Consider the following 72,089-nt stretch of genomic DNA (forward strand, 5'->3'; position numbering starts at 1 on the left):
ACCCTAAAGTCTCCACCCAAAACTGTAAGAACTAATCAATGAATTCAGCAAAGTTGCAGGATACAAGATTAATATACAGAAATCTGTTGCTTTTCTATACACTAAAAGTGAACTCTCAGAAAGAGAAAACAAGAAAATAATTCTGTTAGAAATTGTATCAATAGAATAAAATATATAGGAATAAACTTAACCAAGGAGGTGAAAGGCTTCTACTCTGAAAACTATAAGACACTGATGAAGGAAGTTGAAGATGACACAAATAAATGGAAAGGTATCCCATGTTTATGGATTAGAAGAATTAATATTGTTAAACTGTCATTACTACCCAAAGCAATCAACAGATTTAATGCAATCCCTATCAGAATACCCATGATATTTTCACAGACTAGAACAATAATCCTAAAATTTACAGGGAACCACAAAAGACTCCAAATAGCCAAAGCAATCTTAAGAAAGAAAAACTGAGCTGGAGGTATCATGCTCCCTGACTTTTTACTATACTACAAAGTTTTCAAAACGGTATGGTACTGACATAAAAACAGATACATAGATGAATGGAACAGTAGAGAGTGCCCAGAAATAAACCCACACACCTATTGTCAATTGATCTATGACAAAAGAGACAAGAATATACAATGGAGAAAAGACAGTCTCTTCAATAAGTGGTGCTGGGAAAATTGGACAGCTACAATAAAAGAATGAAATTAGAACGTTTTCTCATAACATATACAAAAAAACCCCTCACAAAACCAAAAACCTCAAAGTGGATTAAAGACCTAAATGGAGGACCAGAAACTACAAAACTCCTAGAAGAAAACATAGGTAGAACACTCTTTGACAAAAATTGTAGCAATATTTTTGGCTCTATCTCCTAAGGCAATGAAAACAAAAAGCAAAAATAAGCAAATGGGAACCTCATCAAACTTGAAACCTTTGCAACAAAGGAAACTTCAACAAAACAAAAAGACAACCTACTGAATGGGAGAAAATACTTGCAAATGATATGTCCAATAAAGGGTTAATATCCAAAATATATGAACAGCTCATACAACTCAATATCAAAAAACCAAACAACCTGATTAAAAAATGGGCAGAAGAACTGAATTTTTCCAAAGAAGATATATAGATGGGCAGCAGGCACACAAAAATGTGCTCAGCATTACTAATCATCAGAGAAATGGAAATCAAAATCATAAGAAGATATCACTTCACTCCTGTCAGAATGGCTAGCATCGAAAAGTACAAATAACAAATGTTGGCAAGGGTATGGAGAAGAGCGAACCCAAGTACACTGCTGGTGGGAATGTAAACTGGTGCAGCCACTGTGGGAAACAGTATGGAATTTCCTCAAAAAACTAAAAATAGAACTACCATATGATCCAGCAATTCTGCTCCTGGGTATATATAAGAGGAAAATTAAAACATTACTTTGAAAAGATGCATGCAACCCAATATTCATAGCAGCATTACTTCTAATAGCCAAGATATGAAAGCAACCTAAGTGTCCATCAACAGATGAATGGATAAAGAAGATGTGTCTCTCTCTCTCTCTCTCACACACACACACACACAATGGAATGCTGCTCAGCCATAATAAAGAATGAAATTCTGCCATTTGCAACAACATGGTTGGACCTGAAGGGTATTATGCTTAGTAAAATAAATCAGAAAAGACAAACACTGTGTGTTATCACTTATATGTGAACTCTAAAAAATAAAAGAAACGAATGAATTTACAAAACAGAAACAGATTCACAGATATAGAGATCAAACTAGTGCTTACCATTGAGGAAAAGGAATGGGTGAGAAGCAAGACAGGGATAGGGCATTAAGAGGTATAAACTACTATGTCTAAAATAAATAAGCTACAAGGATATATTGTACAACAGAGGGAATATAGCTGATACTTTATAATGATTTTAAATGGAGTATAATCTATAAAAATATTATACACCTGAAAATATTGAGTTGTACACCTGAAATTAATATAATATTGTAAATCAACTGTATTTCAATTTTAAAAAAGAATTAGAAATATAAGGATGTACACATGAAACTTACATAATGTTATAAACCAATGTTACCTCAATAAAAAATAAATTAAAAAAGAGATAAACTGAAGGCCAAAAATTATTTTTTTTGATTTTTTATTGCCATATTTACATTTGTATCCTAGAATTTGTTCTCTGAAAATAAAAATGTGGTAGAAAATACATATCCCTATAACATATAAGATATTTAAGCACAATTATGTAATTACTTCAAATCCTAATTTATGCTTTGATCTCAAAGGTGAATAAATAGGCAATTTCTCACTTCTTTTGTCTGTTTCTGATGCACTCGAAACACAAAATGTATCAACTTGCAGAAGATTTGACTTGGTTATATTACCTAGCATCTTGCAAAATAAAATGCCAAATCGAGAGTAAAAATATGTTTAAATTTTATCAACTTAGATCTTTCGAGTTTATAATTTTAACATAGCACCTGAAACTTCTACATTCAGACACTCCCTCCTCCCAATAGTTTTATTTATCCAAATTATCTTCCTTGATTACTCTGTTTTCTCTCTCTGTCTCTCTCTCTCTCTGTCTCTCTCTCTTCCTTTCTCTGTATGAACACACTCATTTTGGGGGATAAATCTTACAAATTGCCCAATACATCAACTTTCCAATAATAGTACTAAGAGAAATACTATGTACATGCTAAGGGATAATTTATAGCTCTTTTTCTGGCATTATTTTTCTCAGTGTATACCTAACAGTTTTCATTTTTAAGTCAACTCCAGAAATCTCAGTGTCTTGGACACAATTTAGATTTTTCTCTTTGCTCTGCTGACAGGGAATTTTGAAATTTATAGACAAACATGCTGGAGTAAATCAATTAAGATGCAGATGATTAATTTGGGGTTTCTGAAAAATATATTATGGTCTAAAATGACATGATATAAACTGTCTTGAAATTCCAATTTTGATTAACTCTCACAAGAAAGTACAATGAATAAACCAACATTAGTTTTCAAGACCACAAGCCCAAACCTATTAAACATTTCACTTTGCAAATTCTAACTAGTGTTTATGTGAAATTATGTGCTATTGTGCAAGTGTTTAATTTATTATTTTGCAGTCTTTTTAAAATTTTAATTAATGACAAACCATTTTAAAACTCTATGCATAAATAGTAACAATATGATGAATTCCTGGATTGTTGGCCTTGCTTGGTATAGAGACTTTATTAAAAAGTTTTATCTGTATCATTACTGTATCAAATAGCATGAAATTTAGTTACCAATCTTCTAAACACATATAGCAGAAAAAGAGAGATGGAAACAATTTCGTGAATTGGCACAGGATCGTAATTTACTAATGCAAATAATTATGCAGAATATAACCTCTACTAACCACAAACTACAGCAGCACACTATCACAGTGAAGCAGAAAAATGGCCCAAATATGCCAACTCAGTAGCCTTTCTAATCCAACACTGACATATTTGAGCTCAGAGTCTAAGGGTATTTGCATTGCTGTTTGCTTGGATTTTCCAAACCATCTCAGTTCTTGATTCCACATCGCTATTGTGTGGATCAAATAATCCCTGGTCACAAAAATACGCTGGGGAGTGACTCCCCTGGCGTCCAGGTTATGAGTGTGGTTAGTCATTCCACATGCCTTGGGGATGAGCTATCTTTACCATGATGAGAGATTTCCTTTTCAAGTTTTGTAATCCCCAAATACAAAAGCCTAACATCAATAAAAGTCAAAGTAATTAAGAAAATGTATATTACAACCTTGTTCAAGACAACACTGGAATTAGTCTTATCTCTTCTTGCTGTCTTTTTTAGAAATAAAATTAATACTGACCTGGAACAAAGAAAAAATTTTATATACTCTTAAAACTGTAAATATCTACTACACTGGTTCTTCAGTGTGAACTACAACCAGACATTTAAAAATATATCTTCGACATGTGCACACTGGATATTCCAGTTCTATTCTCCTTTTGTGTGGGTTATCATACTATAAAACAACTTGGGAGGGGGAGAAAAAAATACAAAGCAATTCTGGAAAACTTTTCCTCTCTCTTTTCTTCCAGTCTTCCATTATGTCTTGGAAAATGAGGTCATACGTTTTACACAACATGGCTCACTTTATGTTCGTGGCCTTCCAACACCCCAGAAGGTTCTCGACTTTTCGTGAGCAGACTTACAGCTCACGCTGTCGGTAAATCAGGCTCCTGCTCTGCGGTAACCTGCATCCAGATCTCTCCCCGATTCCCGAGACCCAGTCTTCGGAGTCCTGGGGACCAAAGGGACCCACGAGGTTAAGAAATGCTGTCTGGTGTGGTTCCAGGGATGTGGCATCGTCAATCTCTCAAGAATAACAGAGTTAGAGAACCTGCCCTCCGGCCTCTTTCTTCCCATCCTTTGCTGCTAGGATTTTACAAGTTGCCTGCAAGGGAGTCAGACGTGGGTCAGGCAAACAAACGTGTTCTTTCCAGCCACCGAAACCGGATCGCTGGAGCGAAATAAACCCGCAGAAGCATCTGGAGACCGCAGCCAGACCGGCAGCCTGCGCTAAAAGCAACTTCTAAGAGAGGCTGCAAGTGCCGGCGGGGTGCAGATTTTAGTTGGAGGCTAAGCACAACTACCACGCCCCATCCCCCCTTACCAAAAAAAAAAAAAAAAAAAAAAGCTTGGAGGAGGGAGGGAGGGAGGAGCGGAGGAGGCAAAAGTCGCCGGCACTTCTGCACATCTGCGCGCGGGGTTAGAGAGCCGTGCAGCTTTAGGAGCCGGGAGGGAGGAATAGAAGGGCCAGAAGAAGCGCTTCCAGGGAGAGGGGAGGGGAGGGGAGGGGGAGGGGGAGGGGAGGGAGGGGAAGGATGCCCTCCGCCCATCTCCCCCCACCCCGACAGCTGTCCAGCTCTTGGAATTCATTGGCTTCCCCACTCCGCCTCCCAAATACCACCCCAATCCTGTTTAGCCCCCCACCCCACCGTCGCTGACCTAATAAGGCCATGCAAGTGTGGAGGGACCTATATAAAAGGTGAGGGCTCGCGGGGACTGTGCGCGGCGGAGGAGAGAAGGCAGCAGCCGTCCAGCGCCCAAGAAAACGACCATGGCCAAGGAGTGGGGCTACGCCGACCACAACGGTGAGTGGGGGCAGCGGCTCCCGGTCAGTCCGGGATGGTGCTGCTCAGAAAGTGCGCGACTCCAGCAAGTGCGGTGGAGTCGATGGAAACTAACATTTACCGGGCACTTCCCGAGTGCCAAACACGGCTGACCCTTTTACTTTATATCTGATTTAGTTCTCCGTGGTGTGGAGCTGTTAGTACACCCATCGGAGGAAACTCAAGCGCAGAGAGGTTTGGTAACTAGCCCAGATCACAGTGCCTCTGACGGAGAAGTCAGACCACCGAGGGCCAGTTCTCACTGTCCCCTTCTCCATGATACTGGGCAAGCACTTAACCTCTCTGAGCCTGGTATTGGTCTAAGCTGCTCTGCCTGCAGCTGTTGCCTACCCATGGGAAAAGGAATATGGATATGCTCTGAAATCTACTTAAGGTCAGTGTTATTTTATTCCAGCTCTATGACAGAAGATGGCATTGGTAAAACATGTGATGAAGTCCACTTCAAAAATAAGGCTTTGAGGCTATACTTGAGCAAATACATGGAAAATTTGAGGAAATACATGGAGTTAAATACAGTCTCCAGGTACACTATTAACAAAACTATGAACAGGTCTTAAACACTAAGCCTTGTATTGCCCAATCTGATATTCAAGACCTTTTCATAATCACTGGCTAGCCTCTGTGTATTTTGCTGGTTTAGTCACTTAGAAAGAGGGCTTGGATTGTGCCACCAAATAAATAAATCCCCTCAATTTGATTTCCCAGGTCCTGACCACTGGCATGAACTTTACCCGATTGCCAAGGGAGACAACCAGTCGCCCATTGAATTGCACACTAAAGACATCAAGCACGACCCTTCCCTGAAGCCATGGTCAGCAACTTATGACCCCGGCTCTGCCAAGACCATCCTGAACAATGGGAAGACCTGCAGGGTTGTGTTTGATGATTCTTATGACAGGTCAAGTAAGTATCACACTTAGGTAGAGGCACGTGACTATTTTCAATGTCCATATTGACAAAATGTGATTTATGGCACAGCAACAGAATTGGTGGGAAGCGGGGGGCACTTCTCTGAAAAAGGAGATGACATTTGACTTTGCTCTAGTCTTGAAGAATTATATTTATACATAGAAGAGGAATGTCTCACTCTCTAATCCTGGTCACCCAGCCTGCTACAAAATGGCCTCATGCCCAAGCTAAAAGTTGGCAATGCATTCCTGAAATGAAGCTTGATAGGGAGGTGATGGTAATGAGTCCAAATGAGTGTTCTTCAGGCTCTGATGGTCTACACCTGGGGGGTTTTCTACTTCCTAACCAAGGCCTGGAGAGCAAGGCTCCCAGTCCCAAAAGTGGCACAGATTCCATTCTACAGAGCAAGGAACATAGCAAAGAAACCAAGTAGGTACTCTCTTCCTCTGCTGTATGGGTAGGGGCCAATCCAGGGGACAGAGTAGACCCACTGTATGAATCAAGAAGACTTGCCTTCAGTGCTTCAGTGGGGTTCATCTGACTAATCATTTTGGTGAGTGTTTTTGAAGAATCTGACAATTTCTCCTTGAGTTGTGATTTGTATTTGTGTGAAAATGAAAAATCTCATGTTTAAAGAAATCTCTTTATTTCACCTACACTATTAAGCAAATCAATGACATAAAAGACAGCTAATTAGAAATGCTTTATTTCACTGTGAATGAAGTAAGAATCTACCTTTAGCATTTTGGTGCTTGATATACAGTAATACATTTTCCTATAACCACATTTTTAAAAAAATTTAAAATTATCCTTACTGATGTATAGGAATGATATTCTCAATGATGTTGTAATTAAAGAGTAATAGTTATAATTTCTACCTACTAGCAGTTTCCAGGTAAGAAATATCATAAAAATATATTTTCTTAAACAATAATCTCGTTGGTATCTGCTACTTTTTTTCTCTTTTCCATTTAAATCAAGTTCCATTCTGAAGGATTAGTAACAAAATTAAACAGTATCTGTTAGGTTGGATCACATGAAAATGACTTTTTGTAAGCAAACATGATTGACTATTGACAATTTCATATAATTCATCCTAATAAATTGGACTCATATGAACAAATAATAACTGTTCCTAGTGGTTGGATAGAAAAAATGCAGTTAATCAAACCACTCATTCCTACATGACCATGCTTATATAAGCCTTGTTCTATTGTTTTAGACCTATACTATGGCTTTCAGTGTGTCATTTCAGCCCCAACAATTGGTCAATCTTTTCTAGAATAGCTACCCTCTGAATTCTATTTTGAACTAGCTTATGTTGCTAAATTTTGATTTTAGGGTTTCTGTATAGTTTCCAATATCCTTTAGAAAATATTTCAACTTCTAAATCACTCCCCAGGCTGAATGAAGTGAAACCAAGTTAAGTGCCAGGTTGAGGTATTTGGACAGCAAACTCACATTCATGCTATGGAGAATCATCTTGTTTAGGGGTCTACATTGATTGATTCCCTGGGAAACTTCTGAATTTTCCATTTCATCTCATTTGAGCAAACACAGTCTGAATTAGACGTGGATGAGAGCTCTTGCCTGTAGTACTGAAGAAAAGTGTAGTGAGGCAAGGCATGGAGAAGGAATTCACATTTGTTCAGTGATGACTGTGCTGGGCACTGTGATGAAGAGTTTAAAGCCCTTAATCTCATTTAATCCTCACAGCAGCTCTGAAAGGTCAGTATTATTATCACCTTCAGAGAGATGCAGAAACGGGTTCAGAGGAGTTTAGCAATTTGCCTGCAATCACACAACTAGCAAGGGGTGGGGCCGGGATTGGAACGTAAGTCTGCCTGGCTCTCAGCTACCCTGTTCTCTCCAATGCACCACACAACAGACCTGTGCTTTGCTTGTTTTCATTGCCCATCTCCTGTTTAATTTTATTTACATACATGTTAAATTGACATTAAAAACATAATAAAACAAGAAAACAAAATCAGAAGGACAGAGAAGAGAAAGCATTTATTTTGCTTTTTTTTTTTTTTTTTTTTTTTTTTTTGCGATACACGGGCCTCTCACTGCTGTGGCCTCTCCCATTATGGAGCACAGGCTCCAAACGCGCAGGCTCAGGGCCCTGGCTCACGGGCCCAGCCGCTCCGCGGCATGTGGGATCTTCCCACACCAGGGCACGAACCCGTGTCCCCTGCATCGGCAGGCGGACTCTCAACCACTGCGCCACCAGGGAAGCCCGAAAGCATTTATTTTGATACAGCCCAAGACTTGAATTTGTGAGAAAGAGACCAGTGTGCTTGGGAATGGCACCATCAGTGCAGCCCATAAAGCTTAGGCTATAAGGGCTGTTTAAAGCAGGGCTCTCTGTAAAAGAAGCGTGAGTTCACTGCTGACCTAGCTTCTCTGAATCACAGTGCTGAGAGGTGGTCCTCTCACTGCACCCTACCGGCTTCGCCAGTTTCATCTTCACTGGGGCTCCTCGGATGATCACGGCTCTGAGCACAGCGTGGATGGAGTCAAGTATGCAGCGGAGGTAGGAGGAATTGCCGTTACCCACTCTGGATCTCACCCAGTGAAAACTGAAAACTGAACGATAATGACAGAATAGCATCCCATGCATTTGCTTCAAGCCTGTAGTTATGAAAAGAGCTGCTATAGTTTAGCATAAACTGAAGCTGCCAAACATTCTAGGTTAGACAGTTAAGAGAGTGTAGGTGAGTTAGTGTCATGCATGAAGAATTTCAAGGTTGTATTTAGAAATTGGATAGCAGCTTAATAATAATAATCTTTAAAAAGCCAGGGACCTGACTGGAACTGAAAAGATAATGGTAGCTAATACTTATTAAGTGCCTACAAGCACTAACTCATTTGATCCTCTCAGCACCCTATGAGATGGGCTACAGACAAGGAAACTGAGGCACAGGAAGGTTACATAACAAAGTCACACAGCGCATGAGTTCTAGACCTGTGCTCTACCTTATGCTGATTGGCTTCATAGTTCATCATCCTGCCCAGTGCTCTAAGCTGCCTCTTTTACAAGACTGTGGTGCTTTAAAAATAGCACTTAGTAATTCTGGCTAACGCTCATGCTCTAGTCTCTTAATGAAGGGTGTGCATATGTGTGTGTATGCTTTTATATGTACATATGTACTTATACAGAGATAGCTAGATATAGATACACACAATTTAATATGAACAAATACTACTCTCTGGTCCAGTTAACCCATTAAAGGAAGGCATCAAATTACAAGGAAATAAGACAAGCCTCCTGCATGTTCTCTGTATAAAGCCAAGCCTATAAGGGGTGACAAATGCCCTGGAGGTGAGGATAATTCCATTTGTACTGCCAGACTCTTCCAGAGGCAGACTCTGGTCAACCATAGGAGCTGAGACAGAAACCTTGGAGCCACTTGTGGACACTCTCTTAGGCAGCATCATTAGGCAGCCTAACTAAATTTGACTAAACAGTTGAACTAAACTATAGGAGACCCGAAGTACTTCCCTGTGATCATTTCTCTACAGCCCATCTAGACAGCCAGTGGCAGGATAAATTAATTGAGAATGCCCTCCAGACATCTTCCCCCACAAATGGGGAAAGTTTAGTATATTCCTTACAAATGTGGGCAAGGCTTGCAGTTTGGTCTTTACATGTGGGATTATCTCACACTTTGGGTCTTGAATAAAATACTTCTAAATTGCCATGAACTATTGTATTCTCTTGCCATTCTATATAACGCAATGTGAAAATTTTGACTAATTTAACTAATGTCTATGTTATCACCTTAACATTATTAAGGTAAGGTTACCACTCGGTTCTAGACCATTTGTTGCTGAAAGGAGAGAGGCATGAAGACACGTAAGAATTTGTCCCCTTATGTTTCCTCTCCTACTTCCCAGTTAATTGTGACTTTAGAATGTTAGCAGATTCCTGTTTGTAACTCTGTGTTTCACTGTTTGATTTGGCCAGAAAAAGGACTAATGTTATACACAACTAAAATAATATTTTGAATTGGTTTAACGAAAGTTCAGATTTCACCGATTCTACCTATCATAACTTTTAATTTGAACCATTAAAAGTCTTACCAAAATATTGCATGTTAATTTTTAGAATTCTGTCAACTTCTGTGAGAGTGTTCAGCAACCTTAGACTGTATAATTATTGGGTTTATTGTGAATAATTTTATACTTATTTCCTTATTTTAGGAATTTACCTCATAACCTCTGTTCTATGGTTTCAGCTTCATTTGGTTCACTGGAATTCAAAGTATAACAGTTTTGCAAGTGCTCTGAAGCAACCTGATGGAGTAGCTGTGGTTGGAATTTTTCTGAAGGTAAGGTAAAAATTGACCATATATTTTTTTTCAAAGTTTAGTTCCTTATCAATGCTTAAGTTTTACTCCCTCCTTTTATTTAAAGGGGAGAGAGGAATGAATTTCAGTATTCATTCAACTAGTCAAGATATTTCTGTTAAGATCAGCTCAAAATTTTTTGCTCTCCATTAGGAGAGTAACTTTTGCCATACTTCAGCAACCCTAGCACTTCTAAGTTTTCCCAAGATTCAGGATGTATGTGTGTGTGTGCGTGTGTGTATGTGTGTGGTGTGTGTGTAGGGGCAGTGGAGATGGAGCCTTTGAAGGAGCTTATCTCAGTGGCAGTGAGGGCAAGGGCGGCATTGTTCATTACCCTTTCCTGCTACTCCACGTCAATCGCAGTGGAAACCAGAAAAGCCATTGCTGGGAACGTCTGTGATGCTGAGTCCCTGGCTGGACATCCACTCGGCTTAGGGTGGCCACCACTCACATGATCCCAGGCTAAGATAGCACATGGAATGTGTGTGTTGTTGAGCCAGCCTTGGTTTAGAGAGGACTTAGTGTCATTAACACATGAATTTAGTGCTAACATAATCTAGATTTTAAGCCAGAGGTGAAAATTTAGCTTCTTTCTTTTTGAATGACCTAATTTGTTTTATGTTCTGAATTCATTGGGTCATTTTCAGTGCTTGAACACAGTACTACAGGAAGTGGAGTGGGTCTGAGCAGAAAGACAACGAGTATAGTTTTAGATACATTGAGTCCATCCTAGCTCTAATTCTATTAAAAATAAAAGTAGACTGACTTCACAGAGAAGGTCAAGGACATAGATGTAAACCAACATGTAATTTGTGGTTTTGTACTTCAGAGGCCTGGAGTCCAAGTTTAGTTCAGAAAATATATACTCTAAAATCTTGGGGGGGGAAATAAACTTATGTTTTTGCTTAGTACAAGATATTCTGACAGATTTATAAACACTAGTGGTAGATGGATGGATTAAAATTAGTTTTTAAGACAATCCTAAATTATGGAGAAGAGAAAAATATAGTTGTTGGTTTTCTTTTTCTTTTCTTTTTTTTCTTTTTTTTTTTTTTACAGATAGGACATGAGAAAGGCGAGTTCCAGCTGCTACTTGATGCGCTGGACAAAATTAAGACGAAGGTAAAAAAAATCATTTTCCCTCCCAGAACATAAAAGCAGGGTATGTCAATTTTTTCTTTTTACATTTTCAAGTGTATTTCTTTCACATAAAATCTGTTAGTAAGTTTGATGAATATGCTAAGCATACATATGAAAGCAAATGCTATTATATTTGTATGTATATTTTTATGGTTTATAGTTTTTAGAGCAGTTTCACATATATAAGTCTATTTAATCTTCATAGTCAACCTGTCAGATAACTACATTTTTAACGAAGTGTTTGAGAGAGAAGTTGAGTGGTGTTCCCTTGCCCAACACACACACACACACACACACACACACACACACTTACACACATGCAGAGGTACTAAATGTTTGGGTCCTAGTGTTTTCCTTTCTCTCCTGGGTGGCACCTGTATATTTTAAATCTTAACAGTAGATTCTTCTACTTAGCAGACTCACTTTAATTCTTTCTGTTCTAATCAAACGCTTTATAGTTTTACCACCAGAGAAAGTAAGTATCCTGAGTATGATACTCAATAAAAATGCAAGCCTGTTTTGCATCATCGAGAACCACAGCATTAACTTGTATGAAATATTTCTGTTACAGTTTAGAATGTTTGTCCTTTTTCTTGAGAAATGATAGATTTACAGTGCTACCTAGAGTGAATAAGGAATAAAATTGACTGTGGCAAAGTCATACCATGCAAACCGGCCTCCCCCATCTGCCCTTTATTTCTGAAAGGCACGTACTTGTTCACAAGCTCTGTTTTCTCTGTTGCATTTGAAATCCATTCTCCCCAAACGGTGAGACGCTGCGGCAGGCGATGCGCATGCGCCCGCTCACCGCGCTGGGTCCCGCTGTCTCCCAGGGCAAGGAGGCGCCCTTCCCGAAATTCGACCCGTCCTGCCTGTTCCCCGCCTGCCGAGACTACTGGACCTACCATGGCTCCTTCACCACGCCTCCCTGCGAGGAGTGCATCGTGTGGCTCCTGCTGAAGGAGCCGATCACCGTGAGCCACGAACAGGTGAGCGGCGGCCGCGGACCGGCCTTGAGAGCACGCTGACTTACCGTGGCCGGCAGGCTCTGTGAGATACAGATGCTAAACTGAAAATATAAAGCAGTAGATGCTTACCAAACAGCGCTGCGACTGGAGACTTCATAGTTTGCCCCGGTTAATGACGATCAGGCTGTTTAACTTAATAAAACTCAACTTCCAAAGGGTACCAGGCTAAATGCAAAAACAATTAAAGGTGGTGGTGATGCTGAACAATGCCCAAGTTTGTGCTCTAGAAACACGGAAGGGTACAGATCCATATGAGTTAGACTTTGCTAATTTGGAGAACTCCCAAATACTGAGCCCTGTTTAGGAGATGGAATGGTAAATACAGGCCTGGGGAGAAGATGCTGGTGGAAGGGATTGAACATCTTTGTGAGGTGTATACTGGTTCCCCAGTTTTACAGCTAAATAGGTTGAGGCTCAGATAGGTTAAGCAGTTTGCTCATGATCACACAGCCAAGGGCAGGATCTGAGATTGCAGCTCCAGTCTGTCTGCTTTCAATACCTTCGGCCTCTCTCCTCAGACCTCCCTTCTAAGTGTTCATGTACATTGACTTCATTAACTTATGCAATGAAGGGCCAGTTGAGCTTATTATTTGCACTGTCTTCCACTCCTACATAAGGGATAGATTTCATACTGATCTGTCGAATTAAAATAATTGTTCCAGAATTCAGGAGGAAAAGGTTTTGACCAGAGGGTATGGTGATCCTGTATAAAAGGAAGAAAAGTGTTTTTACAATTTTTTTTTTTTTAAAAAAAAGGTTTTTGTTACTCAGAACCAAATAACTCTCACTGGACGTTGGAGACAAGTTTTGTAGTTTGCTTGTTTAGAAAGCTGGCGATTTCTAACTGTCACGCGCTTAATGTGTCCACTTGGTCCGAATGTCACGCTGACAGCCTTCCCTCGCCCCTTGCAGATGGCCAAGCTGCGTAGCCTCTACTCCAGCGCGGAAAATGAGCCCCCGGTGCCCCTGGTGAGGAACTGGCGCCCTCCACAGCCTGTCAAAGGCAGGATAGTGAAGGCCTCCTTCAAATGAGGCTGCTGGAGCTTGCCGTCTTCCGGGAAAGGAAACCGACAATGCAGAGCTTGGTTCCTTGCCTCCTTTTGGTTCTTCTTACTCCAAGTATATTTCACTTTTCCATACCAAGCAATGAAGATGAGAGATGTGATCACCAAGAAACCGGAATTAACTACTGACAAGATCTAATATGAAAGCATTTGGCCTTTTAAATAATCACCTTTCCTGTAAAAACAGCATTTCTAGTAAGGTTTCAAAGAAGAAGAAACAGTTGGAAGAGGAAAGGTAGAGAAAAATGGCTGTTGGGCACCATTTTTGTGTCATCTTAAATTTCACAGAACTTCAGTTTACTCTTTTCATGTTATGAGTTATCCATCTTAAAGAAATAATGAGTAATTATATACGTGGGGGTAGAGGTGTGTGAAGATGGTATAGCAGTTCAGCATAAGCCAGAAATTAAAATGACTGTGGACACCAAGAACTGAGATGATGATGTGTTTTAACCTTTCAATAAAACCAATAAGAGGTCCATCACTTATGAACATTTAAAGTACTGTAAAGATTGCCTGGTTTTGATTATCAATGAAAGTAAAATACACGGACTAGGAGTTTTTTAAAAAAAATTTGACCCATTATTTGAATGCTTTCTTCATAAAGATGTTGACTTTATCCTAATATTTTTCTTTACCTGAAGGAGGGCCATTTATTTTTCATTTTACTACTTTTATCTTTGCATGCTTATTAAAATAAAAACTGCCTCTGATATCTTTCTAATTTCAGCATGGGATTAGTGATTCCTAGAACATGCAGGAATGAATGCCTGCACTTCAAGTAAAAGCAGTTGTACTGATCATCAAAACTAATAAAGACATGAATGTAAACAGTTGAGTGTTGTATTTTTTAAGGAGGGAGAACATTGTAAGTTTGCTTTTATAACTGAAGTGACTCAAATTCTGAGTTGGGTTGGAAGTTACATTCCTTGTAGAGCAGCTGAAGCAATTACTGGGGGCCTTCCGAGGAAATTGCAGACCAGAAGAGGAATGTGTAGCCATACATTTGACAGTGTGGACTAGTTTCCAGAGGCCTCAAAGTTGGTTTAGGATTCTGGGGTCCAAACCAGTACCATGGTTGCTAACTTAGGGGCATGGAATCAAGTCAGACTGTAGCCTTTATGCTCTTATTTTTTTTAAATGTGCATCAAGGTAACACCAGTCTAACACTGCAAAAATCCATACATTGAGACCTTCAAAAATATCTTTAGACATAAAGCCTAATTTTGCAGTTAGTGGCTTTGATAAATCTTTTATCACATCACTGGCTAATATGTTAACTTACTTTAAAAAATAGCAGCAATAACTGAATTACCCTAAGGAATGAAAATGGTATTGGGTCAGGAGAGTCCTGCAATGCTGGAAGTCAAGTCATGTGACAGAGTCCTAGGAGGCTAATGTTATTTAATGGTTTACCAGTTGGGTCAAGTAAAACCAGGTTGGTCAATGCAAACTGGTTGTGTTAATTAAACCCCTTGAAATTAGGAGGTGTGGAGCCTTCATCAGTTAGTGGTAATACAAAAACTGATTCTCTCAGGGTACTTGGTAATGCTGGGAGCACTGTAAAAATGTACCCAACGTACACTCTTATGTGGTGGAGGAACATATGACTTAATTCTAGCTACAGTGGTGCTTACACAAGCTTACACAGGCTGGACAAGGCTGGAACTGTTTTAAGGGAAAATGTCTAATCAAGAGAAGGTATCTCCCTAGACCATGAGCTCCACTGGGGCACAGACATGAATCTTGTACACTAACGTCCCCCTTTTTGCCTAGTATGGTATCTGGCACTTGATAAGCACTCAACAAACATTTGATTTCATGAACATAGATGAACCCAGGACAAATACTCATCTTCTTTAACAACACAGGATTAAGACTAATACTGTTTTTTGCTCATCTCATTCAGTTTGGGTGTCCTTGGAAAATGATCTCTTTAGCTTCAGGTGGTAGTCTTCCAGTAGAACATATATTCCCTGCCCCCCATCCAAGTCATTGCCAATGATCACAATTATCACCCGACTTAAAACTTCCTCTGGGGTTTCTCTGGTGGCGTAGTGGTTGAGAATCTGCCTGCTAATGCAGGGGTTTGACCCCTGGCCTGGGAGGATCCCACATGCCGCGGAGCAACTAGGCCCGTGAGCCACAACTACTGAGCCTGTGCGTCTGGAGCCTGTGCTCCGCAACAAGAGAGGCCACGATAGTGAGAGGCCCACGCACCGCGATGAAGAGTGGCCCCCGCTTGCCACAACTAGAGAAAGCCCTGGCACAGAAACGAAGACCCAACACAGCAAAAATAAATAAATAAGTTAATAAACTCCTACCCCAACATCTAAAAAAAAAAAAAAACTTCCTCTCAACTTCTCCCTGCAACTCAAAGTGCTGAATTATTATAAATGTCCATTAGAATATTGAAACCACACTTGTGTCTTTATTCAGTGGAGGGACAATTTTCCTGATCATGCACAGTCTTTCAAACAATTACATTTTAGGCATACACAGCCTACAGAGGGGACATGGCTAGGAGCTGCTGTGGTGAAAAATGTTTCCACATCTGCCAACTTTTGTTCTTCAGATATAATCATTTCAGATATTTTAAAACTTCAGCAAAGGGCAGAAACTAATTTGAATGACTTGTGTTATAATAGTCAGATGATTATATCCTTAAAAGTCTATGAATGGGGCATCATCAATAAGAATTTACTGAATATAGGGCATTGCTACATTTTGAGAGGGTGTATATAATTCCTACCCCTTTAATGGGGAGACAGAATATATTTATGAAGAGGTAAATAACTATTCAGGACTACTGACCCAAAATTCTTTACGTGCAATCAGTGAATACTTATGTAGATGAATGGGAGGTATTCTACATAGAACATGTAAAACTGAAGATTTTGGTGTCTAACTATAATCATTTACATAATTAAATAAATATGGGTGAAATTGATCAACTATAAACAAGCTTGGATAGATGTGAAAAATTAGTATGTCAGTTACTCAAATAAGAATTGGCACAAATAAAATTGTTCTAAAAGAAATGCATATGGTCCAAAACCACATCAGATACCATGTATAAATAAAATTAATGCGATTTTAGTTTCTCCTCTAATACCCTCTTATTTGATATTAAAAAGGAACTGTGGACATGAGCAAAATACATTATTTTAGCAGACAAAGAATAAGTGAGAAGTAAGAAAAACTGTAAATGTCATATTTTTAGAAATTCTAAAAATTTCAAGTTTACTATATGAAGATTTAATGATTTTTTAAAAATGACCCCTAAGGTAGCACTTAAAGACTTAAAATGCAAATAAGAAGACAAAATCAAGTTTGCATGTTATTTTCATTTAGATCACTGGATGGCAGCAACACATTTAAAAAATTTCACTTGGGTCCCTAGATGACAGCCAAATAATTACAAAAATGACAAATGAAATGTCATTCACAGAGCAATGAGGGTTTTTATTTTTAAATCCTGAATACCCTATTTCCTTTTCCCAAATGTTCAATATTAACCACCAATATCCATCTGCAACAGAAAAGATGGCGAGAGAGTCTTACATATTTCTGATAATTTTGTTTTAAAAACAAATGTCAATCTTTTTTAAAAAAAAATATTAATTAATTAATTTTTGGCTGCATTTGGTCTTCGTTGCTGCACGCAGGCTTTCTCTAGTTGCAGAGATCAGGGTCTACTCTTCATTGCGGTGCACGGACTTCACATTGCAGTGGCTTCTCTTGTTGCGGAGCACGGACTCTAGTTGCATGGGCTTCAGTAGTTGTGGCTTGCAGACTCTAGAGCACAGGCTCAGTAGTTGTGGCTCACGAGTTAGTTGCTCCACCGCATGTGCAATCTTCCTTCACCAGGGCTCGAACCCGTGTCCCCTGCATTGGCAGGCGGATTCTTAACCACTGTGCCACCAGAGAAGCCCCTTTCAGATAATTTTAATAGCCAAAGGTGAGGCCTGTGTGTTAGTATTTGGTACACTAAAACTGAGACAAATGAGAAATGAACATTTTACAATCCTGTTCAGTCTTCTGGAGGCCTGGGTACAAGGTACACAGCACTCCCCCAATATGTGGCCTCAAGCAAGTTAACTTCTCTGTGCCTCATCTGTGAGGCAGGAGTGATAAAAGTACCTGCTCAGAGGGTTAAGTATTAAATGAGTTAATATATGTAAACCTCTTAGAGTAGTTATTCCAGACATAATAAAACCCTCAACAGCAGTTAACTATTATCTTCTGTAAGTTAATTTTACTTCAACCAAGAAAAATTCCAATGGCTTATTCAATACTTAAAGTCATATTTCTTTCTTGATGTTTCTATGAGTAAGGTCATGAATCCATGTCTTATCAATTGAGGTAAGACTAAGGAGTTAGTTACCATAATGGGCTCCCCTAATGAGTTCCCTCTGTGCTTGGCATTGGGGAAATGGTTTCTAAAAACAATGGCGATAACTCTTGTCTGATACTTTTCAGCAGCAAAAACAAGTTGTGTCTCCATTAGAAACCAGCACAAAGTTAGAAGGGGTGATTTGGGGAGGATCAGAAAATTTTCTGGAGGAAGTTTCTATTCCAGAGCTCTACACCTGACCTTCTGAGAAAATGTATGATTAACAAAACATCCAGAAACTAAACCGAAATAGAGAGGTGAGAGAACTATGGTGTTCATTCTGTTTTGCTGACTTTGGAATGTTGGCAGGATAGAGTAGCTCAGAGTGCTGTGTGAAGTGGAAAATCTGTCCTCACCATAAGTACAGGAAGTCTCTTGCCTTGAAATTAATTTGGGACTTGTCTAGGCATGTCATAAAATCAGAATCCTGAATGAGATGCACAAGTCATCCTGGGGGATGAGTTTATCCATTTGGGGGCAACTCAGCTCCAACTGTACAAAAGGAAATAAAACAGTCGAGGCTTAAAATCCAGGATCCAGGGAATGACTAGAGAACTAATTAACTACTTCAGATCTGAGGGCATTTAATGGCAACCACTTGACAACTCGACAAGGTGGATAATCACAGATAATTAGCAGAAGTAAGAGTGAGTGTAACAGTGCGGTCACAGGGGACCAAGTGCACTACAGAAGCATAAAACCCAGTGATTTAAAAACTAATTTTATCCAGGTGAGAATTGACTTTGTGCAGTAAATGAGGAATCAGATTCTCCCTTGTATTTAAATTATTCCCAGGTAGAAGAGCCTGGAAGCTCAGGAAAAATATTTTGGCCATTAAATGTACATATTCTGTTTCAGCATGCCCGTACATTTCTATCATACTCACTCAGCTCATTTGAAATTTGGATGGTCACAAACACATTTGTGCAAGGGAAGTCATTCCCCCAAGGACAACTGAGTCCCATGAAAGTATATGACAAATGGAAGTGTCTGAAAATACAGTGCAACTTGGGTTCAAAGAATTCACACTTCTCCCTCTTGTGTGTGTGATTGGTTTAATGGAACACAGGACCCCAGAGAAGGGGCCTGACATGGATAGGCAGACTGTACAAGCCAAGCAGAGAAGATGGAAGGGTGGGGCCCAGCCCAGGGAAGAACGGAGAACTAAGCAGGAAAAGGTGCATTTCGACAGTCAGCAATACGGAAACTTTCATCCAGTGAAGACCTAGGGCTCAGGTTCTTGTACCAGGAATTAATTTTAAGAGTAACAAGATTACTTATCAATCTATCTGTAATGTAAGTCGGTGTGTGCATGTGTGTATGTAAGTGTGATGAGTAGTGGGGGCAGGGAGATTTTAGGAGGGCAAGGACTTTCTCTGTCTTGTTATACTATAGAGGCCCCAGTACCTAGCACAATTATCTGGAACATAGTCAGTGCTGGAAAAGTACTTGTTGAATGAAGGGAGGAATGGATGGGTGGATGGACAGATGGACAGATGGAAGAGGCAGTGAGAGTCCTAAAATAATGAATGCCAGTCTAAGTTCCTGAGCTGGTGGGAGCTATGTCCTCATCCTAGGAAGGTCAGTGACTGATATCTGGAAGACAAGCAGGGGTTTCCATTGCTGCCACCCAGGCTTGTCTGTACAGAGAGTGTGGGTGCCAGAAGAGAAAAAGTTTTACATGTATCCAAACCTTATCATTTGCAAATTTAACTGAGTATAGAAGAGAAATATTTTAAGAGATATAAAAGAAGATTCTCTACCAGAGTATTTATCTCTTAGCACCCATGCTTCTAATATGCAAACTGAAGGTAGTTGGCAATGAGCCTGTGACATTGGGCTCTGGTGATACTAACTGGCACGATTCATGCTCGCGCTTGAACTTTTATAAATTTGCCTTTATTTTCTCATTTGTCACTTTAGTTCTCCATTTCATTCACCTTTGTGCTCATAGCAATTCCACATACATAATAAAGATAAGTCTTTAACTCAAATGCTTGTGTTATGGCCAGAAATGAGCAAAGTATGATACTTTTGAAAATTCAGTAAAAAGTTTCAACTGACAGGTTCCACCCCAACCAAACAAATGATGGTCAATTCAGGTAAATGTCCTGCTCTCCACAAACAACACAGACATATACACCACATATATCCTCACACACTTGTAGTTACTACCTGGAGCTTTACAATATAGTGGATGATTCTTTGAGAAAAACATTTACTCAGGCAGTGGTGGTGAATTTACCAGAAATCAAACTCAAGTTCTGTTTTGACAGGTGGGGAGGGGGGATAGGGAATGCTAGTTGGTAGCTCAATTCATAACTAGAAGTGTAAATCTCTGGTTGCCTCTATAATTTTTTTTTAATTTAAAGAAGTATTTTAATGATATTTCATCAGAGGTCTAATTTCTTTCTTTTAGTTTGTTTTCTCTAACAAAGGGCCTGTTGTCAAGATTGTGAGGTGACTAAGCCTCTTGTTCTTAGCAGCTTGATATGGAACATTGATTAGTCCCTTGTAGGGGTGGGGAGTTTCAGAGGAATTATAAAATAAGCCCAAGGAGCAAAGAAGAAAGTTTGCAGCTTGCTAAGAATGTCATGGTTTTAGCTGGGCAGAAGCATTCAATATTTGATATATAATTTTAAAAGTATTTGCATGTGACTAAAAAAAGCCCTTTTCTTTAAAGGATTTCATGCTTTTCAAAAGCAATTATGTGTTGAGTATAAAAGAAATAAAAGTAGGTCAAGGATCTACCTGGAAGCATCAAGGAAGAGAAAAAAAATGAAAAGAAAGAGTCCACCTTCAAACATTACTCAAGAGAAATTGTACTAAATGTGGCTGTGACTGCTGAGGGGAAGGCCTTATCGGGCATGGCCATGGTGCCCAGCACACTGGGCATGAAATACATGGTAAATAGTGATATCAGTGTAATTGGAAAGAAGGAAAAGATAGCTGAACCAAGGGCACAGGCGACCTGCAAAACCTGGTCCTGGGTCACCTAGGCCTCTAGACCAATAGTGGACTCCAGACTCTTTTTGGATGATGTAGCCACTAGGGCTCAGTTTTAGAACATGAACCCCCAATATAGAATTTTTAAAAATAAATTATATACTCACAGTATTATATTGCTATATATGTTATAAAATATAAATAAAGTGGAAATTTTCAGGGAGTGAAAAAATAGCTATTAAGAGAAACATTCTCATGGTTTTTTTTCCTGCCTGGAGTGGTCCTTCATGTGCACCCCAAGGTGTGTGCATTGCGTGTGGAGGTGGCTGGTTTGGAGCCAACCATTAACAAGACCAGCTTAGACAGTCTCCTGTCAGCCAATCAACTTCACTCTGTTCTATGATTCCTCACCTCACTCACTGGGCCACTGTTGCATTCACTGTCTCACCCAGTGAGGATTAGCTGAGTGTAGAAGTAGAAAGGATAACTCTATCACACGTGTTAGGAAAATAGTGCAAATAGGCCCTGCTGTGAATTGTGAGAAGTCTAGCACACAGTTTTGACTGACCAGTTTTGACCTTGGGTTGGGTGTTTTTTTGAACTGGTTATAATCTCTTTTAGCTCAGTCAAAGATGGCCAAAGAAAAAAACAAGAAAAAGAAGAAAGAAAAAGGCATCTCATCATATCAAAGTTAACTCAAGGGACATTTACTATACTATTCCTTCTGTCCCTTAAAATATGGAAATTTATTCATTCAAGTGTGTATTCTGTACAAGGCACTATGCTCTAGAGGAAGAGAAAGAGAAGGAAGAAGAGGAAGAAGAAGAAGAAGAAGAAGAAGAAGAAGAAGAAGAAGAAGAAGGAGAAGAAGAAGAAGGAGAAGAAGAAGGAAGAGGAGGAAGAGGGGCTGGAGGGGGAGGAGGAGGAGGAGAAGAAGAGGAAGAAGAAGAAGAAGAAGAAGAAGAAGAAGAAGAAGAAGAAGAAGAAGAAGAAGAAGAAGAAGAAGAGGAGGAGGAGGAGGAGGAGGGGGAGGAAGGGAAAGAGAGGCAGAGGCACTCAGAAATATGGAGAAAATTTGTGTGGAATAACTGAAAACGTTGTGGCTTGTAAAACAAAGAAAACTTTTGTGAAGTGGTAAAAAAAATGCACATACGTAGTAAGAAGCAAAGAAGTATAATGGAAATGCTATGGAGTTTCAACATCAGGGGCAATATTTTTAGGTTATGGACTACTTCTCTTTTATCCCCAAATCCTCATTTAGCCATCCAAAATTTTCAAGATGTCTTTTTTTTTTTCAAGATATCTTTTCTTGCATAAAAGAAACTTAATTTCTGCTTAGGATTAACCTGGATAAGTATAAAATGAGCAAACTACAGAATTATAAAATGTAACCATCTCTGTTTCCTGTGGCCTATCCATATATATATATATATATATATATATATTTATTTATTTTATTCTTTTTTTTTTTGCTGTACGCGGGCCTCTCACTGCTGTGGCCTCTCCCGTTGCGGAGCACAGGCTCCGGACACACAGGCTCCGCGGCCATGGCTCGCGGGCCCAGCCGCTCCGCGGCATGTGGGATCTTCCGGGATCGGGGCACGAACCCGTGTCCCCTGCATCGGCAGGCGGACTCTCAACCACTGCGCCACCAGGGAAGCCCCATATATATTTTAAGATTATAAAAGTGCTGGTTTCCCATTTGTATGCTCTTAAGACAGTTTCCAGAAAACCAAACTTATCTGGATCTAAGGTTTCCAAGGGCTATTCTGGCATGAGTGACGCTCTCGAAGCATAAAGTAATTTACTTTACTCCTGTTCTTGAAATGACGGCTAAAGGCTAAGGTTCTCACTGGGGGAAAAGACATAACTACATGGAGACACTTGAGGGCACCCTAACCAACAGCCTAAAACAACAACAACAACTCATTAAAAGTATATATTCAAATTTAAAATTTGGGGTGGGAAAGTGTGTTTTGCCTCTAGTTTATGACACCAGTGAATCCTGACTCCTGTCCTTGATAAGGGGGAAAAACTGCTTGTCATGCCTATAATTCCCCTTGCATGGAAAAGTTAGATTGTTCTTGTTACTAAAAGGAAGTCAAAAATTCCCCATTCAAGGTGGTGATTCATAAGCAAATGAGAAGTTTAATCATGTGATAAAGTTACTACTAACATAACCAACTCTCATGATTTGGTAGAAAAGCATTATTGAAGATATGCTGAAGCAAAGTGAATAAACAATCATTGTAAGGTGCAGACGTGAGATTTTATGTTTTTCTATCCAATCCAACCAACACAAATGAGTGAGAGCATATTATGGGCAAAGCACTCTCCTAGGGCTCATGTGTTGCTGGATACATACATAACTTTTACAAAAGCGTTACCACACAGATACTCTTAAGGCAGGGTTTCATGATCATGGTACTATTAACATTTTGGACTGAGTAATTCTTTGTTACAGGGGGCTGTTCTGTGCATTATAAGATGTTTAGCAGCATTTCTGGATGCCAGTAGCACACTAACCCCCCATCAGTTGTGACAAGCAAAATGTCTCCAGACACCATCAGTTTTGCCCCCAGGTGAGAACCAATGTTCTAAGAAGAGGTGGACTTTTTTTTTTTTTTTTTGCGGTACGCGGGCCTCTCACTGTTGTGGCCTCTCCCGTTGCGGAGCACAGGCTCTGGACACGCAGGCTCAGCGGCCATGGCTCATGGGCCTAGCCGCTCCGCGGCATGTGGGATCTTCCTGAACCGGGGCACGAACCCGTGTCCCCTGCATCAGCAGGCAGACTCTCAACCACTGCGCCACCAGGGAAGCCCGAAAAAGGTGGACTTTTATTAAATTGAATACTTCATGGTGCCACGTGTGGTAGCTGCCATGGAACATAAAATATTTTAAATGTATAATTTGCATTTTTAGTGTAATTGTCTCACTTAATATTCTCATTCTAGTTCTAGTTGATTGAAACAATGTTTGAATTCACCAACTACTCTTAAAAATTAAATAGATTTAATTGCTACAGAAAAGTTGAAATGTTACTAGCTTCCAGTGAAAGAAAAAGACACACTTAGGAACTAACTTTTTAAACGTCTGAAAAGCAGTTTACTAAGGGAAGTTGAACTCATCTGTTTATTAGATGTATACTTGGTGCCAGCTCCTGCCACTTTAGTGATTGGTAGGAAACCTGAAAAATGACAAGTATGTCGATATAACTTTGTTTTACAGAATAGTAATGCATGCATAATCCGAATGCACTGTTACTATATCACCTTGAGGCCACAGAGCACATGGCTAAGTACTCAAACTCTAGAGTGGGGCAACCTGGGGCAAACTGACCTACATCTATGCCTCAGGGCTGTGTAAAACCTTCAGAATCATGCTTGCAGCATAATCAGATTTCCAAAACTGTTATTTTTTTTATAAGAGTAGGAACTCCAAACATATTCCTTAAGTAAATGTGAGTTTTTTCATCCAAGTTAGAGAAACAGAAAAGCCAATTCATGATTTTACAATGGGAAGTACTATAATAATAATTATACCATTTATTCAATAAAGGAAATGTTCCAGAACCATATCTGCTTATCTTCCAGATGTTAGTTCTCATCATAATGCTTCAGACCTAGAATTTCCCCCTAATTAACAAATAAAGCAAGTAAAGTTCAGAAGGATCGTGTAGTTCACTCAAGGTGATGGTAACACAGCACGTGAGTGTTAGAGCGAGAATCTGGACTCAGGTCCATCTTCTCAGAAAGTTCATTCCCACTGCACAGTTCTATGCCTCTCTGCTACACTAACAAGAATCCTAACGGAGCAGCTAAACACATCAGGCATCATGCTAGCTTATGTGACTAAATCACACGAATTAGCCCATCTAACACTCACAACAACCCTAGGTACTCTTATTACATTTGGATGTAGAAACTGAGGCTTGAGGAGGTGAAATAAATCATCCAAGGCTGAGCAGAGGGTAAGTCGTAGAAGCTGAATCCAAACTCAGGAAACCTGGGCTCTTGGCCACTATGTGATACTGACTCCCATCCTACGGTAGAAGAATGTCAAGAGACTCAGAGGCTAAGAAGGAAGCCAGAACCAGGATTAAAGTGGCTTGATGGGTCAGGAAAAGGAGTTTGAATCTTTTTGTGAAAAGTCATCGTTAGATAGCCAAAGGCAAGGGAGTGAGGGAACAGCAAGTGCATTCTGGGAACCTCTACCAATTTCCTCATCCATAAAATAAATAATCAGACTAGATAATCTCTAAACACCTTTTAGTTCTGAAGCACACTATATTATTGCAGTTTGTATCATTTCCTTCCTTCCAACCTCCTGGTGGCTTCCCTGCACAATTAGTATAAAACTCTTCCCGGGGAGAAGGGTCTGAAAGGCTCTGCGAGTAGCTGCCCCTGCCTGCCTCTGACTTCACCTCCTTGTCTTCTTTTCCTCGATCACAATACTCCCATCACAAGGTTTTCTGTTCTAGAAATGTCCTTGATCAGGGCCTTTACATTTACTTTTTCCTCTGCTTGCAATGTCCTTCCCCGGATCTTTACTTAATGGTTCCAGAAATGCCACTGCCTTCAATAGGTCTACCATAACCACTGCACCTACAATAACATCCACTCCATTACTCATTATCTCACTGGAAATTCACTTTTCTTGTTGCTTATTCATTTATTGTATGCTACCCCCATCCATCCCCATGTAAGTTCCACGAAGGCAGGGACTCTGTGGATCTGGTGCATGGCTGCAGCTCGTGTGCTGCAGCCTGGCACATAACAGTACTTGACAGATTTGAATGAATGAATGGGTGGATGACTACAGTTTTTACAGCCCACATAGTACCTAAAAAATAGTCAACACATAACAGGAGTTCAAAAAACATATAATAGTAGTAATGATAACTAGGATTTATCAAGTTCTAAATATTGGCATTGTGCTAAATCTTTTATACAAATTATGTACATTAGTCCTTGCCTACTCTAGCAGGTGGGTAATTTCATTATCCTAGTTTTTCAAATGAGGAAATTGAATCTTTGCAAGACCAAGCAATTTGCCCAAGGTCAGAGTGCTAGTAAATTAGCCTAGATTCAAAACCAAGTCTAATTTCAGCACAATGTTATTAGTTAACCGACTGGCTTCTGTACAGAGCAACTGCTACTGCCTCCGTTTGGATTAGTAACTTCATAATTTCAAAGAACATTACTTGGGTAGTTACTAGTTGTGTCCTGGGGCTCATGCCAGATAAAAATGATAGATACCTAGGATTCAGGGTGAATAATGTGATACAGTTCCCAACCTCAGGTGGCTCAGCTTAATAAGAAAAACAAATATGCAAGTGTGCTAGAATGGCCTTCTCCATAGCCCAAACATTCCTCCCTCCCCCCACAAAAAGGTGCATGCTGCGGAAAGCTCGTTCTTCTTGTTTCCCTGAACCTTGCCCAGGTATTTAATTTTGCATTCATTACATTATATTCTAACGGTTTAGCACTGTCTGGGGTGAACTGAATAGCCACCATTTACTGAGTGCCTTGATGTAGCAGGTGATGTATACATAGTCTCTAATTGAATCCTTACAATAACCCTGAGGTGGGTGTCATTATTCCTACTTCACAAATGAGCAGCCAGCAGCTTCTTGGGGTGGTGGATTACAACTTGATGATCATAATAGTGTCTGATTAGAATGTGGTATCGAAAATACTTGGAAGGATGAATATGTGTGCAAAGACCTACAGGAGCCCCAAGGAGGGATTGGCTCTTAGCCTCCATAGATATTTACTAGAAAACTATGATTGTAACAAACATGAGACTAGTTAACTTTTTATTATATTATTAGTTCTGTAGTTAAATTTTTAATAGACTATGTATATTTCACTTTGTAAAATATATTAACAATGTCTTTACCTTGAGGGGGGAAAAGCAAATACTTTTCTATTTTATTTTACATTTTTAGCAAGATTAATATGTTAGAAGCCTTTTTATTATGATAATTAGAGCATGGACTTCAAGATTTTTATATTATATTTCCCTGATCTATAGCCTGCCATTTCTTCCTCCTGGGGCAGGAAAAATGTGCCTTTCTTCAGGTACTGTACAGTTTCTTTATTTAGAATTATTCTTAAATGAACAAGTCTTTCCCTCTAGTAGAAACATTTGGGACAGGATAATTAATATTTTTTATATTTAAAAATCCAATCTTAGAGTAGTCTTTTGAACATAACTGAATCATGACTGCCTGCTAAGAATGCCCTCAGTAAAATAAGTGACATTCTGAATGTATCTACATGAAGGCACAAAGTCATCTCCATCATTGAAAAAAAATGGACAGAAAAAAGTATTGACAATCACTGTAATAAAAAAAGTTAATAAAAAAATGTAGATCTCTGCTGAATATCCAAAAGTGAGATATATTTTCTGCCCTGCAGTGAGCATGTGACATTTTCCCCAAGCGCAGCTCTGTGGGGAGGGCCTGCTCCACTGAAAATGAGTTCATTTTCCAGAAGTGAGAGAGAAGGGGGAAACTCACTTGAATAATAAGAATCTATTTTCTGAACTGCAGTTTGGTGGTGTTTGAAGTTTTAGAGATATTTAATAATCAAAATATACTCTTATTACTCCCATGTTATTAAAGCCACAATCCAGCTCCACAGAAAATGAGAGGGATACAAGGATTCCAGCAGATCTGAAAGCCTAGCTACCTTCACAGAATCTTTGGAAGCCACTTTACATTCATAGACTTAGTATTCAACTCTTAGCACTTACCAACTTTACATCTCCAGGGCCTAGTGAAGAGTGTCGTAGAAACTGCAAGGCCCTCTCCTTTTGAATTAAGTAAATACTTCAAAATTATGTAAAGAATCAAAATTATTTTACTGGGCTCCACAAAAGACTAGGCAGCTACAGAGGCATAAGTAAAAGGTTCTTTGTAACTACAAACTACATTTTCTGATGTTACTAGAAATCAAAAATAGCTCATTGCTTAAGAATTCACAGTGACATCAACCAGAAGACCCCAACACAAAGAGGTATACACTTTTCTGGAGTCTTAGGACAAAAACAAGTAAGTCTAAATATGAATCATATTTGTTTGTGTGGAATTGACTGAAATAAATGGTAAATAATGATTTTGAGATCAACATTACAAAAATTTACACTAACATTATAATTTATCCTTTTATTTATCTATAAGAGTAATATGATGTTAAGGCTGATAGAAATGTGTAAAACTGTGTCCTGCCGCCCCAATTTTAACTCTAATACTATGCTCTCAAAGATCACAGAGATCTACAGGACAGAAAATCCTTCTCCACTTTTTGTGGCAAAGTCCCTTGAGGGAAATGAATTCTGTCCCCACCTCAAAACAGTCCTGACTTACCCATTAGGTACAGGAAAAACAGTGACTCAGGCTCACAACCCTTTTAGATACCCATGAAAATATTTTCTTTTAAAATCAGAAAAAAAATTGAACATTTAGATCAAAGAAAATGTTTAAATATATAATATTAAGGTATTAATCTTTATATCAATACAGCCATAAATACCTGTATGTGTGTGTGAGCTTGTGCGTGTGTGTATGTTTATGAAGGGACCCATAAAGGCAAAATGCGTAGGGCCCAGGAAAGCTATAATGCTGCCTTGTCTCAAAAATATCCTGTCTTAAATTTCTTTCAGTTGGTTTTTAGGTATGCCAGATGCCAAGTTTCCTTTGTCAGCCAAGGAAATTCTCATCTTTTTGCAAGAAATTCTTTCTTTTACCCAATTCCTGTTAGAAAAGTGATTCTTTAGAAGTTTTGATTGCTTTAAATCAATATGTACTCATCTAGGAAGTCTCTCCCGAAAAGTTAATTTTTGAATGTAAAGAGAAAAAAGAAGATAGGAAGAAATGAGCGCTTTATATGAGACCTTGACAGCTCTCAAGGAAATGCATTCTCCCTTGCTCGCCTCAGTTTGGACTTATGCAAAAGAGGCTCTCTCCTCTTTCTTGATTTATTCCACGGCGTTCCAGCAGGGGGAGCGTGGTTCTCAGCCCTAAGCGGCTCGCTCCCCAGGGCCTCAAGGGACCTTATCCCTATTTGCCCCAAGGTCATAGCTCCTAACCGAGCTTGCCGGCCCAGGGCCGGGGATACCGGTCAGCAACCCTCAGGGCTGGAGACCTCGGCGCGGGTGGGACCAATGGGGCGGGGCGGGAGGGCTCGGAGGCCAAGGATGAGATCACAAAGGGGACAGGGGATGAGAGGCACCGGGCCCGGGTCCCGAGCTGTCAGCGCTGCCACCAGCCTCAGCGCCCCGGAGGGGGATGGGGTGCACGTAGACGCTCCGCAGCCCAGTCCAACCCAGGAGCCCAGGAGCAGCTGCCGCCGCCGCCGCCACGCGCCCAGAGAGCTCGGAGCCTCGTGGCTGCCCAGGGACCGGGGACCCGGGCCGCGGGCCGAGGGAGTCGGGCGTTGGGAGAGGAGCTCTTGAACCTGGCCGAGCGCCCGCCGGGAGGGCGTTCTCCCCGCCCCCGGAGGCTCTCCAGCCCGGCCCGCCCCGAGCGCGGGGAGATCACCTCCGCCTGTCACCTCCTCCCCGCGTCGCCCAGGTCCACCCGGGGCCCCCTCCCCCGGGCCGCCCCCAAGCACGAAGTTGGCGGGAGCCTTATAAAAGCCGGCGACGGCGCGACCCGCGGACACACGTTGCAGGGGCCAGAGCAGCCGCCGCTTAGATCCGCGCCAACTCTTCAGCCCGGACCTACGGCGCGACCATGTCCCATCACTGGGGATACGGCAAGCACAACGGTGAGTGCGGGCGGCGGGCGGCGCGGCGCGGCGCCCGGGGCCCCGGTACCCGCAGCGCCCGCACCTACTGTTTACCGCTGCCGTCCGGAGCACCCGAGGCTCAGATGAGCCTCCGGCGCCCGCCCCGCCCGCAGCTCCCAGGAGCGGGATGCCCCCAGCGCAGAGCCCGAGACCACTGTCGAGGAATCCCTGCGTCCCGCTGCGGCGCGCAGGGCCCGGGGAACGGGGTGCGCAGCCGCAGCCGCGGGACCCACGGAAAGCCACTCCAGGGTCACGAGCCGGAGACCATCCTATCCCGACCCAGGAATAAACTAGGAAGGGGTGTAAGGAAACATTTTAGTTGTTGATCGCAGAGAAATTAGGGAACCCCCTCCCCCCCCCCCCCCCGCAACTTCATCCTCAGCACCACCTGTGGCTAAGACTCTCAGCACGAACTGTTCCGGGGCATTTTCTTGGGCTGGTCTGGATCCTTTGCGCTGATTTCTGAGTTTTCCTTTCATCTCTCGACTTCTTATGTTCCGAGGTCACCAGGAACCCGGCTTTATCGGGGCCGCAGATCTGGGTTCTCCCAGGCCAGCAAACGCAAGGGAAAGATGTGTCTGGCGCATCTTTGAACATCTTTAGGGGTTTGGGGATCCCCAGGTCATGGGGATCCTGACCATTAAAGGAGGGGTGCCCGGGCCTGAGCAGTTGACTCTGTCCTTACATCTAGTCCGAGGACTCGAGGAAGGAATTCCGATCTGCTGGAGTGTCCTAAGTGAGCTTGCATATCCCAAATCCTAATCACAAACCCCGTGTCAGTTGCTCAATTTCAGTAAAAGGAGCATAAACATGGCTAATATTTATATGGCGCTCACTACTTGTTCTAAAAGCTTTCCATGTATTGATTCTAATTCTCACACCAACCTTTATAAGCTAGATGTTATTATTACCCCCTAATACAAATGAGAAAACTGAGGCACAGATTAAATGTTTTCCCAAAGGTTATTCAGCTGTTTGGTGGTGCCGCCAAAACTGGAGCTGAGCAGTTTGGCTCCAGAGTCATTGCCCTTTTCTAGGGGTCTGTATGTGCCCTTCCCCACATTGGGGGGTTCACATGTCTGTTCTCAAACCCAGGACCCGAGCAATGGCATAAGGACTTCCCCATCGCCAAGGGAGAGCGCCAGTCCCCTGTTGACATCCACACCCAGGCAGCCGTTCATGATCCTACCCTGAAGCCTCTGTCTCTTCGCTATGAGCAAGCGACTTCCCGGAGAATTATCAACAATGGTCACTCTTTCAACGTGGAGTTTGATGACTCCCAGGACAAAGCAGGTCAGTGTTTAAAAAATAACTTGTGCATTTCAGCCAGTAGCTGTTTTCCCAGCTTAACAGGAGCAGCAGCAGGACCCCTGTAATACTACACTCTGATAATCTTCATTAAGTTGCAGTCTTTGAGGAGTAGGCTAATTACTTTGAAGTGGCAGGGGCTGTCTCTCCCTGTAAAATTCCTGGTTTCTATGTAGGGCATTGAATAACTGTGATATGCCTGGGAAAAGTCACAAAAGGCAAGGTGCCCTGGCAACAGAGATCAGCAAAGATGAGATTTGCAAAAAGTGAACTTTTAAGACTCTTTCTAAAATATTTGTTTCCCAGAATTGATGCTTATCCAAGAAAAAGCATATCCTAGGGTGATCTGCAAAGTAGCAGTGAGAAGAGTGATGAAAATCTAATACTTTAAAATCCTGAAATTCTTGGAAACATTGTATTTACAAATATTTTCTCAGCATTGGGCTAGTGTGATAAAGGTGGCTGTGTATCTTGGTATCCACCCAGAAATTCATTCCACAAAGGAAAATATTTTAGAGTTGGTTGGACATACCTGGTCCATTACTGACAAAACCAATTACCATAATTTATTTGTAGTGAGGCTGTTTACAGAATGCCCTTTGAATTGTTCTTTTTTTCTTGCTTAGAAATAGGAGAACAATCCCCTTGATTTCGTTGCCAGTGTCCTATTTTCCTGAGTGCTTTCCTCTGAAGGACACTGAGTGAATGGAGCTACAAACACATTATGTGTGGTGGTGTGGGAGTCTGGGAGGCAGGGAGTATTGGGGCAAAATGAGGGAAGATAGAGACAACATTCAATAATGCTGTCAGAATGTTGGAGTGATGACCTATAGTACTCACATGGTATATAAATGTAATTATAGTCATTACAATAGAGTTGACTATTCTCTTTCAGTAGCTATCCAAAGTATTCAGTACAGTTTTGAAAAAAATTCTTCCTTCCTCCCCTCTTGGGAGTGATAGTAACTTAACCTAAGTTTTTGTTTTCTTAACCATAAAATTGAAGTAGCAGTAGTATCTATTGCAGAGGAAGGATTGAATGGGACAGACATATAAATTAAAACCTGGTGCCTGGCACCTAACAATTCCTCAATAAATGACCATTGCTCTTGTCGGGTCTACACACCATTTGACTGCCTTTATTAGGAAATTGTTGTAGCTATTGCATCTCTGATAAGTTTTTTGAATTAAGTTTTTAATTAGCTTTAAAATTACTTCCCATCACTTGATGGTATTTTAAAATCTTGCTTTTATATTGTCCCAAACATGCCATTTATTATATTAAACTATGTACTGATTTTATATATGACATTATTACATAGTAATATGTCTTACCATGAATATGTCAAGTTCTGATGGATTTCTACATAAGCAGGAACTGATGAGAGCTAGCCACCTTTGTCTAACTACTTCTGGTGAATAACACATATATTACTAAAGCAACTGGCCATGTTTAGATTGTGAAACAGATGAAAATCAAGTGGTTCAGATAGAGGCTCAAACCCATGTCTTTAGAGACAGAGGTATTATTCACCTAGTTTTTATGCAAAAAAAAAATTCTTACGAATACCACTTATATGTAAGACAAGCTAGGCATCTTGAGGGCAGGATGGAGTCCTGGTCCCTCTCCTGCATCCCCAGAGGCCATGATGGCAATACCTCAACTAGAAAGACATAGAAATAATAGATGCTGACAGTCACTTTGATAAGTGCAACAAGGAAGTATTCCAAGGAAATATGGAAAGCAGGTTTGGAGTTGGCCTGAGCAAGTCAGAAAAGACTTTTCAGGGTGAATAAAGTTTGTGGTTGAAGGATGAGGCTTGAAGGATTTCAGTGTCTTGGAGCAGACTCCAGGCAAAAGGAAGTAGGAAACATGGGGGACTTGAGAGAGCCAGGCAAGAGGTACAGTAAAAACAAGAGGAGTGAATGTTAGAAAGACTTGTTCTCCTTTAAATATAAAAGACTCCTTTGTACTTTTGCCCATACCTCTTCAACATTTGCAGTTGTTTTGATTAAACAAGGAAGCTTTTTTTTTTTTCTAGAATACAGAATATATTAAATGTTGATGTTAAGGGAAAACACATCTACAGGATAGAAAAAAGAAAACAAAGTGAAACAAAACCAATCATACCATGCAGAGAAACACCCTTTAGACTTTTTTTTTTAAGATCCTAGACTCTCAAGTTAGAACAAATGGTAGAGATACTCTAGTCAAACCCACTTAAAATAAACATGAAGAAACAGAACACTCAAGAGTTTGTTACTTGCTAATCATCTCCTTCTTAGTTTGTTGGAATGAGACTAAATGGCAACCACTTAAAAACAGAAATTGAATAAGAATCTTTGAAGGACCATCATAGTTAATATTTAGTGTGTTTGTACTTGTACCATGTTTTTAAAAACTCATATACTTGGGCTTCCATCGTGGTGCAGTGGTTGAGAGTCCACCTGCTGATGCAGGCGGACACGGGTTCATGCCCCGGCCCGGGAAGATTCCACATGCCCTGGAGCAGCTGGGCCCATGAGCCATGGCCACTGAGCCTGCGTGTCCGGAGCCTGTGCTCCACAATGGGAGAGGCCACAGCAGTGAGAGGTGCACGTACCGCAAAAAACAAAACAAAAAAAACCTGATATACTTTTCTGTTCACTTAAGTCAAAAAACAATTTTTCATTTTGGTCATTCAGTTTTTTAAAATGGACAGTTTATCATCTCTTTTTGTTAGGAATTATTTTCATGGTGTTAACATTTTTAGATATCCTTTATTTTCTGTAGTTAAATGCTTCAGTTCATTTACTTCCCCCCTCCACCCCTAGGGAGATTTCAGTCTTCTAGAACTTCTCATAGACTCAGATTTTCAGATGTATCCTAAATGTTATCTTATACCCAAACTTAAATACTTGGGTGTAAGGAACTGAACTGGGAGAATTTATTGCTATGTTTAAGCTTGAGAGAAATCTTTTTAAATGTGGAATTAATAGGCTTTAACTAGAAGCTTGAGTTAAAGCTCTCATCAATCTTCTAAATTCCTTTAAAAACAAACCACCTTAAATTAATGAAAAATTGTTAATCCTGTTAGGTTTTTTTTTTTAATTATTAAAAAATAAATCTTCCTGCTTGAGATCTTTTATTACATGGTTCATCTGCGATAAAAGAATAGTAGTCAAATTGTTAACTCCTGCTAACTTATTAACTTTTATTAATGAGTTTAAAACTCTCCTGCTTTGTAGCAAAGTTAGAGGCAAATATCATTGAAAAACCAATGCTCAAATTATTGGGCCAACCCATATACAACTCTCACATCATTTCTGCTTTTAGAAATTGGAATATTTTTATCCGTTTTTATTATTTCAAGAAAGAGAAGGAAGGAAGCTGAGTTCACCTGTGCTCATTTCAAGCAGATCATTGTTTATATGATATAATGGATCGTCATACAAGAGTCCTGCTTGATTTTCAGGGACTTGCTTTTGAAGCTTTAACATTTTCCTTTTACAAACAATTATAAATTAAAGGAAACAGAACAACAAAAAATGGAAGGGCTTATCCTGCATACTGCTAACGGTGTGAGCAGAACCCTAAGCTTCTATAAAACTGACAAAAGCATTCTAGACACTGTATTTAATTATGTTCATGTCAAAGAGTTACTTTTTTTTTACTCTCGTACAATTGCCATAAACCTGAAACTGAAAATTTCTGTTCTCTTGAATCTTAATTGTGCTTACACAAGTGAAAGTGACAGCTAAACATTTCACTACATAAAAAGAAATGGAATGTGGGTGTCTATTTCTCAGATTTTTCTACACTGACCTTTGTTTTTTTAACCTTAGTAGGTAGCCCTAGGATTATTGACCACTGCCGAAAAACCAAAACCGATTTAATAAATTTCAAATTATTCATAGAGAAAATTATTCACCTGCTAGAAATGTGTTTTTAGTAGACTTATTCATTTACTTCATTAATAGGAAATTCCTTAAATTTTAGTTTTAAACTAAGGATTATTGGGAGTAGTTTATTTGCATTTTGGAGTTAAGAGAGATGATTGACATTCACTAAGGTCTTTAGTTTGTTATTTGGATGCGTCTTATATTAAGTAATAATAAAGTGATTAAGAAGGAAAAACATTTTTAACATTAAATTTTTAATTTGTATAAGTATCTAATTTATTTCAATATTACTGGAATGAATCTCTTTTCACAAGTAATGTATAATTTACATAAGTAATATGTATAGGAAGACAGATTATAATATTACATTTAGTGCTTATTTTGTGTTATATATATAGTATGTATAATTGATGGAATATCATAAAAGTTAAAATCTTCTGGGGCTCTTGGTTTTGAGATTTGGATTTAAATTAACTTTGGATGAGTCTTGGACAAGACGTTGAGTCTTTGAGTAGAAAACCCCATTTACGTATCTCTATCACTTGTGGAAAACAGTTCTGTGGTACAAGAGGTGATTGACTCTTCAGAGCCCCACTAACAGATTTTACAGAGAAAAAAAAATTTTTTTTAAGAATATCAGCAATTTCTGATATTCTTTAAAATTATTTTTGCATTAGAAAAATAGGTTTTATTTTAAACTGGGGTAGTTTAGAAAATGGCTTAGAGCAATCAAATTAAGTAAAAAAATAAGTAGATCCAGAATATTGCATAAGCTCCATCTTTAACCTTGTCTTTCCTATTTCTCAAATAAAAAGATGTATGCTACCTTTATTAGAGTTTATGTCAATTTATTATTATAACAATGTTTTGAGGGATTTCCTTGACTAAACTCCATGCTAAGAATTTGCTGAGGAATGACCAATTAGTTGAAGAAGACCAGAAATGTTGCTTTTTGTAGCAATTAAACTTCAAGAATTTAATACTTTTCCTAATTACAGTGGGCTTCTAATCTACATAGCAACATAGTCTTATTTTAACAGGAGTTCAAACAGGTATCTGGGAATAATAGATTAGCCCTGAAAGTGTTTAATCTTTGAATTTAGAGTGTTTCTTCTTTTTTTTTTTTTTAGTATTAGAAAGCCTTATTTAATAAAAGCTCATATACTCTTGCCTAATTCTAAATCTTTTCTGAAATAAGATCAGTTATCTCAGATACTTATTACGGTTTTATTTAACTAATTTTGCCACCTCGTAGAATTAATGATATTACAAATGGTTTTTATGATCAGCCAGTTAGTTAGTAGTTTAAAAAAGTTATTATAAAGGAATTAATTTTGGTATCAGTTTACCTTATAAACATGTATTTTGTTTTAAGAGTATATATAATTATGAAAAATGGGAATTCCTTCATTTTGGAAAAAGTCTATTTTGGGGATATAAGGATAATTCTTTATCAGATTTAGAAAAACACTTCTACAATAAAAGTTGTTTTTAAGTTTCAAGCGATGTGATATTATCAGAATACATCCAAATTCATGTTTCTTAATAGATCTGTAATGTAATACCATTTATAATTTGTTCTCTCGCTCTCTTTTTTTTTTTTTTTTTAATTCTTTTCTTCTCCTGGCCTATTGTAAGGCAGATCTGGCATCCAGAGGTTGTATCAGGAGCTATAGAAAGGCCCGACTGCTTAAGTATCTTCCAGCCAGCTTTATCTTTTCTTTGAATAGATGAATGGGTATTGCTACCATCTAAGCATATTTAGGTGAAGCGCGAACAAACTTTTTGTACAGACTTTGTCCCTTGGTTTTACAAAGCCAAAATTAGTTTGGGCTCATTACTCTGTGGAATTATAAACCAAAGCTAATAAAATACACTTATAACAAAAGGTGTTCTAATCCCAGTTCTAGAGAAATAAAATTGAAGTAGTAGAACTAAACTAATTTTAAAAGCTTTTATCAGTTAAGTCCCATTAATACATATAAATTAGGTAAAAGGCTTTTTGGAGGGAATGGGGGAAACAGTGATTTCTTACTATTTTAATCCTCTCTTAAGACACAGCTCATTAATTATCTACAGATAGACTATAGTCTAAGAATGTGATTTCTAATATGGATTTAAGTATAATAAAGTTACATTAATATCAGAACAGTAGAATCATGGGATGGTTATTAAAGTTAGAATTTCAAGAAAGCATTATGCACTGCATCTCACAGATGATCAGTCAATTCTTAGTGAAGTAGTAAATAATTGGAGGCATCCTTTCTACAGATGAGCAAATTAAGATCAGAAAGTCAAATAGAACATTTTAAAGGTATAAAGCTAATTAGTAGCAGGAACAATCTGCTGTGTAAGGAAAATTGTAAGCCTGTGTATGGAAAATTGATTTTATGTTGTTAAGCTCAAGGGAATGCTTATTGTTTCACAAATTCTGGTAAGAACTGGTATCAGAGGTTAGCAAGGCCGGCTGAAGGTCAGTCACTGGGCCGTGGCAGAGGAGAGATTCCTCAGCTTGCCGGTGTGCAGCAGACCAGCACTGGCGAGCAGCTGTGGGCACTTCCTCCCTGATTCACAGAGGAATTCATAGTTCCCCTGAAAATTTCCTCTCTCTGAACCTGAACCTGAACCTATGAGGAGGCCCCCAAAAAAATCTGGAAGAGAGGTGCCACTGTGCTCAGAAAACAGATGGGAAAAGCATCCATCCCTCAGTCAACACAAGTGAGGAAAAAATAAGACAGTTGAAATGATCCTCTTCAGCTCTGTAGACTAAACCTGAGTCTAGATTTAGTTTTCAGAGTGAAAATGTTGGTTCAGGCATAAATTTAGTACTACAAAATGGGATTAAAGATTGTAATATTCAGTAGTGTGTGTTTCACGTGCATATGTATGAGTGCGTGCGTATGTAAATGTGTGTGTGTGTGTATATATATATATATATATATATATATATATATATATATATATATATTTAATTTTAGTACTAGAAGGAGGACCCCTCACTGGCACCTACAGATTGGTTCAGTTTCACTTTCACTGGGGTTCATCTGATGAGCAAGGTTCTGAGCATACTGTGGATAAAAAGAAATATGCTGCAGAGGTAAGATACACTTTTTTTCTTTCAAAAGCTTAATTTTGTAAACTCAAACCACCTCTTTTACAAAGGACCTTCACATTTGCTTTTTATAACTTTTATTTGTGATATTACGATTAATGCTGCAAAACTTTCTCTAAGACCTCCATTTGCACAAAATTAATGAATTCAAATTGGAGGATCTGTTTTAATGGAAATCTAGAAATAAACCTGTCTTTCCTCAAAAGTATGCAACTCTTTGTCTTAGAGTTGTTGAAGGAATCACTTGATATTATGCCAATTAGAATTAAAATACAAGTTTAGATTTTAAATTATCCACATTTTCACTTTCTTTAGTAACCTCTAGCTGTGAAGAAAAGATTGCTAGATAACTGTGTAGGCTTTTATCATGTAAATCATTTGTTGTTTGTGGTTTTGTCTCCACTTTAGCTCCACTTGGTTCATTGGAACACCAAGTACGGGGAGTTTGGAAAAGCAGCTCAACAACCTGATGGACTGGCTGTTTTGGGTATTTTTCTGAAGGTTAGTTGTTGGCCCAATTCTTTTTATCCCCTGTTTTCAAAAAAAGATTAACCGGACAGAACATTCATAACAAATAGGACATTCTACAAAGAGCCTAGGAAATGCCTTTGGCTCTGAAGGCTTTTCAGGCTTATTTTCCTGTGTATCTGCTAGTAGCAGTAGAGATGGAGGTCAAAATTGCAGAGGTATTTCATAGGCACCATTTGGATGTAAATGTGAAGGGTATATACATGTGAAATGTGAAATGAGAAAGAGGCATATTTTGGATGAATACTAGTATTTTTTTTCATTCAACCTTAAGCTAGATAGTATTATTTTATGATAGTGCTAAATTAAGACCAAGTTTTGGAGAAGTGAAGCACAGTGACTCCATATTGGAGAATTCAGGCAACAAGAGTAGGACATACAGGTTGAGCTGCCCTCTGGATAGTTGTAAACCCAGTGGAGAAAGGTCTGGGCTGCAGATTCATGGTTCTGGAAATCCTGGGTCAAGGTGGAAGCTACAAATGTATATGAAATCATCCAAGGAAAGCATGAAGAAGGAGGATAAAACTGCTCAGCAAGCAACCCTAAGGAACTGCAAACTGTAAGGAAAGATGCTGATTAAATGACTAAAATTGAATACAGGAGTCAAGGGAGATTTGGGAGGCTGGAGAGCAGAAGGAAAGCCAAAAGAGGGGAGACTTTTTAAAAGGAGGGAAGACGATAGCGCAAAATCCTGCATGAAGCTTAAAGTAAGCACGTGAACAGTGCTCTTTGCTTTGGCAGTTGGAGATCACTGGTGACATTTGAGAAGGTAACTTCAGGGGAACTACAGGGGAAGAAGCAGAAGGAGGTTGTCAGTGAAAGAAGGGAGATCAAACTAAGACTGATGGGTGGCATGTAGCAAATGGTGGGTTTTGGTTCGCTATTTGGAGAAATTTTACCATAGAGCTGCCCTAATTAAAAGCTGGTGTAGTGCCAACTGGAATACACTATCTTGTCCCTTGTCTCTTTCTATAGATTGGTGATGCTAAACCAGGCCTCCAGAGAGTCATTGATGTGCTGGATTCCATTAAAGCAAAGGTATAGTTGAATTTTTTGCCACCTGAATAAAGTACCTATTTTCCATATCCCACTCATTTTTGAAAATTCTTTTGCTCAAATTGAGTAGTCTCGGTTTGACGTGTGGTGCTTAGATAAGCAGTTAATAAAGGTAAAATATTGCTTATGTGTTTATTTAACTTATCTTTAACCCAAAGTTGATCCTAATGCTTGTATAATTTTAAGACTTGTATTTATTTAATCTTGCTTCCCATCATTTGAACATCCATATGCAAAAGTCAGAGAAAATCATGATTGCAAGGAGGCTGAAAGATCATCTGGTCAAATTATTGGCTCATTCATACAGCAGATATTTGCTGGGTACTTACTACATGCTGGTCACTTTGTTAATATAGGAAATACAGTGGTGAACATGACAAGTCAAGTCATGCTTTGTGGAGATTTATATTCTATGACCGCTTTGAATTCATGTTTAAATCTGCTCCACAGCACAGTTGTGCTGAGGTCATGGAGTATCTGCTTATAAATACTACCATCAGCAGTAGCAACCTGGCTTTATAAAACTCATCCTCAAATCGAAGCAGCATCTATCTTCTGAAATGCTCACCTGTTACCCTGAGCTTGACTCCCTTGATTCATACAGAATAAACCTGATCCTACAAGACTAATTCAAAAAGATATATTCACCCTCTCATTCACTGGAGCATTATTTACAATTGTCAAGACAGAAACAGCCTAAGCATCCAGTAACAAATAAATGTATAAAGAAAATGTGGTATATAGATAGATAGATATAATGGATTCAGCCATAAAAAAAAAATGAAATCATGACATTTGTGACAACGTGGATGGACCTTGAGGGCATTAGGCTAAGTGAGATAAGTCAAAGGAAGAAAGACAAATACCATATGAACTCATATGTGGAATCTAAATAAATAAGCAAAACAAAACAAGCAAACAAACAAAAAAACAACTCAAAAATACAGAGAATAGATTGGTGGTTGCCAGAGGTGGGGGTGAGGCCAAAATGGATGAAAGGGGTCAAAAGGTACAAATTTTCGGTTATAAAATAAGTCGTGGGGATGACTTATAAATAAGTCAAAATAAGTACTATATTGTCTATAGTTAATAATACTGTATTGGCTATTTGAAAGTTGCTAGGAGTATATTTAAAAGTTCTTATCACAAGAAAAGAAAATTCTGCGACTATATATGTTGACAGATGTTGACTTATTGTGGGTGACCATTTCACAACATATTCAAATATTGAATGTTTACATTGTATTCCTGAAACTAATATAACATGTCAATTATACCTCAAAAAAAAAAAAAAAAAGAAACAAAGCAAAACCTAATCTTCCTTCCACTTGACCCTATTCTCTATCAGCCTTTTACCTACCCCCAGGCTAATTATCTTTAGTCCCCTTTAACTAGTCTTACATGACAGTTGTCTCTTTGCAGCAAACTTGTCACTCTTCCAGTAACTCTTTCCTGTTGCTTCTGTTGCTCTAAAAGCAAGGTGTCCAGAACTGAATACAGTTCTTCAGTTCTGACTGAGCCATCAAATAGGACAGCAAGACAAATACCTCCTCATCAAGGATACTATATATTTTCTGTTACAGCAACCTAAAATTGCATCATTTCAGTGGCAGCAATTTCACTTTAAATACTGGCTATGATCATTTAATGACTTAAAGAAAAATATAAGGGATTATTTTAGAGCAGGGGTCCCCAAGTCCCGGGCCACAGACAAGTACAGGTCCGTGGCCTGTTAGGAACTGGGCTGCACAGCAGGAGGTGAGTGGTGGGCAAGTAAGCAAAGCTTCATCTGTATTTATAGCCGCTCCCCATCGCTCACATTACCGCCTGAGCTCCACCTCCTGTCAGATCAGCGACGACATTAAATTCTCATAGGAGCTCGAACCCTACTGTGAACTGCATATGCGAGGGATCTAGGTTGCACGCTCGTTATGAGAATCTAATGCCTGATGATCTGAGGTGGAGCTGAGGCAGTGACGCTAGCACCGGGGACTGGCTGCAAATACAGATTATCATCAGCAGAGAGGTTTGACTGCACAGAGACCATAATAAATCAATTGCTTGCAGACTCATATCAAAACCCTATCATTCGGGCTTCCCTGGTGGCGCAGTGGTTGAGAGTTTGCCTGACGATTCAGGGGACACGGGTTCGTGCCCTGGTCCAGGAAGATCCTACATGCCGCAGAGCAGCTAGGCCCGCAAGCCATGGCCATTGAGCCTGCGCATCCGGAGCCTATGCTCCGCAACGGGAGAGGCCACAACAGTGAGAGGCCCGCGTACCGCAAAAACAAAACAAAACAAAACAAAAAAACACAAACAAAAAAAACCTATCAGTGAGTGTCAAGTGAAAACAAGCTCAGGGCTCCCACTGATTCTGCATTATGGTGAGTTGTATAGTTATTTCATTATATATTACAATGTAATAAAGAAATAAAGTGCACAGTAAATGTAATGCGCTTGAATTGTCCCCAAACCATTCCACCCCCTCCCCTGGTCCGTGGAAAAATTGTCTTCCACGAAACCAGCCAAAAAGGTTGGGTACCTCTGTTTTAGAGGACAAGGTGAGAAAATGGATAGGTGAAATTAAGAGTCAGGTTCTCTTGCTCATATCTGCCAATCTAAATTTCCATGTCAAATGTCTTCTGTTAATTTGTTTTATTCTGCTTTCTGGTGAACATGGAACATGGAACTTCTGGTGAACATGGAACTTCTCTCTAAAAAAATTGAAAGTTTTCTGGGTACCAGAGGGGAATATTTCTGTTTCCTATTCTCCTGCCTGCCCACTACTCTGATCATGTGACACTTTTAACATGTGTATTTCCTTGTTCCAGGGTAAGAGCGCCGACTTCACTAACTTCGATCCTCGTGGCCTCCTTCCTGAAAGCTTGGACTACTGGACCTACCCCGGTTCACTGACCACCCCTCCTCTCCTGGAAAGTGTGACCTGGCTCGTGCTCAAAGAACCCATCTCTGTTAGCAGGGAGCAGGTCTGTTTGCTAAAGTCAGGTGGAGCATTTAGTCCAGGCAGAAGGACTTGGCCTTTGGAGTTAGACAGACCTGGGCTTTAATCCTCCTCCTGCTGCTTCTAGCTGTGCAACTAGTGCCAACAACAGTGCTTGGCATATATAATCAGCACTCAATAATTATTTTTTGTTGTTAACTATAAGCTTAGGCAGTTTTTTCTTTTTTACTCTAGAGTTGGATAAAATTGAAGATTACATGAGAAAAGTGTCTGTCACCTAATAAATGCTTTTTTCGTAAGCTATGAAGAAACTGAGGCTGGGAACAAAGAGATTTTATATTCAAGGGTGCATAGGTATGGGTGATAATTCCCGGCCTACTGCTCACTCACCTAAGAGCTTACTGCAGTTTATTTATGTCAGAATACATTTCTGGATCCTGACAAAGGCAAGAGTCATCCCTTAGAGAAAATATGTCTATTAAAAGTCACTCCAGGGCTTCCCTGGTGGCACAGTGGTTGAGAGTCCACCTGCCGATGCAGGGGACACGGGTTCGTGTCCCGGTCCAGGAGGATCCCACATGCCACGGAGTGGCTGGGCCCGTGAGTCATGGCCGCTGAGCCTGCACGTCCGGAGCCTGTGCTCCGCAACGGGAGAGGCCACAACAGTGAGGGGCCCACGTACCGCAAAAAAAAAAAGTCACTCCAGATTGCTTTAGCAGCTCAGACCAGAAACACATGTCCTATACAATGTAGTTTATGCTGTTTGACTGATCAGTGCACTGCAGTGACAATGGTTGTGCATGTTACAGTAGTTGGCTTACATGAAGTTGACTTCCTGGGGGGTGATCGAAGGATCATTAGTGGACCAAAGAGATCAGGTTCAAGGCTATTGATTCATGGGCAACTACATGACTTCCCAAACCACCCTTCTTCATTTAGATCAAGTCATGTTTAAGGAAAGGGAAGTGCCACTTTGCAAAAACAACCTCAGAGAAGAAAAAAACTGGTTGAGGGCTGCCTATGTCACATCACTGTGCCAGGAACTGACACAAGTTTAAAAGGGAATCAAAATTAACAAATGATAAGGATTTGAAATCCCAGCTTGGGCAGATTCATTCCTGTGTTTCTATAAATTTAAGAAGAGATGTCAGCCCAATATTCAGCCCCGGAATTTGAAGATCCTGAATCACTTCATCTAATTGTACAGATGCTGTCGTTTATCTTCCCTGGGGTAGAAAACCAAACCTCAATTGGGATCTAGAATTGTTATTATTACTTTACATCTCAGAATTATTTTATAGGCTTTTGATGTTTGATTATAGAATTAAAAGAGGAAAAAAAACAAGCTCACCAAAAATTTCCTTTCAAATGACAGCAAGATTTTGTGTGTATTTTATAGAAATTGATTTGTTGTATACATGCATATATATGTGATCTATATGTGATTATATATCTATTGGGAATCAAATTAAATTTTGAACATTGCAACATGGAACTGTGAATATTGGGGAATGTATTTCAAGATTTAATACAAACACATAATTGAATACTCCTGTGAAACTTTTATTTTTAATTTTTTCATCTTTGATTTTGTCTTTTAGATATCAAAATTCTGTACCCTTAACTTCAACGCAGAGGGCGAACCTGAACACCTGATGGTGAACAACTGGCGCCCGACTCAACCACTGAAAAACAGACAAATCAAAGCTTCCTTCAAATAAGATGGTCCCAGAGCCAGTGTCCAATGAAGAGTCTTTGGGTTTCCCTTTAGCTAAGCGCAAGTCTACCTTGGTGAATTGGACCCTGGCTGCTTTGTATCTATCTGGTTTTCTAGACCCTTCTAGACCTGACGTGCTTACTACTAAAATGTGAAAACCTAGACCAATTATCAGGCTTGACAGAATTGCTGTGACTGGTGCTTTGCTTATGGTAGTAGCCTTTTTGTAACAGAGAATAATATAAGGAGTAGGAGAAAAGTACCTTGATTTTGTTCATAGCACGTGGGCTAATGAGCACTCACAATTGTTCACTAAAATGTTATTTTTAAAACATAAAAAAGTAGGATGATTGAATGCAAAGCCATATAATGAGACAAATTGAGCTGTGTAATATAAATCAGGTAAAATAGTCATGATCCTATGTAATGTAAATCAGATAAAATAAATGTTTGTGGTTCCAATATGGTAAATTAAAGAAAAATTTTAAATTCATATATATTTGTAGCAATGTTATCTTAAATATGAATTATGTTGTAATCTAGTGACTTTTGAAATATAGGGATGTAAATGAAGTATTATCTGTAAAGATTGTTATAGTTGTGATACAGAGTATATTTCCATTCAAATAATATATCATAACTTAATAAATATTGTATTTTAGATATATTCTCTAATAAAATCTGGAATTCTATTTTGGGTTATTTTATTTTATGCTGGGCAGTGGGTAATAGTGGAGGAGCAAATGCATACTTTTATAATTCATATTAATTCACTGTTAATAATAAGCCATCATAATTGACTTTCTCATAATTGCTGGAGTCTCCATAAAAGGAAAACCCCTGTAGGTCATTTATTATTTGCCATGCACTGTTTTAAGTGATTTGTGAGCACTCACTCATGTGATCTCCATGAGGACTGATCCTACAAAGGAGAGAGGAAGTGGTGATATGAACAGCAGAAGGGGGGTGGGGGGATGTCCTGAATCAACACATGCTCCCTGGAAATACAATAAATAAAAATCCATTTTATTCAAAAAGGGAATCCAAGTGGTACCCAGAAGTAAAAGAGTCATTCGAATCTTAGGAAGGTAAATTACCCTATTACAGGTAGGAAGAAGAGTAGATAGATGAAATATCAATCTCCCACTACTATGGCTATTTTGGATCTAGCCCCATGCCAGGACCATGGATGTCTGGCTAATGAGTTATTATAGGAAGCCAAATTTAACACATAACTCAGGTTCCACACTTCGAGGAAAAAAACCTCTTTCTTAGCAGAAATAGCAAACTCTCTAAACTCACTCTCACCTGCTTTCCTAAAGAACTAAGCAGAGTTTTCTGCAGAAGAAAGATCACAGGCTTTGGAGTTTGATGATTTGTTTTGAATCCCAGCTCTTCTCAACCTCTCTGATCCTGAGTGTAAAAAGAGAATAACATCCAGGATATTCATAATTATATGCGGTAATGTCTGGTGTATAAGAGGTGGTCGAAAATAACACATTTTAAATGTGGTTGTGTGTGTGTGTGTGTGTGTGTGTGTGAGTTTGTCAACTTAGTTTCCTGGAGCAAGGTTTCTCCTCTAATTTGTTGTTTATTGCTTTGAGTATGGAACCCACAAAGCCAACCTTAAACAGAATCGTGTATGAACTAACGCAAGAGGGAGGAGATATGGGAATGTATGTATAAGTATAGCTGATCCACTTTGTTATACAGCAGAAATTAACACACAATTGTAAAGCAATTATACTCCAACAAAGATGTTAAAAAAATCCCTTATTTTTCAAATCAAAAAAAAAAAAAAAGAAAAGAAAAAGTAAATCTACTCCATGTGAGCTGCAGAGGGCCTCTTCTAAATACGAAGAGTTTAATTTGTGCATATTTTTACATATTGGTTATCAGTTATATATGGAAGTAGAAACTTGTCAACAACTGAGATCTATATATAGATGAATTATGATATTCTTGGTGCTTAATAAATGATCTCTAGATTCTGCAATGAAAACTTTTTATATCACTTTCAGCTGGGATTACATGTAATCAGGAGACATTTTCTTGAATTTTTTTTGAGAAACAAAAAACTTTCACAAATTATTCTAATTTATACCAATGCTTTTCAGATGTTCCATCAAAATATTCCTTAAAGCAGAGAAGAAATTCCTTAGGCACAGTTTGGAGTGCATCATTGCTTCTTTAAAGTCTCATGTTTTACTAAATTTACTCAAAATTTCCATTCTACTCTGTATTATAGCCATGTTCATTTTTAACATAAAATGTTTTCAGTGGCTTATAACAATTAATAAAATTGGCACTGGAGCAGTGTTTATCCTGCAACTTATTGTCACTTCTGGTTATCAGGTGTGCCTGCTGGGACCCAGGTAGCCCCAGTTTGAGAAGTACTAATAAAGTAATGTTGGGAGGCAGGAAACAATTTAATGTTAACTATTGAGGATTTTGATTATATAATATTTATTTCTCCAAGGACAATTTTTAGTTTTAAATGGAGTTCACCTTGATACCTTAATGCAACAGTCCCCAACCTTTTTGGCACCAGGGACCGGTTTCTCGGAAGACAATTTTTCCATGGACCACTTGGGGGAGATGGTTTTGGGATGATTCAATTGCATTACATTTATTGTACACTTTATTTCTATTATTATTACATTGTAATATATAATGAAATAACTATACAACTCACCATGATGCTGACAGGAGGCGGAGCTCAGGCAGTAATGCAAGCGATGGGGAGCGGCTGTATATACAGATGAAGCTTCACTTGCTCGATTGCCCGCCGCTCACCTCCTGCTGTGTGGCCCGGTTCCTAACAGGCCACCAACTGGTACCTGTCCATGGCTCGGGGGTTGCGGACCCCTGCCTTAATGGATATCACAATTGGTATAAGTATGTTTACATTTTTTAAAGTATATTTGAATTTTTCTTTTGCATTTCACTAATAGGATTCTAACTCAGTTATTCTCACTGAATAAAAAGAAGGAAAGTAACATAAATGATACTGTAGTAGGCATACAGGGGCCCTCCAAAGATGCCTACATCCCCAAATTGTGAATATGTTACCTTACATTGTAAAAGAGACTTTACAGATTTGATTACAGTAAGGACTTTGAAATGAGGTGATTATCCTGAATTATCCTCATGGGTCCATTGTAATCACTAGGGTTATTATCAGAGGGAGACAAGAAGGTCAGAAGCAGAGGAAGGAGATGGGGCAACAGAAGCAGAGACTGGGTTGATGCAGCCACAAGCAAGGGAAGCTGGCAGCCTCTGGAATCTGGAAGAGGCAAGGAACAGACTCTCCTCTGGAGCCTCCAGAACCAGCCCTGCTGACACCTGGACTTTAGCCCTGTAAGACTCACTTTGGACTTCTGACCTCTAGAAAGGTAAAATAATAAATCTGTTGTTTTAAGCCATAAGTTTGTGGTGATTTGTTTTGGCAGCAATGGGAACATAATACAGATGCAGGAATTATATGGAAAATCCATATGAAAATAAACTGTGAATAGCCAAAAGTTTACCTGTCCAGCCTTGGAGCCCTGGTAGAAATCATTCCTTGGCCTAGAATGTTCCTCCTCTCCATCCCTAACTGTGAAATCTTACCCGTCCTTGGATGCCAAGCTCTAACAACAGCTCTTAACATCAACCCCCAATCTCTCATTCAGAAGAGTTTGTGATTCTATGGCTTCTAACATCAGTACCCTTCTCCACCTGGGACTACAATCATGACACATCTGTCTCCCTTCCAGCCTTGAAAGCCCCTGGAGGGCAGTTTTTGTTTCACTGCTGAGCTCTGTGTACATAGCTGGTGTTTGGCAAACATGTGTGGGATGGAATTAATCAGGAAAAGCCTTCTGAGGGGAGTAAACTTTGTCCTAGATCTGAAATGAGTCGAGTGGGTGGGTGTTGGAAGATGCCCTGCTCTCAGACGTGCACTCTGCACTTTGTGTGCAAAGAAAATGTAGCTCTTTATTTACTAAGGCTCATCTCAACTTCCCCAGGCCCACCCTCATCCACAATGCTCTGTGTAGTGGTGGTGGGGTGGTTGAAACCTCAAACCTGCCACCAAAGAGCATCTCAATCTATTCTGGTTTGAAGCAGATTTTTAAAGGTTTCCTATCTCTAATTCCACACCAGGCCACACAAATGGCATGTCTGGATGACTGGAGCAGGCCTGGATCCGTAAGAGGTCCCCTAGGTGCTAGATGGCCTCCGCCGTGGAGTGGCCTGCCTAGGCTGGCCCTGGCCTCAGTCTGTGTCTGCTGACACTTGTTTCATCTGGTCTTTGGAGGTGTCTATGGCTGAATTTATCCCCACCACTGCCCTGATTGCAAAGTTCTGTACTCTCCCATTATAGCCCTAGGAGAGGGTCCAGGTGAATGCTGTTTCCAAAAGGGAACAGAGTATAACGAAAGCCCCTTTCACACAGGAAGAATCATACAGAGACAGCCTCCCTCTTCTGACCCAGGTACTGGGGGCCTTGCTTTCCCCTCATCACCCAGATTTGACCCTGAAAGAAGGTGGCAGTGGGGATGAGGACATTGGTACCTGACCTCTTTTCTAACTTCCCCTCCCATCCTCCTCTTTACACTGGTCAGAAAGGTAGTCTGTCTCTTCTTCATATATGATGGGGCTGCCCTTATACTGTTTTCTTCTGGAAGCAATATTCACCAGAACCCTTCCCCACAGTCATAACAGCAGATAAAATGCACATAAAGAAAATTGGTTTCACCAGTAGAGGAAGGTCCATCAGAAAATATTTCAAAATTACTATCGTTGTTATACCTAGCAATATGTTGTTATGGAAACTTCAAGAGATCTCTTTAGCTTAATTGGTAAAAATCTAGGAGATATTTAATTTGTGTTTCTTCCCCTTTTCTCTCCATTCTCTCTCTGTCCTGAAACCCTACCTTCATTATGAAGTAAATAGTGCTTAAATAAGTCAACAACAGGTAGTGTCATTACTTTTCTTGTAATATTTCTAACTATTTGATGGAATGAAATAAGAGAAAACTCTGTAGTCTCTGGTACTGAAAGGTATATGTTTAACAAGTAGAGAATCACACAACTTCCTTTATATGTGTGACATCCTAGGGTCGGATGGTCTTTCTGTGAGATTTGGGGGAGAATCCCATCACCAGGATACCTGATGGAGTTACATTCTGCAGAGCAGCATGGTGACTCTGCTATTGAGGACTTGCCTTACAAGTTTACATGCTTGGAAGGAGGCTCAGCCCTCAGCCCCAGGGGCCTGCAGTTGCTTGTGGAGAGAGTGGGCCCAGTGCAGTTCCCGCCCCCTGCACTCTTTCCTCCACGGAGACTGGAACTGCCGGCTTCTACCATCCAAGCCGGCAACCCCAGGCACCTGAAGATTTTCTCCACACACCTTTGGTGTTTGGATGTCCCCAGTGTTTTTAGAGAAGGCAATGTTCCTGGACTTCCTCTTAGAAGAATGATTCTGGCTTGTGTGGCAGAGGCCAGCACACCCTCCCAAGCAGGGGTCTCCAACCCTCAGTCACTAGTCTGTCTTTCTCTCCCTCCCTTCACTGCACTTGAGTTTCTCCTTTGTAAAAATTTTCAAGTCTGTGTGCTTTGTTGTCTGAAGTTTATTCTCAGAAAGTTCTGGCAGGAGGTATGATGCCTTTCAGCTCTGAGACCTGTGCACATATATAGAATTTCAAAACAATTTTTGTTAAACATACACCCACACACAGAGTGACTGGCAACTTAACAATGATTAAAATGGTCAATTTTATGTGGATTTTATCACAGTTTTTTAAAAAGTCAAATGTAAATTCCTTTTACATTATCCACTGTTTCATTATTCACTTCTCCCCTGTCAGTTGAAAACAGGCTCAAAACAGAAGAGACATTTGCAATCTCACTTGAAAGATGGATGGGGCCTTAAACAAGATTGTGGCACCAACATGAGCAGGATTTAAGGGCAGCAAATGTTGTGGTTAATCATAATGGATTGTCTAGATTCAATGCCTGGCTTTTTGTCTCTTAGAGCATGAACTGGGGCAAGTTATTTAATCTCTTTAAATCTCCTTTTCCTCATCTGTAAATTGAGGATTATAATACTAGCCATCACATAAGGGTTGTGGAAGATAATCCATGTAAAATGAATACTATCATGCTTAAAAAACAATAAAAAAAATCAGCTATGACCAGTAAGAAGTTATAGACCCCAAAAGTGACTAAAGATGAAAAGTCTTCAGTATTAGTCCAACACAGACCGGGCTGCTGCTCACAAACAGCTGTGAATGACTCCGTATGTCATCTTTCCTCTTTTTCTCCTAGGGATCAGGATGCCATCTGTGCTGCATTCTTGGACAATGCACCCAAGAATTCATGTGTGCCCCGATTGTTCTGTGAAGTACATACTAGATGAATGAAGAACGAGCTTTTTTCCCCTTTGCTTCCAAGTCTACAGAGCCATTATGCAACCAGAAAAGGAGATAATGAATCCATTTCAGATTGACATTTTTACTTGTTTTATTTACCGACCACTCTGGGGGAGATTAACTACTATGGAGAGCACTTTCTTAGCTTATCTTAGTCGGTTGGGGCATGAAAATAGAAATATCAGCTTCGAGGAAAAAGGTGTTTCATGCGCATCATTGTTATCCATAGAGTTTTATAGGTATGGTATCAGAAACAAACCAAAAAGAAACATCAAGAAAGAAGTCTAGAGCAGGAAGTATATAGCCTTTAGAGTCCAACTGAGAGATGTTTTTCAGACTGTGTGACCTTGAACAAGTTGCTTCGTGACTCAAACCTGTTCTTTCATGTGTAAAATGGTGATAATATATATCAGAGGGTTGATGTCAGAAGTAAATGCGGTTTGTACAAAGAGCACCATTGTAGTCTGGCACATGGTAAGCGCTCAAGAGATACTCGCTCTTGTATGCATGCTCAAAATAAGATCTATTTTCCTGTCACACAAAACTAAGGCCATCTCTTTTTTTGTTTTGTTTTGTTTTTTTGTGGTATGCGGGCCTCTCACTGTTGTGGCCTCTCCTGTTGCGGAGCACAGGCTCCGGACGCGCAGGCTCAGTGGCCATGGCTCACGGGCCCAGTCACTCTGCGGCATGTGGGATCTTCCCGGACCGGGGCATGAACCCGTGTCCCTTGCATCGGCAGGCGGACTCTCAACGACTGCGTCACCGGGGAAGCCCAAGGCCATTTCTTTATTGAGGATCACATCAGCCTCCATCTGCTGCCTGAGGTACGGTTAGGCAGAGGGTAAGAGTGTGAGGGTCTGGCTGCTGACATCTGAACACAGGCTCTGCTATCACTCACTGAGAGATGATAGGTAAGGTATTTAACTCCCCAGAGCTTCAGTTTCCTCATCCGTTCCATGGAGATAGTAAGGGTACCTACTTGTGAGGGCTGCTTGGGGGATTAAAAGAGATAATCTAGGGAAAACTCTTAATCACCATACTTTGCTTATAGCAAGTGCTCCATAAATGCTAGCTATGGTTATTAAAAATTCATTGACTCAACCACGTAGAAATCCACTGGATTTTTTCCAGGCTTCTGGAAATGCATCACCAAAGGGTTGACTTTCACATGCTGCCTCTAACAATTGTATTGGGGTTTTTCACTTCAGAACATGCACTGATCATGCTGCGAGCCCAGTGCAGTGTCTGAGTCTTCTGGGTATAGCTGTGGAACACCCACCATGACATCTCCAACAGTGGAGGCCATAGAGCAGATAAATGGCTCATTAACTGTGGAATGGAATGAGTGTCTGAAGACACAGTATCTGACACCTTCTTTGGTGTAGAGATACAGCTGTCAGCCCTGACAGGCTCTTCTGTTTATTTTTTCAGCTGATCTTGTAGTGTTCAAGAAACCTCTTTCAGGCCACCCCCAAGTTTTCACAGTGGAAAACCCCATGGTTTTCCACTGTGCCAGTGGGCAAACCTTCACTGTTTTTGCTTAGTTTTCATTTACCTGCTTCTCAGGTAAATTTACTAACTACAAAATAGTTGTTACAGCCATGAAGTTACAATATATGGCTTTTTTAAACGCCATTGTCCTTGAAATAATTAATTTTATATACATATTAAAGACAATAAATTGACTTTAAATGTATACTAGTAAGATTGCTATATCCAGATTTGCATACAAGTCAGGAAACATTCATATTAATGTTTAAATTTTTGATGCTTCAATCTTATCTGATAGGCTTGCAGAAACTTTGATCTGTGCTGATAGATTCTTTCTCTCCAGATATTTGTGCAGGTCTGATGGGTGCCCACAATTATTCCAAAACTATCCCTTAGGCATAATATACTATTATTGCCTGCTGAGGAAGCAGAAAAAATCAGATGTTCCTTGTGGGCAAATTCCATAGGTGATGCACCCCTGAAGGTTTCTGATTCTGTGTTTCCATTGTTTCTACTCCCAATGAGGGAATGGGGGATCTGCTATTGCAGTTGGGGCTGGGAACTCACCACATCACTGGTGGTACTGTCACCCTGGCCAGGGCTTTCAGCGTGAGCCTTGTTAGTCCCGTGGCCTTAGTACAGACCTCTTTCTGCTCACACAGGTTGTGATGCTCCTGGAAAAACAAGGGCATTAAACTTGCTTGTGGCTGTCCCACCCACTACAGAACTGTGTGTGCATTCTCTCTCTCTCTCTCTCTCTCTCTCTCTCACACACACACACACACAGACACACACACATCATTACCTCCAGGATGCTTCCAGAGCACCAGGGCTGTTTGGCCTTCATGCTACAGGCAGCTCAGGGGCCAGACTTCATCTGCCCCAGTAGTATTATCTCTTCCATGGTTCATTCTGATTTTAATCATGTGCCACACAGTGTGCATGTTTCTATAAACTTGGATCCCAAAGAGGTCAGTGTTCCTGTGTCTTTTCAAAGGCAGATTTTCAGCTCTTACGTGCATTAACTCATCCTAATAGACCAGTGGGGTATTGTCCAGCTCTGCTCCTCCACAGCTGCAAGCTCAATGTTCTTATGGATGCCTTGAATGAAGGAGATTCCTAAAGCCACCCACCAGCAGCAGCTGACCATCTATGTTAGTTTACTAGGGTTTCTGTTAACACAGTACCATAAACTGAGTGGCTTAAGCATCACTTTATTGTCTCACAGTCCTAGAGGCTGGAAGTCCAAGATCAAGGTCAGGGCCTCTGAAGGTGCTAGGGAAGGATCTGTTCCAGGTCCCTCTCATAGTTCCTTGACTCATGGTAGCATAACTCTAACACTCTTGGTGTTCCCCTGTGTGTCTGTGTCCAAATTTCCCCTTTGTATAAGGACATCAGTCATATTGGCTTAGGGGTCTACCCTACTCCAGCATGACCTCATCTTAACTAATTATGTCTGCAATCACCTGATTTCCAAATAAGGTCACATTCTGAAGTACTGGGGTTAAGACTCCAACATTCCTTTTTGAGGGAGGAGAGACACAATTTAACCCATAACACTAATTAAATGTCCTTTTACATAATATCTGTGTTCAATGACAAAGTGAAATTATATTCTTCAGAAATTCCTAAATATTCCTTATTTGGACATATACTTTACTTAATTATGATTAGTTCCTTCTAAAGGATTTAATGGAATATACATGGCAAGGTTTAATCACTGCAACAGAAATTTTTAAATTTTATTTTATTTTTATTTCTTGGCCTGGCCGCGCAGCATACAGGATCTTAGTTCCCTAACCAGGGATTAAACCAGTGTCCCCTGCAGTGGAAGTGGGGAGTCTTAACCACTGGACCACCAGGAAAGTCCAGAAATTTTTTAAAAGAAGAGGGGAAAAAAGAAAGCACAATTTAGAGTTCCCATGTGTTTATACTGTACGTAAACTTTCATCTTTCCCAAGAGGCAGAAATTTTTACAGAATATTTGTGTATGTGTCATACTGAAAAAAATAAACACTTATCAAACTACATTCACATTCCTAATGTCTTCAAATACATTTTTTTAGAAACCTTCATTTTCTCAGGAAGCAGTGAGTCTCTTACTCATGTTGAGTGTTTCACCAGCACATTTGTTATTCTAGATTTTCAGTTACAAGGCACGTTCTTTTAGAGTTGGGGCAAAACTATTTCTATATACATTAGAATATGACCTACTGCTACCAGTGTATCAAATTTCTACATTTTATGTAAAATAATGCTCTAATAGCTCTGTTAGTTGAAAAAACTGTTTTTTGTATAAAGTAAGTAGTGCATGAATTTGGTTTTGTGTCAACTCATTGAATCTTTAAGGAGAAACAATTCACTTTCAAACTTCTTCTTTAAGTGTCTAAAATTCTGGCACATCTAGATTTCAGATGAGTTCCTTTTTAAAAATAATTCTGAATCGATATTTCATATAATTTTCCTTTGCTCTTCAAGAGCAGGAAGCAAAGCATTAGACTTGTACTGAAATGACCCGGGCAGAGAGTTAGCCAAACTCTGTGCTGTTCTCACTAATTAAATCAGATCATTAGGTGAAAGATCACAGGAACTAATGTGTCGGTCATTATCACCTTGCCAAGTCGCCTTCCAGCTGAAATTGTCTTTCTGCTGTCTTCCATTAAGAAAAGCAGGGCTTGGTTGTTCTCTGAGCACTGTTGACCACCTATTGGACTGACCTGGGGACCCAGCTCAAATCTGGACCCAGAAATGGCCTGGAATAAAGATTTCTGCCCAAAGGGAGGACTACAAAGATTACAAAGACTACAAAGACACCCTTCTCTCTCCTCACCTTACTTGTCATCTTGATGCATTTGATACAGTTCATCACCCCTATTTTTTTTAACACTCACTTCAGTTAACTTCAGTGATGCTACACTCACAGTTTTCCTCCCAGTGTACTGCCTGTCCCATGTTAACCTCATACAAACCTATTCTTGGCCCATTTTCCCTCTAGGTACACTTTCTACCTAGTTTATCTCATCCAGGATTTCAACTTTAAAGACTACCTACATGTTGAAGACTCCCAATTTTTAATCTCCACTTGAGACCTCTTCCCAGAACCACAGCCTTTCCTTTCCATTTGTCTATTTGACTTTGCTACTTGGATGTCGTCTAACAGGCACCTTAAACTTCAGTATGACCAAAAAGACCAATTGAGCTCTGCAGTCTTCTCTATTCTCGTGGCCTTTTCTAGTTCATCAAATGGCATCACCTCTCACCCAATTGCTCATGCCAAAGACTTAGAAATCACATCTGATTTCTCTTTCCCTAACACTTTCCATGCAACTCTGTCCAAGCCATCACTGTATCTTCCCTGAAATACTGCAATAATGTCTCAACGTGTCTTCCATCTCTATTCTGGTTACTCTGCTGTTTATTGTCCACACAGACACCAGCCTTACCGATCTAAAGCACAAATTAGATCTTATTACTCTCCTCCATGAAACCCTGCAATGACTTCCCATGGAATTGACAAGAAAATCTAAACCTGTCCTCAAGGCCCTATGCAATTTGACTTGAGCCTTCCGCTTTGAACTTGCTTCTTTTCCTGTTTCACTGCATTCCAGTATACTTCCATTTTGTGTGTGTGCCTCAAGGCCTTTACACATGCTATTCCTTCTACTTGGAATGCTTTCCTCTGAGGTTTTCAAATGGCCCTTTCCTCTCATTTAAGGTTTCAGCTGAAATGATGCCATTTTATAAAGTCCTTACCTTACTATCCTAGTTAAAATAGCTCCCCCAGTTCTCTATCTCTGTCACTCTCCAGAGTATCATTCTATTTTATTTTCTGCAAGGCACCTACCACTATTTGAAAAGATCTTATTTATTTATATGCCTTGGTTTATGCTATTTCTCTGGCCTCTAGAATGTAAGATTTTTTGTATCAACAGCACCTAGAACAGTGGCCGGCACACAGCAGGGGCTTCTTCCATTAATAGTTGTCAGCTGTCTTACTAGATGCTTTAATTTCTCTGTAAGGTTGGGACATAAAAAAGACTTCTATGTTAGGACTGTTTATAAAGTTATATATATATATATATATATGCCACACGGCTTGTGGGATCTTAGTTCCCTGACCAGAGACTGAACCCAGGCTCTTGGTAGTAAAATCACAGAGTCCCAACCACTAGACCACCAGGGAATTCCCTAAAATATAATTTTTGGTCTAGAAAATTTGCTATCTATTAGCTATTAGTAATGCTGAATAGATGTGATGAAACAGACATTCTCAGACATTGCTGGTAGAAACTGAATCCTCTTAGAGAGCTATGGGACTTATACAGCAAGACCTCCAACTGTTATGAAAGACCTTGGTAATTTTCACGCTCTTTGATTCAGAAATATATGAAGATATGAGAAAATTATATCTATATTTTCATAAAGTAAGCTTAATTTTAAGAACATTCATCCATCATTATTTGTAGTAGTATGAATGTAGAAGCAACCTCAATAGGGTAATACTTAAATACTATATGGTTATAAAATTTATACAATAATATGGAAATTTTAAGTACATATTCTTAAATTAAAATCTTACACAAACTTGTACTATGGTAAGTGCCTCCCCCTCAAATAAAAATCCATTGAAAAATGGGAATAAAAATACATAAACAGTGATTTTTCTCTAATTTCCAACTTTCTTTAATTATTTCTATTTTTATTATGAATATATGATAAGTAAACAGAAGTACATATTCATAAATTTTGATTAAAGCAGCTTTTTTAACACAACCTTATATATCCAGTAATCTAGCTTTCATTTGTCAATTACTTTTTAAATAGTGAAAAAATATAGAAAAGTACCAAAGTATTATAATAAATACTCATATTCTCATCATCCTCTATCAACTGTTAATATTTCCTTGTTTTGGCTTTGTCTTTTCTCCTCAGTTATTCGTTTAAAAAATTACATCACTAAGATTTCAAATATGCAAATCATATTCCTTTGTTGATTATTAGGCACCTTTTCAAGAGTATTAATAATTCTACTCCCTTTGTGTCTCTATAACCAGTCAGCCTAGTACCTTCAGGACCACTAATTGATCTACTCTTTCTACGTCTTTGATTTTGACAGGAACTCTTTACCTCATCCGATGCTGACATTCTTTCACATTCGTTACCATATTTATTCTGAATATTTAATTCTCAATCGCAACCATGCACTAATCCCTTCCTTTCATCATCAGACAACCTTACCTTCTACTTCAATGTGAAAATAAAGGTCAGGTCACTAAGCACAAACATCAACTTTCCACCCCATTGCTCAGGACTGATATGCCCCTGATATACACATGGGTTGTTTGAATCAATCTGTTCCGTATCACTGATACCCCAGGTCAAACAGATTAATCTGAAAGTGAAATCAAGGAAACACTCCCATTTACCATTGCAACAAAAAGAATAAAATATCTAGGAATAAACCTACCTAAGGAGACAAAAGACCTGTATGCAGAAAATTATAAGACACTGATGAAAGAAATTAAAGATGATACAAATAGATGGAGAGATGTACCATGTTCTTGGATTGGAAGAATCAACATTGTGAAAATGACTCTACTACCCAAAGCAATCTACAGATTCAATGCAATACCTATCAAACTACCAATGGCATTTTTCACAGAACTAGAACAAAAAATTTCACAATTTGTATGGAAACACAAAAGACCCCGAATAGCCAAAGCAATCTTGAGAACGAAAAATGGAGCTGGAGGAATCAGGCTCCCTGACTTCAGACTATACTACAAAGCTACAGTAATCAAGACAGTATGGTACTGGCACAAAAACAGAAAGATAGATCAATGGAACAGGATAGAAAGCCCAGAGATAAACCCACGGACATATGGTCACCTTATCTTTGATAAAGGAGGCAGGAATGTACAGTGGAGAAAGGACAGTCTCTTCAATAAGTGGTGCTGGGAAAACTGGACAGGGACATGTAAAAGTATGAGATTAGATCACTCCCTAACACCATACACAAAAATTAGCTCAAAATGGATTAAAGACCTAAATGTAAGGCCAGACACTATCAAACTCCTAGAGGAAAACATAGGCAGAACACTCTATGACATAAATCACAGCAAGATCCTTTTTGACCCATCTCCTAGAGAAATGGAAATAAAGACAAAAATAAACACATGGGACCTAATGAAACTTAAAAGCTTTTGCACAGCAAAGGAAACCATAAACAAGACCAAAAGACAACCCTCAGAATGGGAGAAAATATTTGCAAATGAAGCAACTGACAAAGGATTAATCTCCAAAATTTATAAGCAGCTCATGCAGCTCAATAGCAAAAAAACAAACAACCCAATCCAAAAATGGGCAGAAGACCTAAATAGACATTTCTCCACAGAAGATATACAGACAGCCAACAAACACATGAAAGGATGCTCAACATCTTTACTCATTAGAGAAATGCAAATCAAAACTACAATGAGATATCATCTCACACCAGTCAGAATGGCCATCATCAAAAAATCTAGAAACAATAAATGCTGGAGAGGGTGTGGAAAAAAGGGAACACTCTTGCACTGCTGGTGGGAATGTGAATTGGTACAGCCACTATGGAGAACAGTATGGAGGTTCCTTAAAAAACTACAAATAGAACTACCATATGACCCAGCAATCCCACTACTGGGCATATACCCTGAGAAAACCATAATTCAAAAAGAGACATGTACCAAAATGTTCATAGCAGCCCTATTTACAATAGCCCGGAGATGGAAACAACCTAAGTGTCCATCATCGGATGAATGGATAAAGAAGATGTGGCACATATATACAATGGAATATTACTCAGCCATAAAAAGAAATGAAATTGAGCTATTTGTAATGAGGTGGATGGACCTAGAGTCTGTCATACAGAGTGAAGTAAGTCAGAAAGAGAAAGACAAATACTGTATGCTGACACATATATATGGAATTTAAAAAAAAATGTCATCAAGAACATAGGGGTAAGACAGGAATAAAGACACAGACCTACTAGAGCATGGACTTGAGGATATGGGGAGGGGGAAGGGTAAGCTGTGACAAAGTGAAAGAGCGGCATGGACATATATACACTACCAAACGTAAGGTAGATAGCTAGTGGGAAGCAGCCGCATAGCACAGGGAGATCAGCTCGGTTCTTTGTGACCGCCTGGAGGGGTGGGATAGGGAGGGTGGGAGGGAGACGCAAAAGGGAGGGGATATGGGAACATATGTATATGTATAACTGATTAAATTTGTAAAATAAAAAAAAAAAAAATAATAATAAAAAAAAAAAAAAAAAAAAAAAAAAAAAAAAGATTAATCACTGTTTTGAATATCGCGTCTGTCGTCACTTCAAAATTTACCAATATTTTATTCTTACTTCTGTCTGTCTCAGAAGAAGAAAATTTCATTTTCAGGCAACAGCTAACTTCTGTATTTCACTTCTTTATAATTTTGCACCAATAATTATTCTGCCTTCCCTTTGATCTTCAACCTCTTCCTATTCACCAGCCCCTTTTACTCCATGTGTGACTTACTCAAACCCTCCTCAGTATTAAAAAAAACAAAAAATCCATGAAGATTTTAGACCAAACTTTAATTTATAAAAATGCGAGAGTAGAGGAACTGACTGATTTTATCGAGAAATCTTAAACATGAAAGAAAAAAAAGGGGGGGGGGGGAAAGGGCTGTTTTACATTGCAAGAAACTTAAAAGGGGGAGCAACAATCAAATTCCCTGATTCCAAGAAACTAACTGTAGAGGACTTTTTTTGAGACAATAGGAAAAATTTGAATATAAACTGGGAATTAGGTATAATAGAGTTACCATTAATTTTGTTGGATATAAACATGGCATTATATTTATAAAGGAAAAATACAGATTTTTAGTGAAGCGTGGTGAAGGATATGGGGATTAAATAACATGATGTCTGGGATTTGCCATAAAGTAATTCAGAAAAGAGAGCAAGGGAAAGGAAAAATGTAGTAAATGTAGCAATATAATTATTGATAATTGTTTAGTCTGAATTGTGATGGTTCATTTTACTTCTTTCTACTTTTGTGTGTGTTTCAAATTTTTGCTTCAAAAAGTTGTTTTATAAAGCTATATGAACGAAAAAGTCTCCTTTAACCTCATTTCCCTTCAAGGTTCATTCTTTTCTCTCTCTTTTTTTCTCTTATTTCTAGAAATAGTTGTTTGACTACCACCTCCACTTACTTATTTACCTACAGCAATTTGATTTTTACACACACAATCTTCTTGAAACTGCTCTATCAAAAAGTGGTTTATAGGGCTTTCCAGGTGGTGCAGTGGTTGAGAGTCCACCTGCCAATGCAGTGGACACGGGTTCGTGCCCCGGTCCAGGAAGATCCCACATGCCACGGAGTGGCTGGGCCCGTGAGCCATGGCCGCTGAGCCTGCATGTCCGGAGCCTGTGCTCCGCAACGGGAGAGGCCACAACAGTGAGAAGCCCGTGTACTGCAAAAAAAAAAAAAAAAAAAAAAAAAAAGTGGTTTATATCTGTCATCTGCTAATTAATTTTCCACTGTAGTGTGGAGCAGGAAAGGCTGTCTCACCACAGAGGGAAGGAGACAGGATGCACAGTGTTTGCATGTGGGAGGGGGCGGAGGGTCACTCCAAAAACTGTTAACATGATGTCGTAACTTGCATGATTTGTTCACAGACATAAGGTCACCACGCAGGAAGTTATAGTAATCCTTTTGAAGAAGTAACTATCAACTATGAAAACCACAATAGCCTTGACTGAGCAGAGGATAAATTCCTCCTCTGCTTGCCAACGGATCCATCAACAGAAAAATAAGGGTGTGTTTAGACGTCGTCATCCACTTCATGAGGATAGTTTGAGGATTCTTGTCACAGGAACAAAACATGCCCTTAAATAAAGAACAAACTCTTCCATGTGACCTCTAAGGCCCGGAAGGATTGGCTCTCTCTGTGGCACATGCACCCTTTGTTCTGCACTGCAACCCGCAGGCCACTGGGTCTTTGCATCCCCTATCCTCTCTGTTCCCTTGAGCACCACTGCCCTTTCCCTATCCTCTCCCCAGAGCTTCTGAGCTCAGCACAGTCTTTCCTTTCTCAGGAAAACCTGTCCTCCCGGAGTAGGCAAATCCTTCTCTCCTAGCTCCTTGCACTGCTCCTTCCTAGCTTTTATCAAGCTATCATTTTACATTTATTTGAGTCTTTCAGAAAGTATGTCTTCATTATACTATAGACTCCATGAAGGCAGGGACGAGATTTAATTTGTTTGCCCTCAGTAATCCTTAGTGTCTTGGAAGTAGTACGCTCTTAATTAGTCCTTGATCAATCTCCCAACATGTAAGCCTGGAGTCATTTGATTTCCCTCTCATCTCAACCCATACTGCTCCATACCTCCTATTTATGACCCACATTTATCTGTTCCTTTTCAGGCCAATCCCAAAGCTATATACTATGGGGGCCTCATGAACTTTGTGATTAAAAAGAAGAGTCAATATTCTCTTAAATCCCAGTTGTTGTATCTAAACCCAACTGTGTTTCATTCCTTATGGAAAACTTCACTGTCTTTAGTATCTGTCCTCCTACTGGTATACTGCTCACTTCCCAATAATAAAAGATTTTGAAACTTACTTTTTTAGGTACCTCATGTCTTGCCAACATAACAGTGACTGCCATGGTCATGTGAATGACCCATGTGAAACCTGGTCGTGCAGTCAGTCCCTTGATTTCCTTATCTCCAAAGATCCTGACCTTCCCTCCACCTCAGTTGCACCTAGTCAGACTCACACTCTGGACTTTGTCACTAACCCAAACCAATTCCTAGAAGAAATCTTCAACCCCGGTAACCCACCCTGACCATAATCTCCAATATTCCAGTTCTTATTTTTGCCAAAATATGGGTGTTAACTTCAGCTGTAATCTTTCCTGACCACTTTGCAGTGTTTGACAATATTGCCCAAATATTTCTTATAAAAACTCTTAACTGTCATGAAAATCATCTCTCCTGGTCATACTCCTCCTTTTCTCATTCCCTCTTACTCTCATGCATGAGATTTTTTTCCTGCCTCTCAAACTATTGCTTCTCCAGTTTCTGTCCTTGCCCACTACTCTTCTCATTCAGTATGTCTTTCTAGGTGACTCACATAGTTTATGCAACTCCCAATTTAAATGGATTGAAATAAGCTGAGCAGCCATCTCCTTTGAAGTTCACTAACTGTGTTATGGGTAAATTTAAATACCTAGTAATTTTGTTCACAGCTTTGATATACAAACTAGAAAGGACACATTATTACCTTCTCACTTTGCCAGTGTAATCATAATTGCTTCCTGTTCTCACAAGTTATGAAACAAGTTATGTATCGCAAGAAATACTGTGATGTCCCACCATTATTTCCTCTACCAATTTTGTGATCTATGAAAAGAACCTACAGATGATCTAATTGACTCCTAAAGTTCAATGTGTTTGAACAGTCAGCAAATCTGTAACTCTATGAGTGGATGGATTAAAAGCACATAGCACCTAATATAATAAGCATTTACCTAATCTGGAAGGATATGAATTCTAAATACCTATTCTGAAACAGGAACCTTACATAAGAATACTACTTAGTTGCCACATAGTTATCATACAGTTTCCAGAAGCGTAACATAGTTTCAGATATTAAAAAATAAAATTAAAAATATGCTGGCTGTAACAGAACACTCTTTTATTTTTACCAACGCACCCCAGTATCACACTTTATATTCCAACCATTTTTGAGTCTAGTTGGCAGCCTTAGAGAGAGGTGATTTTTATTTGTGCACGAGTCAGCAAAGTTCATTTCCAATGGTATCTAAATGTCCTCATCCCAGAGGGAAATAAGTTGATAGAACGCTATGGAAGCATTTTCAGCTGCAGAGTTTAGAACTGTGTCCTCCTTGGTAAGTAAGGTATTCATTGAAAAGCCCAAGAGAACACCAGAGGCAACATTTGAGCAAGTCTTCATTGTTTTTGTCTGAATATATTTAGCACACAACTTTCTGGGAAGGTACCAGGGTAGAATTACCATAACTAACAATACATTTCCTTTCAATGTAAAAGTGGAAGTGATTGCAAGGATTGTTATTTGTGTGGCTTCAAAGAGATACTGCATATTGCTGCATAATACAGTTGTACCATGGAACTTGCAAAGTTTCCTGACAAGATCTCATGAAGCACCCGCTGATTATTTTGTTCATCAATTAAATAAGGTTTTAGAACTACAATCTGTTCTACGTCAAAGTGTGCTGCTTTGTACTAATTACTCCATTAACTCTTGGTAAATAGGAGAATAACATCTATATAACATGTCAGTCATGGAATGGCTCTTATATGATTTTTCTCATCAGGTTAATGCTTTGAAGCCACCAGGAGCAGGTTTTCTCTCAATTAAAGAGAAAGCCAGAGCTATCTGTGGAGACCTTAGGAAGAACTGGAAATCTACAGAACTGCAGGTAGATATCGGTTTAGTGGCTTCAAGAACTCCTAAGCTTTCTACTACATTAAGCTTCTTGGAGAAACTGAGTTTAGATGAAGAAGATGCAAAGACATTTCCCTTGCATTAAGACCATGGAAAAAATGTAAAAGGTTACACTCTGAATTAGATTTTTAATTTTCATTACAAGGTCTGATAGAATGGTCTACTTCCAGGATCTCTACCTCACAAGGGAAGCACCAGCACCAGGGGTTAAGGCTGCAAAGATCAATTGATAGGGCATAAGTACCAATGGACATGTAACTGTGTTCATATGTCTATTAGGATTGTTAACTGCCCTTATTAGTGCTTTGTTTGCAAAAGTTCCCTAGCTTTTGAACTATCTTCCCTGATCCTACTCTTCCCATAAGCTCTCTTATTTTTAGTGTGCGATTTTGCAGAAAGTGAACATGCCTTATAATAGATACACCTAAATCATTTCCATTTTATAAACAGGAGAAATGTACATGTATGAGAGACTAAAACCAAGTCATAACCAATTCAAAGGCAGAGTAAAAATTGTGATTTATGATTATTAATTCTTATAAGACTGGTTTAAATAGTACTTGTTCATCTATATTTATTCATTGGAGATATGTGGGTTTATAAAAATTGAAACTTTTCAACTACTTTAATTTTCCTTTTATTTTTACATATTTATTTCCAAAGAGACTGATATATCACTGTAGAGGGGCTCAGTGCTTTATGACCTTTTCAGGGTTTCCATGTAACGCATTTTAAGACATGGTTAAAATAAAAGATATGCAGGTGAAAAATACTACACAGCTTTCGGATAGTGCTTGACAACTTTTCAAAAGATAAAGGCCAACATTCCAAAGACTTTCCTACTGAGAGGAGAAGGGTGGAGACATACTTAGCATCTGATGTTAAGCTGGCTGGTAGAGGGTGTTACCTTCATGGTGGATGAGGATGTGAAGGGTGGAGGTGGAAGCCATTGTCCTGCAGGACAGAGTAACACATGGTCAGGCAACAGATGCATGTGATACCAAAAATCAGCCCCAGGGCCATTTTGCCATGAGTGTATGGGTTGCTGAATATCTTTGCATATGACATTTCTCTACATTAATTAATTATGCACTTGACCTGAGAAACATGTATTGTCCATCTACTGTATTCTAAGAACTGTGCTCAGCATGAGGGAGAGAGATGAAAGACACAGAGTCTCTGCTCTCAAGCAAGTCCACAGCCAATCACAGTCCAGTGTAGTAATGACTATCTGGATCTGTGGGAGCAGAGGAGGCACTTCTAACTTGAACTGTGGTCAGGAAAGGCTTTAAAATGTGAAGATAATGCTTGAGTTTAGATTCCAGGAAAACCTGGGAGCCTACTAGGTAAATAAAGGGGAGTAGGAGACTTTCATGCAGAGAGAATGGCATATGTAAAGTCATCAAATAAAGGAAAATATGGGAGTCTGTGGAAAATGCAAGTGGGTGTGATTCAAGCATAGTCTGTGAGTGTGTGTGTGTATGTGTGAGAGAGAGTATGTGTATGTGCAATATGTGGGTAGTGGGAGTGGTGGGGAAGGAATAGGGAGTTGGAGGTTGAAACTGAAGCCAAAGAGCAGGCAAAATCCAAATCATAGAAGAGCTTGTTTATTAAGAGATTGAAATCTGTACTTTTTGACAACCAGTTTACTTATTCTAAGTTGCTTCCAATATCTCTTTTCCCCCAGAGCATTTCCAGACCTTTACGAGACATTTGTCACTACAGTGAATAGAATTCATTGTTACCATTAGTTGTTACCAATAGTTACAACCAATAGTTACCAATAGTTACCAACCAATAGTTACCATTCATTGTTACCATTTTATAAAGGAGAAAAACGAGGCTTACGGCTGTTATGCGAATAGATCAAATTCCCACAGTAAGCAAGTAGTAGAGTTTGAACATTGTCCTAACTAGCCTTATTGAATCCAACCCAAAGAAACATTTCAGGGAGGAATTACTTGTTCAATATATGTGTGACATTCAATATGGAAACTGTTCATCCATCATTTCATTTATCTGATATTTATTGAATATCTATGATATACTAGGCACCATGTTAGAAGCTTGGGGGGGAAATTAGTAAAACATGAAGATTGACCTTAAGGCAATTTTCCATTTGCAAATCCCAAACTTCAATGTTAGGACAGGTAAGCATTGATTAAACATAGGAGATGGTTTTCTAGATTGACTAAAAGAATCTCAAACTACTTTGGCTGAAACAATTTCTCTTAGATACCTCAATAAAACAATAAAGGAAAGAGATATGTTGGGCTAATAATACAATATAATTTGAGAAGATTGGCTTCAAACATGCTTAAAGAGTTTCTTTTAAATGGCAGACAGTTTAATATCCTGTTCAGATACATAACAGATTACTTACAAAATTACATACATAAATGAGTCAGAATGCTTGCTAAGCCTCATGTTTACTCATTTAATGTGGTGGGATTTGAGAATGATGAAAAGAAACAGTATTTGTCTTAAAATGAAGTGTATTTTCTAGCTTGGCAAGTATTTACTGAATGCCTATCTTGTGTCAGACTGCTTCATAGGTATTTTCAATTCTGTTGTGTAACAGTAAGCAACTTAGTTCCCATGAGTCTCAGTTGCCCATCTGTAAAACAGAGATGCTAATAATACCTTCCTCACCACATTGTTATAAAGATCACATGAGATATCACGAGAAACACTTGGAACATGTAGCATTTCAATAAATGTTTGTTCTGTCTGAATCATAGAATCTTCACTCTTATTCTTAAAATAAGACTGGAAGACCTTTATCAAATCCTATGTGCTTCAAAGCTGAAAGCTCTTCCATAACTTTATTAAAAATACATATTGTCAGATATATGAAAGCTTTATTTTTGGCAGAAGAGCAAATATAATAAAGAAAATGATAACAAAGGTCTGAAAATAAAAATAAATTATAGGCTGAATTATAACATTTTAGACAAATTATTCTTAAATGTATTTGAAAGGGCTGTATATTCCCCCAGGAACTTAAAGAAGTGGCATATTTTTTCATATCTTTTCTATATTATGCATTGCTTTAAGATCAGGGCTACTTAAATGAAGCAGTCAGTCACATTCTCTACTTAGGGTAAGAAAGTATAAATATCATATAAATAAAGTAAAGCAATGGATTCATCCTGTAAGAAAAAAAATTGATCAACTTAATCTCATAACCATGAAACAAATACACCAATTTATTATGTGATTAAGTGTTGACAACACTGTAGTTTATATAGATTAAACTGTACCTTTATTTATTTTAAATTTATGTCCCATCTATTTCTGAAAGAACAAAAGGCAGTGTATAGAATACAAATGGTTTAAAGTTGCAAGAGACACTAAAACATAACACTAACAAATCATTATATCCCATCAAAAACCTAAATAACCTGTGCTTTCCAGTTTCTGGGGAAAGTGTGCTTGGTTTCTTGAGGAAAAAATAGACTCGACCTCCTCTTATCCAGTCTCTTAGGAGTCTCTTAGGGAAGCTAGAGCTATTCTGGTTGCTCTTATACACTAAGTCATGTGGGCTGGGCAGATGCAAGACTTCTATTCAGCTCACAACAATAATGTGCTAGTGAAACCCCACTGAGGTATATTGTTGCTATGGACTTGATACAATGAATAATAATATGTTAAGATTATAGATCTGGAATATATCTATTTTAAAAAGTAGATAAGAAGATATAATATTAAAAATATTAGTATATATTAAGAAAATAGCTCTAGAACTTTATACTTGACTAGAAAGAACTTTCTTCCATAACTTCTATTATAGTAAATGATACTCCAAATGATGATTCTTTCCTTTTTTAAAATTTTTAATTTTTAAAATTTATTTATTTATTTCCATTTTGGTGGGAATTATTTTACTGAAAAAAGCAGAATCATATTTTTCATTCACTCACTCAGCCATTTCTACAACAAACCTTTATTGAACACTTAATATGTGCTGAACAATGGACATGGGCTTAGGATGCAGTGATGAGTACAGCATTGCCCCTGCCTCAGAGAGTTCTTATCTTACTAGGGAATGAAAATGTCAACAGGCTTTACACCATAGCCTCATTGGTGCTATGGGAGCAGTGGAAGAGCACTTCACAGCAATGAGGCGTCAGGACCCTGAGTGAGAGGATAATCTGAAGAATAAATAGATGGTGTGAAGTTAGTTTTCACCAAGAAGGGACACCTTGGACAGTCTTCCCAGTTCGTGCAACAAATTCAACATACTGTGGTGGCAAAGAGTTAAGCTGGAGTCAGGTTTAAAATGTTCACCCAAGTCACACTAAAGAGACAGCCTCACCCTGGAGTCAATGAGGAACCACTGGAGAATGTCAAACCTGCTCATCATTGAGTTTTAGAAACATTTTCCTGACTGAAGGTAGATAGTGTGAAAAATACACTGGGGTTGGGAGAGTCAGGAAGAGGCCATCACAGAAATACAATGGAGAGATAACAGAAACCTTAGTAATATAATGGCTATAGGGATGGAAGTTTTAAGACTGGCTTCTACAAGCAGGGAAACAAGTCTAAGGTTATTCATTAGGCACAAGCACACAAAGAAGTTTATGATCTTTCACAGAGATTCCCACATCCTGAGATTGATCTCCTATCATTAACATCATTCCATCTAAACTCATCAAGTATCATCAAGCAATAAGATGGTTCCTGTTTTGTCCTTTTCAGCTATTATCTCACTCTTTTGCTCTCTTGCCAACCTCCCCTCTTACAACTATGGTTCTGAAACAGAAAAGCTGGAAACATCAAAACAATTAGTACTTACCTCTTTTTGAATTCCCACAAGTCACTGAGAGGTGTGATGCTGTGAAAAAAAAAAATATGATAAGGAGTCACTATATCTTACATTTTTACTTAGGAAACATAGAACTAAATACTTGTGATTAAAAGTAAGAAAATTATAAAAAGATATATAGTGTTAGGAAAGATAGTGACCTTGCAGTTAATTTCAAAATAACTATGAGTTTATTGCATATATTTTTTCAGTTCTTAAATTTCTTGTCAGAAATTGAGTGGAATAATAAAACAAAATGGACAAAATACTGAAAATTATTGAAGCTGGGTGGTGCGTATATGAGACTTCAACATACTATTTTCTCTACATTTGGGTATGTTTGACGTTTTCCATAATATAAAGTTTTTGAAAGTGTTATGGTAATATTATGTGTGATGAATATCCCAAACTGGAAAATCATATAACAATTTTATTAAATTACTTTATCAATTTATTTAGCCTCTGAATTTGTGAGTCTGTTGAACTCATGGTAAGCTTACATTACATTGCTCTAATGTCTTGAGAAAATAGTCCCCCAAATACCTTCCCCTAGAAGATAATTTACAATAAGGATTCAGCCATTTAAAGATAGTGATAAAAATATTATCATTTTCTATCTGAGTAACTTTGAGTGAAAAATAAATCTTTTGTGCATCAGATAGCCATTAACTTTTTGAAGAACACCATTTTACATTTATTTATGTCCCAACATGTTTCAAATTACTTGATGCAGCCTATGCCATATACTAGAGTGATCTCTGATCCTAGAAAATGGGATATATTTCTCAAAATAAAATCATTGAACCTCAGAGAATAATTTTCACAAATAACTTAATATATAATTGTATTGCATGTTTTATTTACTAATGCAATTTTCAAAGTGATGATGATTTATTACTACTGCTTTTTAAGGTCTAAAAGGTTTATGAAAAAATTCAAAGCGAAATTTGTCTTACTTAAAACTGAGAAGGAGAAGATGGTGTGAATTAATTGTTTCCTTTTTTTGTCAGAAGACATTTTCAAACAAATTAAACAAAACAAGAATTATAGACCTGGCCCCAGACAGATGACTCTCTAGTGGTAAGGCTCCATATACATTGGTAAAGAGAGAAATGGTAAGCCAGGTTCTCCTCGAAGCCTACAAGATTCAGATAATCTGCAGTTATCCATTTTCCAAATCTGACCTCAAGAAAAAGGTAAACAGTGATGCAATATTGGGACAATATCCAAGCCATTTTAGAGGAAGATTCCCCACCCAGGTTGCAAATGAATCAAGTCTGAAGAGACTGTGTGAGTGTCTTCTCTGGAATTCAGAAAGCATTTTCTCATGGAAATAATCTTCCTTATCATGATTTGGACCGACCCCAGAAAAGTCCACAAATTTCTTTAAAATGTAATAGATTTGCAATATGTACTGATAAGGCTGGCAGCTGATACTATTGATAATATTGATAATGCCAGAGTTCTCTAATTCAATGACTTCCTCATACCCTAGGAGTTTCCCACAAAGCCTTTCATGCTGCTCCCTCTCAAACCCCATTTCACACCACTCTCCCCTAACCCTCTGTGCTCCAGTCACACTGGTCTTCCTTGAGATCCTTGAATAAGTCAGATTTGTTGTCATCTTGAGACATTGGCACTACCTGTTTTCTGACTTCTATGCTATCCTCTCTGATTTTAGTAAGGCTGGCTCCTTCTTGTCCTTCAGCCATTCAGAAAAATGGCCCTGGATACAGCTGCCTAGTAGACTCAACTTAACTACTAGATCTTCTCTGACACACAGTGCAAAGTAGCCACCTAATTATTCTATTATGTTAGCCTGTTTTAATTCTTTGCATAGCTCAAAAAAAAAATCTGCCACCTTATACCTTCTTGTTAACTTCTTTGTACATTACATATGTGCCCTGCTAGTATGTAAGCCCCGTAATAGAGACCTTGTTCGTCAGTGCCTCTCATCACCTAGACTAATCACTGACAATAGTAGAGCCTCAGTGCATGAGGGAGGGAATTCAATAAACTACAGAACTACTGTATGTAGTAATTGAGACCATAACTGCCGCCAGAATATCTATTCAGAGTCGTGTCTTAGGGAACCAGGAACATATCTTCTCCTGTTTCATCCCTGGTGGTGTCAAGGCATTGAAGTTGTCTTCCAGCACTATGGGATGAGGGAAGTAGCTCTAGAGAGGTGTCACTGAATATAGGCATGGAGGTGGATGGTGTGAGGATTAAGAATGGCCCTGAGACTGACTGAGTGGAAGTGATGGAAAGCTCTGGGGCAGAGTTTTCTCTCCTTATCAATTTCCCTCTGACTTTTTCTCCTTTTTCTCACCTCCATTCTCACTAAACAAGATCGTGGCAAGGAAAGAAGCCAGCTAGCAACATTAATTGACCAGCAATGAATAACTATTTCCCCCTTTTCCTTTTCTCCTGCCTTTCCTCTCTTCTTCTCTCCCTCCCTTCCCTCTCTCCCCCTCTAATTTCTCCCATTCTTCACACCCTTCTCTTGCAAGCTTCAGTCAGTGCTGCTGGTGATGAAGTTGGAAATTTGGACAGTGACAAGCACCATGCCCAGCGTGCAGTAAGTGCAAAAGGAATGCTTGCCAAGTAGGACAACGTCAACGGCTTTGCCTAAGTCAAGACAGATTACTTCTTTGACTTGCTCTAGGCACTAACAGACATGTCACTCAGCTACTTAAAGGACTTTGATTAGTTGGGTATGATGTTTTTCTATGAAGCTGACAGGATTTATTAGAGACTCAATTTTAAGAGACTTAAAATGAAAAGGTTCAAATAGAAAACACTGCAAATTCTACTGTTTTAAAAGAATAACTTATACTAAATAGGTAATAACTACTCCTATTCCTGAGTTCCTAAATTTACTATTTTGGTTAGGTTAAGACATCTTTTTCCTTTCAGGAGAGGTACTGGAATGCCTTCACTAGATGCTTAGATACTGTTATGGTCTTTTCTAACAGTTAATGAAAAGAAAGACAGTTCAATAATAAAGCTAGAGGTTTCTCTATCAGAAATGATTTGCCCCTTATGGACTTAGAGGCTGGACTTACTGATTTGTTTGGATGCATTCTCCAACATATCTATTTCTACTTTCCAGCACCAGGAAAGATGAGGAGTTGCTGGTTTAGCAGGTCTCTTTGTCTCCATGCCCATGACAAGGATGTATTACCTGATTGTGCCAGAGAGAAGGCTCCAGCTCGCTTAGCTGCTTCTTTGCCCTTGGATTCTCACAAAGTGACATCACCTAGAAGCAGCTGCCTCATGGGAAGCTGTTAAGGAGGTGGGAATCCTTATGTCTGCTGATTTTTCTGGAATGACAGACAGCCTAAGAGCCAGATGCAGTAAATTCTTGAAAGCAAAGTTTCTTAAAAACAGTGAGAAAATATTATAAAAAGCCACATTTACTTTGATCTAGAATTCAAGCAAACTTCAGTGTTTGAGTCTTTGGTAAAATCTCAGAAATGG

The 72,089-nt window shown here is 39.1% G+C and overlaps 2 protein-coding genes across 2 annotated transcripts; both read left to right on the forward strand.

Annotated features, from left to right (window-relative positions):
* Window positions 1–4,886: 4,886 nt before the first annotated feature.
* On the forward strand, window positions 4,887–14,495 carry CA3 (carbonic anhydrase 3). The gene is made up of 7 exons (XM_060115839.1): window positions 4,887–5,148; window positions 5,893–6,090; window positions 8,514–8,632; window positions 10,338–10,430; window positions 11,508–11,570; window positions 12,422–12,577; window positions 13,529–14,495. The coding sequence occupies exons 1-7, from the start codon at window positions 5,115–5,117 to the stop codon at window positions 13,646–13,648; spliced, it is 783 nt and encodes a 260-aa protein (XP_059971822.1). The 5' UTR covers window positions 4,887–5,114; the 3' UTR covers window positions 13,649–14,495.
* Window positions 14,496–29,670: 15,175 nt separating this feature from the next.
* CA2 (carbonic anhydrase 2) lies at window positions 29,671–44,881 on the forward strand. Its single transcript, XM_060115797.1, has 7 exons — window positions 29,671–29,796; window positions 30,913–31,110; window positions 37,986–38,104; window positions 38,528–38,620; window positions 39,623–39,685; window positions 42,535–42,690; window positions 44,267–44,881. Exons 1-7 carry the CDS (start codon window positions 29,763–29,765, stop codon window positions 44,384–44,386), a joined length of 783 nt encoding a protein of 260 aa, XP_059971780.1. The 5' UTR covers window positions 29,671–29,762; the 3' UTR covers window positions 44,387–44,881.
* The last annotated feature ends 27,208 nt before the right edge of the window (window positions 44,882–72,089 follow it).

Source organism: Mesoplodon densirostris, chromosome 13 (genome assembly GCF_025265405.1).
Source record: "Mesoplodon densirostris isolate mMesDen1 chromosome 13, mMesDen1 primary haplotype, whole genome shotgun sequence".
Lineage (NCBI taxonomy): Eukaryota > Metazoa > Chordata > Mammalia > Artiodactyla > Ziphiidae > Mesoplodon > Mesoplodon densirostris.

Coding starts and splice junctions, on each gene's coding strand:
- CA3 (XM_060115839.1), top strand. CDS start 5,115: ATGGCCAAGGAGTGGGGCTACGCCGACCACAACG. Junction 10,431..11,507: donor TGGTTGGAATTTTTCTGAAG/GTAAGGTAAAAA, acceptor TTTTTTTTACAG/ATAGGACATGAGAAAGGCGA. Junction 11,571..12,421: donor TGGACAAAATTAAGACGAAG/GTAAAAAAAATC, acceptor GCTGTCTCCCAG/GGCAAGGAGGCGCCCTTCCC.
- CA2 (XM_060115797.1), top strand. CDS start 29,763: ATGTCCCATCACTGGGGATACGGCAAGCACAACG. Junction 29,797..30,912: donor GGGATACGGCAAGCACAACG/GTGAGTGCGGGC, acceptor TCTCAAACCCAG/GACCCGAGCAATGGCATAAG. Junction 39,686..42,534: donor TGGATTCCATTAAAGCAAAG/GTATAGTTGAAT, acceptor TCCTTGTTCCAG/GGTAAGAGCGCCGACTTCAC.